Here is a 60,948-nt window from a genome sequence, read left to right on the forward strand (position 1 = left end):
ATGCCATTTTTGCATTTTTTTTTAATGCTATATGCCTTGTGTCATCAGCACGCTATTTTATGCTGTTTTAAAGTAATTTTTCAGCTGTTTTTGGGACATGACATGTCAAATTTTGACATTTTTGCCATACTATAGCCTTGCTTTTTTGGTCATTTTTTCGACATGCTATATTATGGTGTTTTTGGCCATTTTTGCACATTTTAATGCTATGGCGTGTATCAGCACGCTATTTTATGCTGTTTTGAAGTGTTTTAAGCTGTTTTTGGGACATGTCAATTTTGACATTTTTGCCATACTATAGCCTTGCTTTTTTGGTCATTTTTTGACATGCTATATTATGGTGTTTTTGGCCATTTTTTGCACGTTTTAATGCTATGGCGTGTATCAGCACGCTATTTTTTATGCTGTTAGGTGTTTTAAGCTTTTTTTGGGACATGTCAAATTTTTTGACATTTTTGCCATACTATAGCCTTGCTTTTTTGGTCATTTTTTGACATGCTATATTATGGTGTTTTTTTGGCCATTTTTTGCACATTTTAATGCTATGGCGTGTATCAGCACGCTATTTTATGCTGTTTTAAAGTGTTTTAAGCTGTTTTTTGGGACATCAATTTTGACATTTTTGCCATACTATAGCCTTGCTTTTTTGGTCATTTTTTTGACATGCTATATTTTGGTTTTTTTTTGGCCATTTTTGCACGTTTTAATGCTATGGCGTGTATCAGCACGCTATTTTATGCTGTTTTAAGTGTTTTCAGCTGTTTTTTGGGACATGTCAAATTTTGACATTTTTGCCATACTATAGCCTTGCTTTTTTGGTCATTTTTTGACATGCTATATTATGGTGTTTTTTGGCATTTTTTTTTGCACGTTTTAATGCTATGGCGTGTATCAGCACGCTATTTTATGCTGTTTTTTAAAAAGTGTTTTAAGCTGTTTTTGGGACATGTCAATTTTGACATTTTTGCCATACTATAGCCTTGCTTTTTTGGTCATTTTTTGACATGCTATATTTTTGGTGTGTTTTTGGCCATTTTTGCACGTTTTAATGCTATGGCGTGTTTCAGCACGCTATTTTATGCTGTTTTGAAGTGTTTTAAGCTGTTTTTTTGGGACATGTCAATTTTGACATTTTTGCCATACTATAGCCTTGCTTTTTGGTCATTTTTTGACATGCTATATTTTGGTGTTTTTTGGCCATTTTTGCACGTTTTAATGCTATGGCGTGTATCAGCACGCTATTTTTATGCTGTTTTGAGGTGTTTTAAGCTGTTTTTGGGACATGTCAATTTTGACATTTTTGCCATACTATAGCCTTGCTTTTTTTGGTCATTTTTTGACATGCTATATTTATGGTGTTTTTTGGCCATTTTTGCACGTTTTTAATGCTATGGCGTGTCTCAGCACGCTATTTTATGCTGTTTTGAGTGTTTTTAAGCTGTTTTTGGGACATGTCAAATTTTGACATTTTTGCCATACTATAGCCTTGCTTTTTTGGTCATTTTTTCGACATGCTATTTATGGTGTTTTTTGGCCATTTTTGCACGTTTTAATGCTATGGCGTGTCTCAGCACGCTATTTTTTATGCTGTTTTAAAGTGTTTTTAAGCTGTTTTTGGGACATGTCAAATTTTGACATTTTTGCCATACTATAGCCTTGCTTTTTGGTCATTTTTTGACATGCTATATTATGGTGTTTTTGGCCATTTTTTGCACATTTTAATGCTATGGCGTGTCTCAGCACGCTATTTTATGCTGTTTTTGAGGTGTTTTTAAGCTGTTTTTGGGACATGTCAAATTTTTGACATTTTTGCCATACTATAGCCTTGCTTTTTTGGTCATTTTTTGACATGCTATATTTTATGTGTTTTTGGCCATTTTTTTTTTGCACGTTTTATGCTATGGCGTGTATCAGCACGCTATTTTATGCTGTTTTGAAGTGTTTTAAGCTTTTTTTGGGACATGTCATTTTTTGACATTTTTGCCATACTATAGCCTTGCTTTTTTGGTCATTTTTTGACATGCTATATATTATGGTGTTTTTTGGCCATTTTGCACGTTTTAATGCTATGGCGTGTCTCAGCACACGCTATTTTATGCTGTTTTGAGGTGTTTTTTAGCTGTTTTTTTTGGGACATGTCAATTTTGACATTTTTGCCATACTATAGCCTTGCTTTTTTGGTCATTTTTTTCGACATGCTATATTATGGTGTTTTTTGGCCATTTTTGCACGTTTTAATGCTATGGCGTGTATCAGCACGCTATTTTATGCTGTTTTAAAGTGTTTTAAGCTGTTTTTTGGGACATGTCAAATTTTGACATTTTTGCCATACTATAGCCTTGCTTTTTTTGGTCATTTTTTCGACATGCTATATTATGTGTTTTTTGGCCATTTTGCACATTTTTAATGCTATGGTGTGTATCAGCACGCTATTTTATGCTGTTTTGAGGTGTTTTTAAGCTTTTTTGGGACATGTCAAATTTTGACATTTTTGCCATACTATAGCCTTGCTTTTTTGGTCATTTTTTGACATGCTATATTATGGTGTTTTTGGCCATTTTTGCACATTTTAATGCTATGGCGTGTATCAGCACGCTATTTTATGCTGTTTTAAAGTGTTTTTAAGCTTTTTGGGACATGTCAAATTTTGACATTTTTGCCATACTATAGCCTTGCTTTTTTGGTCATTTTTTGACATGCTATATTATGGTGTTTTTTGGCCATTTTTGCACATTTTAATGCTATGGCGTGTATCAGCACGCTATTTATTTTATGCTGTTTTTAAAGTGTTTTTTAAGCTGTTTTTGGGACATGTGTCATTTTTTGACATTTTTGCCATACTATAGCCTTGCTTTTTTTGGTCATTTTTTTTGACATGCTATATTTTGGTGTTTTTTGGCCATTTTTGCACGTTTTAATAATGCTATGGCGTGTATCAGCACGCTATTTTATGCTGTTTTGAGTGTTTAAGCTGTTTTTGGGACATGTCAATTTTGACATTTTTGCCATACTATAGCCTTGCTTTTTTGGTCATTTTTTGACATGCTATATATTATGGTGTTTTTTGGCCATTTTTTTGCACGTTTTAATGCTATGGCGTGTATCAGCACGCTATTTTATGCTGTTTTAAAGTGTTTTAAGCTGTTTTTGGGACATGTCAAATTTTGACATTTTTTGCCATACTATAGCCTTGCTTTTTTGGTCATTTTTTTTGACATGCTATATTTTGGTGTTTTTGGCCATTTTTGCACATTTTAATGCTATGGCGTGTCTCAGCACGCTATTTTATGCTGTTTTTAAAGTGTTTTAAGCTGTTTTTGGGACATGTCATTTTTGACATTTTTTGCCATACTATAGCCTTGCTTTTTTGGTCATTTTTTTCGACATGCTATATTTATGTGTGTTTTTGGCCATTTTTGCACGTTTTAATGCTATGGCGTGTATCAGCACGCTATTTTATGCTGTTTTGAAGTGTTTTTAAGCTGTTTTTGGGACATGTCAATTTTGACATTTTTGCCATACTATAGCCTTGCTTTTTTGGTCATTTTTTTGACATGCTATTTTTATGTGTTTTTGGCCATTTTTTGCACATTTTAATGCTATGGCGTGTATCAGCACGCTATTTTATGCTGTTTTGAAGTGTTTTTTAGCTGTTTTTTGGGACATGTCAAATTTTGACATTTTTGCCATACTATAGCCTTGCTTTTTTGGTCATTTTTTGACATGCTATATTATGGTGTTTTTTGGCCATTTTTGCACGTTTTAATGCTATGGCGTGTATCAGCACGCTATTTTTTATGCTGTTTTGAGTGTTTTAAGCTGTTTTTGGGACATGTCAAATTTTGACATTTTTGCCATTTTTGCCATACTATAGCCTTGCTTTTTGGTCATTTTTTGACATGCTATATTATGGTGTTTTTGGCCATTTTTGCACGTTTTAATGCTATGGCGTGTATCAGCACGCTTTTTTATGCTGTTTAAAGGTGTTTTTTAAGCTGTTTTTGGGACATGTCAAATTTTGACATTTTTGCCATACTATATAGCCTTGCTTTTTTGGTCATTTTTTCGACATGCTATATTATGGTGTTTTTGGCCATTTTTGCACGTTTTAATGCTATGGCGTGTATCAGCACGCTATTTTATGCTGTTTTGAGGTGTTTCAGCTTTTTTTTGGGACATGTCAATTTTGACATTTTTGCCATACTATAGCCTTGCTTTTTGGTCATTTTTTCGACATGCTATATTTTGGTGTTTTTGGCCATTTTTGCACGTTTTAATGCTATGGCGTGTATCAGCACGCTATTTTATGCTGTTTTGAGGTGTTTTAAGCTGTTTTTGGGACATGTCAATTTTGACATTTTTTGCCATACTATAGCCTTGCTTTTTTTGGTCATTTTTTCGACATGCTATATTATGGTGTTTTTTGGCCATTTTTGCACGTTTTAATGCTATGGCGTGTATCAGCACGCTATTTTATGCTGTTTTAAAGTGTTTTCAGCTGTTTTTGGGACATGTCAAATTTTGACATTTTTGCCATACTATAGCCTTGCTTTTTTGGTCATTTTTTTGACATGCTATATTTTTGGTGTTTTTGGCCATTTTTTTTGCACGTTTTAATGCTATGGCGTGTATCAGCACACTATTTTTATGCTGTTTTGAAGTGTTTTAAGCTGTTTTTGGGACATGTCAATTTTGACATTTTTGCCATACTATAGCCTTGCTTTTTTGGTCATTTTTTCGACATGCTATATTTATGGTGTTTTTGGCCATTTTGCACGTTTTTATGCTATGGCGTGTATCAGCACGCTATTTTATGCTGTTTTAAAGTGTTTTCAGCTGTTTTTTGGGACATGTCAATTTTTTGACATTTTTGCCATACTATAGCCTTGCTTTTTTGGTCATTTTTTGACATGCTATATTATGGTGTTTTTTGGCCATTTTTGCACGTTTTAATGCTATGGCGTGTATCAGCACGCTATTTTATGCTGTTTTGAAAGTGTTTTAAGCTGTTTTTTTTTGGGACATGTCACATTTTGACATTTTTGCCATACTATAGCCTTGCTTTTTTGGTCATTTTTTGACATGCTATATTATGGTGTTTTTTGGCCATTTTTGCACGTTTTTAATGCTATGGCGTGTCTCAGCACGCTATTTTATGCTGTTTTGAGTGTTTTAAGCTGTTTTTGGGACATGTCAATTTTGACATTTTTGCCATACTATAGCCTTGCTTTTTTTGGTCATTTTTTGACATGCTATATTATGGTGTTTTTTGGCCATTTTTGCACGTTTTAATGCTATGGCGTGTATCAGCACGCTATTTTATGCTGTTTTGAAGTGTTTTAAGCTGTTTTTGGGACATGTCAATTTTGACATTTTTTGCCATACTATAGCCTTGCTTTTTTGGTCATTTTTTCGACATGCTATATTTTGGTGTTTTTTGGCCATTTTTTGCACGTTTTAATGCTATGGCGTGTATCAGCACGCTATTTTATGCTGTTTTAAAGTGTTTTAAGCTGTTTTTTGGGACATGTCAAATTTTGACATTTTTGCCATACTATAGCCTTGCTTTTTTGGTCATTTTTTGACATGCTATATTATGGTGTTTTTTGGCCATTTTTGCACGTTTTTAATGCTATGGCGTGTATCAGCACGCTATTTTATGCTGTTTTGAGGTTTTTTAGCTGTTTTTGGGACATGTCAAATTTTGATTTTTTGCCATACTATAGCCTTGCTTTTTTGGTCATTTTTTCGACATGCTATATATTTTGGTGTTTTTGGCCATTTTTGCACGTTTTAATGCTATGGCGTGTCTCAGCACGCTATTTTATGCTGTTTTGAGGTGTTTTAAGCTGTTTTTGGGACATGTCAAATTTTGACATTTTTTGCCATACTATAGCCTTGCTTTTTTGGTCATTTTTTGACATGCTATATTATGGTGTTTTTTGGCCATTTTTTGCACGTTTTTAATGCTATGGCGTGTATCAGCACGCTATTTTTTATGCTGTTTTGAGGTGTTTTTAAGCTGTTTTTTGGGACATGTCAATTTTGACATTTTTGCCATACTATAGCCTTGCTTTTTTGGTCATTTTTTGACATGCTATATTATGTGTTTTTTGGCCATTTTTGCACATTTTAATGCTATGGCGTGTATCAGCACGCTATTTTATGCTGTTTTGAAAGTGTTTTTTAAGCTGTTTTTGGGACATGTCAAATTTTGACATTTTTTGCCATACTATAGCCTTGCTTTTTTGGTCATTTTTTCGACATGCTATATTTTGGTGTTTTTTGGCCATTTTTGCACGTTTTAATGCTATGGCGTGTATCAGCACGCTATTTTATGCTGTTTTGAAGTGTTTTTTAAGCTGTTTTTGGGACATGTCAAATTTTGACATTTTTTGCCATACTATAGCCTTGCTTTTTTGGTCATTTTTTGACATGCTATATTATGGGTTTTTTGGCCATTTTTGCACGTTTTAATGCTATGGCGTGTATCAGCACGCTATTTTTATGCTGTTTTGAAGTGTTTTTTAAGCTGTTTTTTTGGGACATGTCAAATTTTGACATTTTTTGCCATACTATAGCCTTGCTTTTTTTTTGGTCATTTTTTCGACATGCTATATTTTGGTGTTTTGGCCATTTTTGCACGTTTTAATGCTATGGCGTGTATCAGCACGCTATTTTTATGCTGTTTTGAGTGTGTTTTTCAGCTGTTTTTGGGACATGTCAAATTTTGACATTTTTGCCATACTATAGCCTTGCTTTTTGGTCATTTTTTCGACATGCTATATTATGGTGTTTTTGGCCATTTTTGCACGTTTTTAATGCTATGGCGTGTATCAGCACGCTATTTTATGCTGTTTTGAAGTGTTTTTAAGCTGTTTTTTTGGGACATGTCAATTTTGACATTTTTGCCATACTATAGCCTTGCTTTTTTTGGTCATTTTTTCGACATGCTATATTATGGTGTTTTTTGGCCATTTTTGCACATTTTAATGCTATGGCGTGTATCAGCACGCTATTTTATGCTGTTTTGAGGTGTTTTTAAGCTGTTTTTTGGGACATGTCAATTTTGACATTTTTGCCATACTATAGCCTTGCTTTTTTTGGTCATTTTTTCGACATGCTATATTTATGGTGTTTTTGGCCATTTTTGCACACGTTTTAATGCTATGGCGTGTATCAGCACGCTACGCTTTTTATGCTGTTTTTGAGTGTTTTAAGCTGTGTTTTTTGGGACATGTCAAATTTTGACATTTTTGCCATACTATAGCCTTGCTTTTTTTGGTCATTTTTTTCGACATGCTATATTTTGGTGTTTTTTGGCCATTTTTGCACATTTTAATGCTATGGCGTGTATCAGCACGCACGCTTTTTTATGCATGCTGTTTTGAGGTGTTTTTAAGCTGTTTTTTTGGGACATGTCAATTTTGACATTTTTGCCATACTATAGCCTTGCTTTTTTGGTCATTTTTTCGACATGCTATATTATGGTGTTTTTGGCCATTTTTTGCACGTTTTAATGCTATGGCGTGTATCAGCACGTGCACTTTTTTATGCTGTTTTGAGTGTTTTTCAGCTGTTTTTTGGGACATGTCAAATTTTGACATTTTTGCCATACTATAGCCTTGCTTTTTTGGTCATTTTTTTCGACATGCTATATTATGGTGTTTTTGGCCATTTTTTTGCACATTTTAATGCTATGGCGTGTATCAGCACGCTTTTTATGCTGTTTTGAAGTGTTTTCAGCTGTTTTTGGGACATGTCAAATTTTGACATTTTTGCCATACTATAGCCTTGCTTTTTTGGTCATTTTTTCGACATGCTATATTATGGTGTTTTTTGGCCATTTTTGCATGTTTTAATGCTATGGCGTGTATGTTGTTTTGTGTTTTAGCATGCTATTTTTTATGCTGTTTTGAAGTTTTTTTAGCTGTTTTTTGGGACATGTCAATTTGGTGTTTTTTGATTTTTTTTTTGCCATACTATAGCCTTGCTTTTTTTTGGTCTTTTTTTTTTCGACATTTTTGACATGCTATATTTTGGTGTTTTTTGGCCATTTTTGCACGTTTTAATGCTATGGCGTGTATCAGCACGCTATTTTTATGCTGTTTTTGAGTGTTTTAAGCTGTTTTTGGGACATGTCAAATTTTGACATTTTTGCCATACTACTATAGCCTTGCTTTTTTGGTCATTTTTTCGACATGCTATATTTTTGTTTTTTTGGCCATTTTGCACATTTTAATGCTATGGCGTGTATCAGCACGCTATTTTTATGCTGTTTTAAAGTGTGTTTTAAGCTGTTTTTGGGACATGTCAAATTTTGACATTTTTGCCATACTATAGCCTTGCTTTTTTTTTGGTCATTTTTTCAACATGCTATATTTATGTGTGTTTTTTGGCCATTTTTGCACATTTTAATGCTATGGCGTGTGTCATCAGCACGCTATTTTATGCTGTTTTGAGGTTTTTCAGCTGTTTTTTGGGACATGTCATTTTGACATTTTTGCCATACTATAGCCTTGCTTTTTTGGTCATTTTTTCGACATGCTATATTTATGGTGTTTTTTGGCCATTTTTGCACGTTTTAATGCTATGGGCGTGTATCAGCACGCTATTTTTTTATGCTGTTTTGAGTGTTTTAAGCTGTTTTTGGGACATGTCAATTTTGACATTTTTTTTGCCATACTATAGCCTTGCTTTTTTTGGTCATTTTTTTTCGACATGCTATATTTTCATGGTGTTTTTGGCCATTTTTGCAGGTTTTTTTAATGCTATGGCGTGTATCAGCACGCTATTTTATGCTGTTTGAGAGTGTTTTAAGCTTTTTTTGGGACATGTCAAATTTTGACATTTTTGCCATACTATAGCCTTGCTTTTTTGGTCATTTTTTCGACATGCATATTTTTTTGGTGTTTTTGGCCATTTTTGCACACGTTTTAATGCTATGGCGTGTATCAGCACGCTATTTTATGCTGTTTTTTGAGGTGTTTTTTAAGCTGTTTTTTTGGGACATGTCAAATTTTGACATTTTTGCCATACTATAGCCTTGCTTTTTTGGTCATTTTTTCGACATGCTATATTTTTTGTGTTTTTGGCCATTTTTGCACGTTTTAATGCTATGGCGTGTATCAGCACGCTTTTTTATGCTGTTTTGAGGTGTTTTTTAGCTGTTTTTGGGACATGTCAAATTTTGACATTTTTGCCATACTATAGCCTTGCTTTTTTGGTCATTTTTTCGACATGCTATATTATGGTGTTTTTGGCCATTTTTTGCACATTTTAATGCTATGGCGTGTGTCATCAGCACGCTATTTTATGCTGTTTTAAAGTGTTTTTTAGCTGTTTTTGGGACATGTCAAATTTTGACATTTTTGCCATACTATAGCCTTGCTTTTTTGGTCATTTTTTCGACATGCTATATTATGGTGTTTTTTTTTTTTTTGCACATTTTAATGCTATGGCGTGTATCAGCACGCTTTTATGCTGTTTTGAAATGTTTTTTCAGCTGTTTTTGGGACATGTCAAATTTTTGACATTTTTGCCATACTATAGCCTTGCTTTTTTGGTCATTTTTTCGACATGCTATATTATGGTGTTTTTGGCCATTTTTGCACATTTTAATGCTATGGCGTGTATCAGCACGTTATTTTATGCTGTTTTGAGTGTTTTTAGCTGTTTTTTGGGACATGTCAATTTTGACATTTTTGCCATACTATAGCCTTGCTTTTTTGGTCATTTTTTCGACATGCTATATTATGGTGTTTTTTTGGCCATTTTTGCACATTTTAATGCTATGGCGTGTATCAGCACGCGCTATTTTATGCTGTTTTGAAGTGTTTTTTAGCTGTTTTTTGGGGACATGTCAAATTTTGACATTTTTGCCATACTATAGCCTTGCTTTTTTGGTCATTTTTTCGACATGCTATATTATGGTGTTTTTGGCCATTTTTGCACATTTTAATGCTATGGCGTGTATCAGCACGCTATTTTATGCTGTTTTGAGGTGTTTTTCAGCTGTTTTTGGGACATGTCAAATTTTGACATTTTTGCCATACTATAGCCTTGCTTTTTGGTCATTTTTTCGACATGCTATATTATGGTGTTTTTTGGCCATTTTTGCACATTTTAATGCTATGGCGTGTATCAGCACGCTATTTTTATGCTGTTTTGAGTGTTTTTAAGCTGTTTTTGGGACATGTCAAATTTTGACATTTTTGCCATACTATAGCCTTGCTTTTTTTGGTCATTTTTTTCGACATGCTATTTTTTGGTGTTTTTTTGGCCATTTTGCAAGTTTTAATGCTATGGCGTGTATCAGCACGCTTTTTTTATGCTGTTTTGAGTGTTTTTAGCTGTTTTTGGGACATGTCAAATTTTGACATTTTTGCCATACTATAGCCTTGCTTTTTTGGTCATTTTTTCGACATGCTATATTATGGTGTTTTTTGGCCATTTTTGCACATTTTTAATGCTATGGCGTGTATCAGCACGCTATTTTATGCTGTTTTGAGGTGTTTTTTAGCTGTTTTTTGGGACATGTCAAATTTTGACATTTTTGCCATACTATAGCCTTGCTTTTTTGGTCATTTTTTCGACATGCTATATTTATGGTGTTTTTGGCCATTTTTGCACATTTTAATGCTATGGCGTGTATCAGCACGCTTTTTTATGCTGTTTTTTGAGTGTTTTAAGCTTTTTTTGGGACATGTCAAATTTTGACATTTTTGCCATACTATAGCCTTGCTTTTTTGGTCATTTTTTTTCGACATGCTATATTATGGTGTTTTTGGCCATTTTTGCACATTTTAATGCTATGGCGTGTATCAGCACGTTATTTTATGCTGTTTTGAGGTGTTTTTAGCTGTTTTTGGGACATGTCAAATTTTGACATTTTTTGCCATACTATAGCCTTGCTTTTTTGGTCATTTTTTCGACATGCTATATTATGGTGTTTTTGGCCATTTTTGCACATTTTAATGCTATGGCGTGTATCAGCACGCTTTTTATGCTGTTTTGAGTGTTTTTAGCTGTTTTTTGGGACATGTCAAATTTTGACATTTTTGCCATACTATAGCCTTGCTTTTTTGGTCATTTTTTCGACATGCTATATTATGGTGTTTTTGGCCATTTTTGCACATTTTAATGCTATGGCGTGTATCAGCACGCTATTTTATGCTGTTTTGAGGTGTTTTCAGCTGTTTTTGGGACATGTCAAATTTTGACATTTTTGCCATACTATAGCCTTGCTTTTTTGGTCATTTTTTTCGACATGCTATATCATGGTGTTTTTGGCCATTTTTGCACATTTTAATGCTATGGCGTGTATCAGCACGCTTTTTTATGCTGTTTTGAGAGTGTTTTTAGCTGTTTTTGGGACATGTCAATTTTTGACATTTTTGCCATACTATAGCCTTGCTTTTTTGGTCATTTTTTCGACATGCTATATTATGGTGTTTTTGGCCATTTTTGCACATTTTAATGCTATGGCGTGTATCAGCACGTTATTTTATGCTGTTTTGAGGTGTTTTCAGCTGTTTTTGGGACATGTCAAATTTTGACATTTTTGCCATACTATAGCCTTGCTTTTTTGGTCATTTTTTCGACATGCTATATTATGGTGTTTTTGGCCATTTTTTTGCACATTTTGATGCTATGGCGTGTATAAGTACACGCTTTTTTATGCTGTTTTGAGGTGTTTTTAGCTGTTTTTTTTTGGGACATGTCAAATTTTGACATTTTTGCCATACTATAGCCTTGCTTTTTTGGTCATTTTTTCGACATGCTATATCATGGTGTTTTTGGCCATTTTTGCACATTTTAATGCTATGGCGTGTATCAGCACGCTTTTTTATGCTGTTTGAGAGATGTTTTAAGCTGTTTTTGGGACATGTCATTTTTGACATTTTTGCCATACTATAGCCTTGCTTTTTTGGTCATTTTTTCGACATGCCATATTGTGGTGTTTTTGGCCATTTTGCATGTTTTGATTGCTATGGCGTGTATAAGTACTGCTTTTTTATGCTGTTTTGAGGTGTTTTCAGCTGTTTTTGGGACATGTCAAATTTTGACATTTTTGCCATACTATAGCCTTGCTTTTTTGGTCATTTTTTTCGACATGCTATATTCATGGGTGTTTTTGGCCATTTTTTTGCACATTTTAATGCTATGGCGTGTATAAGCACGCTCTTTTTTATGCTGTTTTGAGGTGTTTTCAGCTTTTTTGGGACATGTCAAATTTTGACATTTTTGCCATACTATAGCCTTGCTTTTTTGGTCATTTTTTCGACATGCTATATTATGGTGTTTTTGGCCATGTTTTTGCATGTTTTGATGCTATGGCGTGTATCAGCACGCTATTTTTATGCTGTTTTGAGGTGTTTTTAGCTGTTTTTTGGGACATGTCAAATTTTTGACATTTTTGCCATACTATAGCCTTGCTTTTTGGTCATTTTTTCAACATGCTATATTATGGTGTGTTTTTGGCCATTTTTGCACAATTTAATGCAATGGCGTGTATCAGCACGCTATTTTTATGCTGTTTTGAGTGTTTTTTAGCTGTTTTTGGACATGTCAAATTTTGACATTTTTGCCATACTATAGCCTTGCTTTTTTGGTCATTTTTTCGACATGCTATATTTTTGTTTTTTGGCCATATTTTGCATGTTTTGATGCTATGGCGTGTATCAGCATGCTATTTTTATGCTGTTTTGAGGTTTTTTCAGCTGTTTTTGGGACATGTCAAATTTTGACATTTTTGCCATACTATAGCCTTGCTTTTTTGGTCATTTTTTCAACATGCTATATCATGGTGTTTTTGGCCATTTTTGCACATTTTAATGCAATGGCGTGTATCAGCATGTTATTTTTATGCTGTTTTGAGGTGTTTTTAGCTGTTTTTGAGACATGTCAAATTTTGACATTTTTGTCATACTATAGCCTTGCTTTTTTGGTCTTTTTTTCGACATGCTATTTTTTGTTTTTTTTGGCCATTTTTTCATGTTTTGATCTATGGTGTGTATCAGTACCCTTTTTTATGCTGTTTTGAGGTGTTTTTAGCTGTTTTTTGGGACATGTCAAATTTTGACATTTTTGCCATACTATAGCCTTGCTTTTTTGGTCATTTTTTCGACATGCTATATTGTGGTGTTTTTGGCCATGTTTTCATGTTTTGATTCTATGGCGTGTATAAGTACTCTTTTTTATGCTGTTTTGAGGTGTTTTCAGCTGTCTTTGGGACATGTCAAATTTTGACATTTTTGCCATACTATAGCCTTGCTTTTTTGGTCATTTTTTCGACATGCTATATCATGGTGTTTTTGGCCATTTTTGCACATTTTAATGCCATGGCGTGTATCAGCACGCTTTTTATGCTGTTTTGAGATGTTTTTAGCTGTTTTTTGGGACATGTCAAATTTTGACATTTTTGCCATACTATAGCCCTTGCTTTTTTGGTCATTTTTTCGACATGCTATTTTTTGGGGTTTTTTGGCCATATTTTCATGTTTTGATGCTATGGCGTGTATCAGCACTCTATTTTACGCTGTTTTGAGGTGTTTTCAGCTGTTTTTGGGACATGTCAAATTTTAACATTTTTGCCATACTATAGCCTTGCTTTTTTGGTCATTTTTTCGACATGCTATTTTTTTGTTTTTTTGGCCATGTTTTCAAGTTTTGAATCTATGGCGTGTATCAGCATGCTTTTTTATGCTGTTTTGAGGTGTTTTTAGCAGTTTTTGGGACATGTCAAATTTTGACATTTTTGCCATACTATAGCCTTGCTTTGTTGGTCATTTTTTCGACATGCTATTTTTTGGGGGTTTTTTTGGGCCATATTTTCATGTTTTAATGCTATGGCGTGTATCAGCACGCTATTTTACGCTGTTTTGAGGTGTTTTTAGCTGTTTTTGGGACATGTCAAATTTTAACATTTTTGCCATACTATAGCCTTGCTTTTTTGGTCAGTTTTTGGACATGCTATATTATGATGTTTTTCGCCATTTTTGCACATTTTAATGCTATGGTATGTATCAGCACGCTATTTTACGCTGTTTTGAGGTGTTTTTAGCTGTTTTTGGGACATGTCAAATATTGAAATTTTTACCCATACTATAGCCTTGATTCTTTGGTCATTTTTTCGATAAGCTTTTTTTTGGTTTTTTGGCCATGTTTTCATGTTTTGATTCTATGGCATGTATCAGCACGCTTTTTCATGCTGTTTTGAGGTGTTTTTAGTTGTTTTGGGACATGTCAAATTTTGATATTTTTGCCATACTATAGCCTTGCTTTTTTGGTCATGTTTTCGACATGCCATATTATGGTGTTTTTGGCCGTTTTTCCACGTTTTAATACTATGGCGTGTCTCAGCACACAATTTCATGCTGTTTTGAGGTGTTTTCAGCTGGTTTTGGGACATGTCAAATTTTGACATTTTTGCCATACAAAAAGCTTCCGGTACAGATGTACGCAACAGCAGATTGCAGATGAAGGCAAGGCTAAGATATGGCGAAAATGTCAAAATTTGACATGTCCAAAAAACAGCTGAAAACCACTTGGTATAGCACGGAGAGGCTTGTTATAGCATACAGTGTTGAAAAAACATTCAAAAACGGGCCAAAAACCCATAAAATAGCATGTTTAAAAAATGACCAAAAAAGCAAGGCTATAGTATGGCGAAGATATCAAAATTTGACATGTCCAAAAAACAGCTGAAAACCACTTAGTATAGCATGTAGAGGTTTGTTATAACATACAGTGTTGAAAAAAAAATATCCCCAAAGGCTGAAAAAACGAAGAAAAAAAAAAAAAAACTATGACGTGCTTCAACATGCTATACTGAGTGGTTTTCAGCTGTTGTTTGTACCCATCAAATTGTGTAGCATGTAGTCCAAAACAGAACAAAAAAAGTCATGTTATAGCATGTCGTAGAAATTAGCACGAATAATTCATGTCATCCAAAACAACACATAAAAGTCATACCATAGCATGTTGTTCAAAACAACATAAAAAGGTCGAAAAAGTAATACCATATGAAATCTTCGTTATCACTCTAAACTGCACCTGATGACAGGGCACCAAATCCTTCTGTTTTACACTGCGGATTTGTGTTTGTTTTTTTATTGACGCAAATATGAGCAGATGTTAACTTGTGTATATTTACTCACAGATCTATTATTTATTTAGGAATCCAGAGATTTTTTTTTCTTTTTTCATTTTCTTCATTTATTTACCAATATTACATGACTGCCTGCTGTGAACATTTGTCATAAAAGTGAAAATAATTTTCATTAAGTAATTTAACAAAAAACCCACTCTATAAAAACAAAATTTCAAGAGTGCAGAAAGGATCTTTTATATCTGGTTTATGCAGAAAAACAATGAGGATATTTCCTTTTTTAGTCTGCTGACAGCTGGCCGGTCTGCCTAGGTACTTTGACATCTGTATAAAAATACTCATTCGTCTTTAACTCCCGCTGAACTTGACTCAGGATAGCATGCTGAAAAATGCTGCAGAGTTTTACAGGAACATCAACGTTGATCAGACCCAGTAACAACCACTGTAAAAAGGAGAAAAATATTATCTCAGCATGATTTGCTGCTGTTTAATGTGAGGCTTTGTGTCAAATATAAAACAAAGAGGTATCACTCACAGTTTGGTTGCTTTGTGTACAAATGGTGCTAGTACTGGGAGAGAGGATCCGTCCTGAGGAGAGGAAGAAAGGGGATTACATCACAGATCTACTCACGTGAAGTGCAACTGAAGTTAATACTGCATGCAAACTCATCCTAAAGCATTTCTTCCATGGCAGCATAAAAATATCATGCTACAGGAAATGATCCAAAATTTCATAAAAATGTAATAACAAAGCATATTAGAAAAATGTTATACTACAGCATGTCGTCCAAAATAGCACAAAATAAGTCATACTTAAGCATGTCGTCATTCATAGCATAAAAATATACTAAAGCATGTTGCCCAAAGTAGCCTAAAAAAGTTATACTAGAGCATGTCTTCCAACATAGCATGAAAAAGTCATACCATAGCATGTCTTAAAAAATTGCATACACAAGTCAATAAAAACAGCATGTATTCCAAACTGCCATAAAAACGTCATTCTATAGCATGTTATCCAAAATAGAAAAAAAAAAATCATACTATAGTACATTGTCCAAGATAACATAAAAAAGTCATATTATATCATGTGTCGTCCAAAAAAGCAAAAAAAGTCAGACAATAGCATGTTCTTCTAACCAGCGTAAAAATGTCATACTACAGCATGTCATCCAATATAGCATGAAAAAGTTATTCTATAGCATGTCATCCAAAATATCATAAAAACATCATACTGTGGCACGTCGTCGTCCAAAATAGCATGAAAAAGTCATAAAATAGCATAGTCTGCAAATTAGCATAAAAAGTAATGTTATGGCATGTCGTCAAAGATAGCATAAAAACATTATACTACAGCATGCCATCGAAAATAGCATAATAAAATGACAATTTATAGCATGTCGTCCGAAAAGGCACAAAAAGGTCATACTATAGCATGTCATCCAAAATGCCACTAAAAAAAAATCATACTATAGCATGTTGTCCAAAAAAGCAAAAAAAGTCAGACAATAGCATGTCATCCAAAATAGCATACACATTTTATACTATAGCAGGTTGTCAAAAATAGCAAAAAAAAAAAAAAAAATACTATATCATGTCTTCCATAATGGAATAAAAAAGTCATATTATAGCATGTCGTCCTAATTGGTATAAAAATAGCAAAATATCATCCAATATAGCAAACAAAGTCATGGTATAGTATGTAATCCAAAATGGCATAAAAGTCATAGTACAGTTTGTCGTCCAAGATAACAATGTCACAGTATAGTATGCTTTCCACAATAAAAAAAAAAAAGTCATGGTATAGTAGTCATCCTTAATAGTGTGACTACTATTGTATAAAATTGTATAAAATTAGTATAAAATAGCAACAACAATAGTCATAGCATCCTATAGTCTTCTGTGTATTATCACCCTTTCACTCTTTCTCTCTCACAGAGCCCTGTTTGAGACTCTCTCTGGGTGAGACAAAGTTCATTTTATATCGTATATAGTATTTATATAGTGTATAGTAGTCCTAGTATAGCCAGTCAAAAAAAAAATATTCTAAAAAATGTGATAGTATAGTATGTCAAAAAATGTCATGGATTAGTATATCAAAATATGTCGTAAAAACACGCTATGGTATGGTATGTTATGTTGTAAAAAATAATATATATATATATATATATATATATATATAATATATATATATATATATATATATATATATATATATATATATATATATATATATATATATATTATATACAAAATATGTCGTAAAAACACGCTATGGTATGGTATGTTATGTTGTAAAAAATATATAAATATATAATATATATATATATATATAAAAAATGAAGGGAGGAAGGAGAAGGAAGGAACAGTTGATAAGAGACGTGGGACTTACAGCTGACACTGTGATGAGTAGCGTTTAAGAGGCACTGGACTGCCTACGAGAAGAAAATACACAGAAGGTTAAATCAGTGCAACAACGTTTAAGACACATCATGAAGGATCACCACATGTGACAGAAACTTATTGTAGGTGCTGATCACCACCAAATCAGAGGAGAGAACATGGAAAATAAGGCAACCGATCAGATAAACAGCCTTTGACTAAATTTACAATTGAGTAAAAAGGAAAATAGAAAATCTAGTGTGAGCTTTTTCTAGCACAAATAGTTGTGGTGCTTTTGTTATGAATTAAATGACTCACTGGTCACAGGTCTCTGTTGAAGGAGACAGAGCACATGGTACCATGATGCGACGTAAGAGTGGCAATTTATCCCCATCTGACAGAGACAGATAAATAAAGACATGCTTTTTTTGTGGCTGTGTTGGTGGACCTCAGAGCAGTTTGATTTCTGTGCATAAGCATCGTTTCATCTTCATTCACAGATACAGCGAAGTTTTTGACTCCTAGCAGCACTGTGGGGAAGCATGTATTCATATGCTTTATCCGCACGTGCACGAGGACGCACATGGACAGCACGAGCACAGGCGCTATGTGAAATAAATCTCTTTTGACTGCAGAGGGCTGCAGGTTAGTAACAGCAATGGTGGATGAGGAGATGATGACTGGGACGATCATAATTTCAAGCTTTCTCATAAATGCAGGTTTTAAACCAAATAAAAGGCTGTGTGAATAACGTCTGTACGAAATGTATTCAGTGAGCTGGAAGCTGATGCGAGTGCGATGCGCAACAGTTAAGCTTGTGATTAGACTATCTTGGATACACTTGAGCTGAAACAATTCGTCAGTGGATGATGGACAGAAAAGTAACATATCAACTATTTCGATAATTGATTAACCACTGAAGTAATTTATTAATTTAAAAAAATCGTAAAAGTTTACTGCCTAAAACTTCTGTTCTGGATCCAAATGTGAATATTTATAAAAACTGTGCTGGATTGTTGGTTAATGTTTGTAAACACTCACCGGCAAAAGTGAAGGTTAAAACCAACCCCAGATTCACTCTCATTTGGCATTTCACCTGATCATATTTGTGGGTTTTTTGGCACTGTCCTTGGATGCCTGCTGCTTACAGTCTGGCACCTGGTCGCTCCTGTTTGTAAAGCCCCAACCTGCCCTGTTTGCCATGGGGCTACACGCCCAGAAATGTCCCAGTCACAGAAAATAAGACATAAACAACAAAATACAGGCAGAGGGCCGAGTCTGCAGAAAAATACAGCGCCACACACTTTTAGCAGGTCTTAGGTGATGATTGAGAGGAATGACTTCTTTATGAGTCTATTCATTGTGTTGTTTTGGTTTTTTTTAATCCTGCATGGTACATCTTCGAGGTCTTCTATAATTATCTTCCAGTAGTTATCTTTATGTTTTAGACCTTTGATCAAATCAAACCTTTAGACAGGTGGAAACTGTTCCGGCCTTATCTGGGTGTGTTTGATTTACTATCCCTTTTTTTTACCAACTCTTGTAGCAAAGAGGGTGAGTTAATTGCATACGAGGTGATTTTTACTATAGCAGCGGCACGACTGAATGCATGTAGGGCAAACACTGGAGGCCCTCATCGGGCAGTGATGCTCGGCTGTGCCACAGACCTTTGGGGCTGCAAGTCGATGAAGTTCGTACATCTCACCACTAGATGTCACCAACATGTGTGGTTAACTTGTTAACATTAATCCAAAGCACTTTTGCATGAGACAAATATTTAATCCGAGTACTGCCCTGCTGATAAATTCTATCTGTTTTTGATTATTTAACCCCCACATAAGGATGTTGAGGATTTAGTGCATTGATTCATCAACAAGAGGAAGATGCCCACACACCTGTTGTGTTTTCAGTCTCCTGGTAGATCTCCTGCGAGAAGGATGTGAGGCGTTCTGGGTTGAAGGACAAATAGGACCACAGCCACATGAGAGCCCATGTGTTCTCCTGAGAGACAGAAATATGACTGGATCAAAACCTTCAGATCCTTATTTCAGATTCATGGTGTTAAAGAGCGACAGATGGAAACAGTGTGAGTCAGTAAACTGTTCAGGTCTTAGGACTAAAGAGCTTGTCAAAACCACACCCCCCTTCATCTCAGAGTGTAACTTTGTATGTGGTCATCTTCACAGCTGAATGAAACCCCCTTCATCAGGATGTAGTGCATACATACAGCAGCAAGCTTTGGGTGAAACTTCCCTCTCTGCGGCAGAAAAAGGAACTGTTGCAATATTTCTAAACCATGCACAAAAATAAAACTTACTACCATTTTATGTTCTTTATATGTCTGTTTGCTTTGTGCTGCCAGAATCTTGCAGCCTATATTATCCTTTTGACATTAAAATAAATACACCAATAATGCATAAATACATACATAAAACAAACATAAATACACATAAATGGAAATGAAACCCAGTCCTGAGCTTCACTGGTGACATGTATTTTCTTTAACTTCTTCTTGTTTTTCACTGTAATGTTTATGACAGTTTCTGAAACACTTGTCAGTTAAATAAACATGAAAATTGTTTACTAGAGGTTAGAGGAGTGTATTTGATCCTAATAGGGCTGAAAGACGGAGGTTCTAATAACAGTCAGAGACTCCTTAGTTGACTGAGATTACCTCAAATCAAGCAGTTTATTGTTTATTTGCTAGTCAGCGTGCTGTGCTTTGCACCTCTGTGGATGTTTTAGTCCCCATATTTTGGAGCACAGTGAACACGCTTGACTTTCATGTTACTCTTTGGTACAGGCTGCTGCGCAGATACAGGCAGCAACACAGAGGAACAACGTTGTCTTCTCTCCTGCACTGACAAGTGGTGAATTTACAGCTTACATCAAGTTAATACGCTGCACTCTCTGGGTTTTGTTTGGTATCTAATGTCTGCAAAAAACACACACACACACACAGCCGATCTGCCGTTAGCTTGTTTACTACATAAACATGCATGACGCTGCTACTCTGAACGTCTCAATGAGACTTTAAAACTTTATATGAAGAGAAAAAAAAGTTGAATATTTATACTAAACAGCCAAATCTGATTCGACTGACATCGTAAAAGGTCCTAAGTGTCTACAGACAGGATGAGAGATTACCTTAAAGGTACTGAGCACTGGGAGAACTGGACACAGAGGACCGTGAAGGATTCTCAAACCTAAAGCCCCCGTTACCAACAGCAACAAGGCCTGATCTGGGTACACCTGTGAACACAAACACTCGTATATTCAGGTAAACAATAAAAGAGTACTTACTAAAGAACTAATGAGGAACGAATGAGGAACTAAGTATTAGTCATTATCACGGACCATTAACAAATAGTTAGTTCCTCATTAGTTCCTTAGTAACTACTTGTTTTTTGTGTACCTTATTGTGAAGTGTTATCAGTTTGTTACTTCACTTAAACGTAATATCTATGAGTTTGAATGAATACGTACCTCCTGAAAGAATCGTGGGATCAGTAGGTTTGACCCATGCTGGTCGAGCAGTATCGAATTCACCACATCCTTCACGTCCTGAAGTCCAGACAGGAAAGGCAGAAATTACGAAATGAAAATAGTACTAAAAAACAAAAAGAGCAATTATATTTTTGAAACTAGATATACCGCCACTCGGTTGTATCTTCTGTTTGTGACATTCGGACAGACAGACAGGAGTACGGATAAACGTACAACCCAAAAACATAATGTCTTAGGCCTAAGCTATCGCTGGTCAAGTCAGTTTTATTTATAAAGCCCATTATCACAAAGGCCTGAGAGGGCTTCACAGCAGACGACATCCCTCTGTCCTTAGACCCTCACATTGTCTAAGGAAAAACTCCCAAAACAACCCTTTAACGGGAGGAGGGGGGGTGGTGGAAACCTCAGGAAGAGCTACTCAGGAGGGATCCCTCTTCTCGGAGAGACAGACATGCAATAGATGTCGTAAAAAACAATAAAATTACAGTAGCTGGTGCGGATACATACAAATAAACAGAAGAGTTGTTCATAGACAAGAAATACGTACGTGTAGATACTGATGGCTCGGCTCCGGGAGAGCTGTGCGTGTGTTGACAAGCCTGAGTAAACTGGTCCAACACTGAGACTGGATCAGAGAGGTACAATCACATTACTGCAATCTGTTTTCAAGGCTACAAAAGCCTGCACAAGTCTGACTTTGAAAAGCCTCTGATTTTGTAATATTTCAAATCGCTAAAAAGCTTTGTTGTGAAACTGAAGTGATAAGCGTTGCAAACTTACATCAGAGAGGACGACAGGGCAGCATCTATGAACCCTGAGAGCAAACCTCACCAGCACAACAGGCGGCAGTGGCACAGTACCTGCAGAGGAGGCAGGATACTTCTTATGAGAAAAAAAAATTAAGATGAAAAGGAGGCATAAGTGAAAACCTATAACCGATCCACAATCTGACCTTTAACTGGCTCCCACGCTGCATCGGAACAGCACAGCTGTGCCGGCTTACTGACCACCAGCTTCGGTGCTGCTGCTGTGTTAAAGACGCGGAGATAAACGCGGTAGAGCTGAGGAGTAAAGCGGGAGGCAGGGGCGTTCCCTAATGACAACAAACTGACCGTGGCCGACATAAGGTCCCCCTCCATGCACATGAAGAATGGGATGAGGTCTTGTAACTGCTGGAAGCTACCAGAAAAACAAAACAACTTGTTATAACCAGTCACGTTTTAACAATATGTGAATCTACGCATTGAGTTTTATTTTGAAAGGTTATAGCCTCAATAATTAGAAAAACTAAAACAAACAGGGGGCCAAGCCTTCATGTGCTTTGCTTTTGTATCTAAATATTGATGTAGTTTTAAAAACAGGATTTAGCAGCAAGTATTCAAATTTTCACTGACACCAAAAAAACTCAATACCAAAAATGTTTTTATAAAAGAACTCCCCTCTACAACAAAATGTCCCAGAAAGAACAAACTTTCCTCTTTGTCTGCATGTTTTCCATTTTCAGGGAAGTATAAGAAACAATACAATAACTGCCCAATGAACATATGGGTTTAGAGCTAATAGTCTCCAAACCTTCAAGCGCAATCTCAGTCCTTTTTCTTCAATCAAAACCTGAGAATAAATTGAGATGGGAAGCCTGATGACGTTTGGCATTTGGAAACTCAAGTTGCATTTGTTTATAGTTTCACACAATAAGCCAGAAGCTTTAAAGTTTGACTCATCTGAAAGAAAATGAGTAATTGTTTCATATTGCTGGTAAGCAGTTTTGCTTATAAATGTTAAGTCTGACATATTTTGACATGTTTAATTGTAAACTGTAAATGTAAATGAAAGTTATTTGGGGAAGTGGTCATACTGCTTTACTTTAAAACCAGACAGTAGATAGTTAAGAATACTTGAAGCAGAAGTTTCATACTGGAAGCACCTTCACTAAAAAGACAATACAGTAATAATAATAATACAGTCTATAGCAAACATTCTGGCTTTAATGGTGATGAATAATCACAAATCATTTTAAAATCTCACTTTTCATACTCAGTGTTGGAAGATTTTCTTTAAAAACAGCAGCCCTCTTAAATACGGGCTGAAATTGAACAGAAACGCACTCATCTTGAGTTCAGCATGTTAAATATTTGTGGTTATTTGAAGACTCACAGTTTTAAATCATCAGTCTGGACGACTCGTAGGTAGCGACACAGCTCTCTGTACCTGCAGACAGTGAAAACACAACCAGGTTTGGTTTTATTAGCAGTTTTAAAGGGAAAGTGTGTGTCTTTTTAAGTGTTAATTCTAAATCAATAATTGATTGATTGTTCTTGTCAAACTTCATCACATGAAAACTATTAATGATTCTTTTTGCAACCTGTGCTCTTTAAAAGCTCGGGGCACGTTTATTCACATGTTTTGGGAATGCACTCCTGTTGGACAACTGTGGAGAAATGTTGCACCTGTTACCTGTTAATATGTGTGTTGGTTTTAAATGACCTGTCAACTCTTAATATTTCCAAGCTCAAAAAGCATGTCATTTTTGCCGGACTGACAGCAGCCACGTTCCTTCGTCTTGGGCCCACTGTATGCCTACTGTGAAAATTGAGACGGTGTGCTGTAATGTTTAATCCCTAAAAGTCTAGGCATGCTTCTTTCTGATTCTTGTTTTGTCAAACTTTAATAAAAAAATTGATCGCAAAAAAAAATTGATTGACTGTTTTGAAATTCCCTTGTTTACAAAGTGAGTGAGCAGCAGACAAACCAAATGATGCTACTGAAACTGGACCCTTGTCCTCATCTACAGTGACAAAGACAATCTGCCAAGCATTTAAAAGACAGGCCGTCTTTAATGGTAATGCAAAGTTGATATGGTTTTCATGTGTTAACATTAGGTATTGGATAGCCATGTTATGCATTTAAAGTTTATGTAATAAAAAAGTGCTGCTAATCTTATTTGTGCCTTTGAATATAAACCTTTGAGAAATTATTTCAGTGTATAAATCAGTACTATTTTAACACATTTCAACAATATTGTGATAATTTTATGTCACACTCAATAACGTCTAGGCTATCTTTAAAAGGAAGAATTTGAAAACTGTTGTTACAGTTGTCAGGGCATAAAGCCAATGATCTGTTGATCTTGATAAATGAAGACTTGACGGTCTAGCAATGCCTAGAGCTAGAAAAAAATGTTTATATCAGAGTCAAATCAATTGTGCATTTGGAGAATTATGACACCCCTGGTCTACATGTTACACAAATGTGAAAAAGGTATGTGTGTTTGTCTGTTTTGTACCTGTGCTGTTGCTGTAGTAGTTCTGTTCTCAATAAGACCACAGAAATCTGTTCAATCAGGACGTCCTTCTTGCCCTTGTCTTTGCGGACGCCCGATACGTTCTGCCCCTTCAGCACAGACACCAGCAGGACATCATCCCAAGGACGAATACACAGGCTGAAACACACGCAAGCACGCCTAGTTTAATACACAGTAAAGCTTTAATGTGTAACTTTGGGGATAATCAAGAAAAACGCAAACAAGCTCTTATGAGCTGCTGCCTCAGAGACACGTTTAAACACACACACCTGTTCCTAAAGCTTTTAAGTTCAGCGGAAAAATACAGCCTTTTGTAGAAATCCTGCAGTTTGTAAATGAACTCTGAGGTAAAATCATCCATCACCATCTGTCTCTGCACAGATGCAACGACCCTGGAAAAACACAAACACTTGAGTAAATATCCAGATGAATGAGTTACCGACAGAGGAACACAACATGGGTTGTGTGTGTGTGTGTGTGTGTGTGTGAGAGAGAGTACCTCTGCAGTAACACTAGTTTGGCTTCAGCATAATTAGCCATGGGAGACTGTAAGCTGATGGTCCTTCAGAGAATCATATCAAACAAAGAAAATTAATACATAGAAAACATGATAGCTGATTACCATAAATTTAAAAAAAGTAAATGCTACTGTGTGTGTGTGTGTGTGTGTGTTCATACCCTGATGATTGATAATGGTGAATAAAGCACTGAGCGGCTCCCAGTCTCATGATGGCAGCAGCTCTGGCGTCCTCTTTATCTGCTTTGTTCAGAAACGATGACACAAACTCGTACACAGGAGTGTAGCTAAGAAAAAAGAAAAATAAATAATTACACTGCATGCACTACATTACAAGTGCTGCGATCTGGACTGTTTTTTGATTCTTGTGGCCCAGGTCCCTTCACTATGAAGGGAGATCTTGGGGCTGCCATTGGTCAATGTTTTTCAGCCAATTCAGCATGAAACAACGCTGGACCCCGCAGAACCCAGCGGTGATCAAAAATCACTTTAATTGGCAGGTGAGCTCAGAGCACGAGAGGAGAAACCAAAGTGAGGAAAGTAAACAAACAGCTTAAGTCCAGAGGGAGTGAGATAGAGCAAACTATCTATCAGCCTTTGAGCTCCTTAACAGAAACTTTCACCACAGTTTGTGCTATTGTTGGCCAGTAGTAGAGATCCTTTATTCTTTCACCATCACGTTGTGTTGTTAATGTGCTAACTGGCTAATTAGTGTGTCAAATCCACTCTGGTGGTCTTTCGATGGGCAACAACAAAAAACCTTCAACAGGCTAAAGCTCCACGTGTTTCCACTCTGCAACTCTGTTGTGCAAAAAACATGGCATTTAAAATAAAATGTAATGTATTTACACCGTTTCATCCAAGGCATGTCCAAAGCTCAATTTTGATTGATTATGCAACATTTTGTTATAATTGTATGATTCCATGTTTCACGCTTAATATTGACTTCAGTCTGAAGAAGCCATTTTTTTGTGACTTTTTGTGGTGTTTTCATACAGTGTTCATGTTTTCCGTATTTACTGTATCTTAAAAAAGAGACAAAGAAACTGAAGTAATATCCTCAGTACATCTTTGATAAAAAACAAAACAAATCAAATCTATGGTGGCCTAAGACTTTTGCGCAGTATTGTATATATATTTCTTCTTACTCGCAGATGATTTCTTGGTTCGGTAGATTCACACCAGGTATCTGTGCCGTCTGTCTCTTCAAGAAGGAAGAGAAATGTGCAGAGATTTCTTGTCTGTAGTTCTGCAGCATCGTCTCTGGACAAAGATGAAAACAAACCCAGTGTCATATAACGAGTGGTTCAGCCTGAGGCTTTCCAAATGACACTCTGATGTCTACGTCCAAGTATTCGTGAGAGAAATAGAACCTGCACGTCGGAGGTGAGAGTCTATTTCAGACAGAGTGAGGTTGAAAAACTTCAGTCCTCCCAGCAGCGAGCTGTTTCTGAACTGGTTCCAGAAGTCGCTCCTCTTGTGGCTGTTGCAGTGACACGAGCCGCTGTGACACCACAATGTACACTGAAAACACACATCAAAAATATTAATTAATGATTAAATTGACAATAATTAAAAACATTAATCAGCTGTGAATATTTTATTTCTTTAGCAAAGAAAATTCAAAAGCAAAAATGATGATAACCTGCAAAAAAACATGTTCATTTTGTTACTCATATGCATATTTTTCTTCTTAAATTTTTGGTTACTTTCAAAATCTAATGTATTGATCTATCTATTAAATCAGATAGTTATATCTAAAATTGGCAGTTTCACGCTGAAAACAGAATTAAATAGAAACAGAAGTGAATGGAGCAAAAGGTTTTTATGTTCTGAAATACAACAAACCTACGATAAAATAGAAACTATCACCTTTGTGCAGCTTACAGCGTTCCGATTTTGGTTAAAAACAAATCAGATATGGCTGTAAATGGAACATTTCATTTCATTTTCTTTTAATATTAAGACAATGCACCACTTAACATCCCCGTAAATGTGTTAGTCAGCTCAGTTAGTGGCTGTTCTAATATCAATCAATGTTGCCATAAAGAGGAGAAATACCTGCCTCAGTATTAGAGAACAACAAAGTGTGTCGCCATTTCATTAAATATCACAAGACAGAAAGGTGCGTAAAGTGCAGGTGGAACTTTTTTTCCTCAGCAGCAGTTTGTTGAGTTTGAGTCATGGGGTGGAGAATCTATCGGTCGATCAGTTAGTGGATGGATCCGCAGCTGATCAGATTGGTGAACGATAGCAACTTTTCTGTTGCTGCAGTTTAACAGGTAATACTCAGTGCTGGACCCCCAAGTGTGCAACACTAAATTGAAAGCGCTGCTGTTCTAAGAAAGGAGCTGTGTTGCTCCATCTGTGCCCAAAGTATGCTCTGCGTTCAGAGAGTGTCGTGCAATAAATACGGTATGATATACATATTCCAACAGTGCTATGGTCCAGCTCTGAAGTGAATACTAATATTGTGGCGGGCTGCCACAATTAAATGAATGTATGGGAAACCCTGACCTCTACAAAGGGTGGCATCCACTCCAGAGTGCTTGAATTGGGCTGCACTGTATTTTAAAGACGGTACTGTTATTACATTTCTCCTCTTACCTTTTTGTCTAAACGGTGTCTTGTGGTGACAATGCACTGTTACATTTGACAAAGAGTATGTTTTGATGTCAGTGTTTGCACTGTCCATCATTCCTGACAGTAAGTAAATCAGATTGTGCATTCACTTTTAGTGTGTTTATCAACACATACCGATGAGGCCAATTTGTCGCAGATGTAGCAGAAGCACTGATCGCACATGAGCTGGTTAGTGGCCACAGGAGCGCCAACCTCACAATCTGTAGCCCTGAGCAGGACAGAGGAAAAGTTACTATCTCTGATGGAAGCACATGTCATTATTTCACACAGCGGGAGTGACAATTTACTCACTTGAAAGGATGTATGGGACAATCATAGCGTGCGTGAGGCAGCACCTCAGCACGGCGGGAGAAGGTGACAACCAGGTCTTCATCCAGATTAGTGGGAGGTAAAATACAATCTGAAATAGAGAAGAAAAGCTGCTGGTGACTATTTATAACACAAACAACCCACAGATAAAAGCTGCTGATAATGTGAAGCTGCTACCGCTCTTCTTAACGTCCTCCACCTCCTCCACGAGAAGAACAGAGGGCTCACTGCATGACACATCGTCTTCATCATCACTGAGGATGATGATCTCTCCAGTGTCCACAGTTGTACACATCACAAATGTCTAGCACAAGAAAGGGAATGAAAAGTACTCAGGATATTTAGTTAAGTTTAAGTAGCAATACCACAGTATCAAAGTGTTATAAGCTTTCAAAATCTTGATAAAATAAAAAAAAACATTGTATAAGCATAGAATACACCTTAAGTACTAACAGTAAAAGTACTGATTATGCAGAATGGTCCATTACATATTGTGTACACATATCACTGGGTAAGAGGGGAAAGTGGAACTATAATATCAACTTCCTAATAAGTTGTCAGTAGGTAAATACACTGGTTCCCAGCTTGGGGGTTGGGAGCCTCACTAGGTGTTGCAAAGCTTCACGGGGAAGTCACAAGGTCTTCTTGATTTTAAGGGGCGTAACACTTTTTTTCTTTTCTTTTTTTTTTTTTTTAAAGGTATAGACCATGACACTGATCTTACGAAGCCTCTCAAAGTTTATTATTCAACATATAAACTTTTTTTCTTTTCCCTGACCCACTGTGAGGGTGCAAAGACAGAGAGATGTTGTCACTGAAACCTTGGCTTATTGCACCTACACGTTTTACTAGTATGGGGTCGACCGATATTGGTTTTTCAGGGCTGACACTGATACCGATTATTAGTAGTTAATGAGACCAATAACCGATATTTGGAACGGGTATGCTTTTTTTTTTTTTTTATTAAATGAAAATCTCTATCAATATCTAAAATTTGGAATATAACAAACTCCAACACAAAAAGTTGGTAAAATACTTCTGAATGCAATGAATGTGCAAATGTTTAATCAAAACTAAAATGATGTTTGTTGTTTTGTTTTTTCTAATTAAGTCAAGCGAAAATTTAAATAAAAAATAATAAACAAAAACAGCTTCCTGGGGTTTTACAAAGTAAAAGTTCCTCCCATGCTCACACTTTGTTTGCACTTTTTAATTAATTCATATCATATAAAACGCTGATACAGATAATCGGTATAACGCCAAATATTGGCCCCAATAATCGGCCTGATAATCTCTCGACCACTAATTAATAGTTTTGTACTGTTCTCCTTAGATTTAAACTGTGAAAATGAAAGAAATAAGAAAACTGAAATATAAGTATTTTCTATGTACCCCATATCCTAAACCAAGAGTGTGCGAGTGTACACAAAGAAGCGTTCATAACTCAGTTTTAAGTTTGTTAATCACCCTATTTTTGTTTTTATCTAGTAAGCGAAATATACTTTTTCAGTTCTTTTTCAGAACTGATCCACAAATTAACTCATTTGAAAGTAACACATCTCTGTTTTGCATTTGTTCTTATCTTTGTTTTGTGAATAAACAAGTTTGATTAATGCTGACTCTATCTAGTCTACAGTCTGCGAGGATCGTTTCTTTCACTTTACAAATTTATTTTGCAGTCTTTCGAGTCCACCAAATCACTTCAGTACAGCATATTCTCCACCGCCGAAAAAAAAGACACTCGTAAGCAAACAGGTGTTACAAGATTTTTCTCTGATTTCTGTGTTTTTTTTCCTCACTGAAATGTGGTTTGTTCGGATTTGGGGAAGACACACCTCATGCCAATAAAATGTACAAGACTAATCATCTTAATGAGATTTACCGTGTCTTTGTCACATTAAAGACTCTCTTTATTTTGCAACAAACCAAGACAGACCAAACCACATTTGTGTTTTTCGTACTTTTAAGAAGCTAAAGTCAGCTAGCTTTCCTCAAAGCAGAAAACTGAACTCCCTACGTGTTAAAAACAGCCGCGGGTTGTGTCAGCGTCAGACTGTGCTTCTTTACCACAAGACGAAGATTGTAAATCTCTGTTTTAGTTTCATGAGCGACACTTATCTTACCTTTTCTGTCCGTTTAAATCAAAAGTTTGAAGCTGTTTTTTTGGCGCCGCGTTCTCAAATCTCGCTGATACCGGAAGTGACGTTTCTTCTTCTTCTTTGTCGGCTATATTGGCGGGTGGCAAACCAGCTTATAGAAATGTGACCGCCACCTGTCGGACAGCAGTGTGGTGCAGGCAGAAATTGATATTGATAAACACTGAAATTAATATTAATCATATAATATTTGATTAACGCCTTAGTGGTCAATCCATTGGTTATTTTATCGGTTTATTTAATTGTCTACGTCATAATGTCTTCCTTTAATATGAGGTATTTTTCTTTTCTATTTTTAGGAAATATAATGTTTTGGTCAGCCAATTTTCTCTCAAGTATCTGCATGGACATACTGAAGGAGTTTTTCTCTTGGTTGCTGCAAGTAGAAAAAACTCTCACCCTCTCAGGGTGAGCGCTATGTTCAGATTTCTTAAAAGCAACTCAATAAACAGTAAATACCTGAATGTCCACACAGAATTTAAAATTTTAAGTTCAAACCTTTTAGTGAATCTTTTCAAGCAAGCAATGAGCAGTTACAGAGCTCTGGATCAGAAATGCCTCTTCCTAGCCGATAACATCAGCGAGTCAGCCTGCATTCTGACAACCTGTCTTTCCCTGATCCAGTATTTTATACTATTTACAATGAGGAAATGTGAATGAAGGTAGAGTCATCTTCTGGTTGGTTCCCCTCATTATCTGGCTCCCTTGTCAGCATGGCATCGTCTTAGGATTGGTCAACTTCGAGGACAGTCCCTTATTAGGAGTTGTTTTTTTCTTCTAGGTGTCCTGTTGAACAAAATTATAGACACCACACATCCATCCATGCACATCTCCTCCTCTTATCTCCACATACCAAGTTCTCTTCACGTCATGCTCCCACTCTCACAGCTGACCCTCAAGGTTATATTATCATTCCCTTTCTCAGTCAACATATTCAAAGACACTGATTGCACAGAAGTTTGTCTTCTATCTCACCCTATTTGAACATTATGTTTCATCTTTCTTATAAGGAGTGAACATGAACACTGAATCATATACTTACATACTCCAACAATGCTAAACCCAGTTTAGACGATTATAACAAAGAGTTAAAACTCTAGTAAATCACAGATACTTGTTGAGACAAGAAAGCACTTTAAAAGCTGTTTTCATCATTAGATATATATCCCTGATTTTGTTTTTTAAGTGACTTATGCATTTTGTTTTTACTCTATTTCTATCATTTTCTCTCTGGTTTTTATATTTGTTTGTTCAACCTGTTGCAGAAGCTATTTGATAAACAGGCTTTGAAAATGTGCCTTGTTGGTTTGTACTTATAAAGTTTAATAAAGAGTTTTTTTTTTAACTGCATTAGAACTTCGTGTCCCAATATTTAATACTTTTGTTGGACTTTTTTTCCAATCAATAATTTTGTAATACTTTTGCCCTGATATAAAACATATTCCACTGAGTCCTCTACTTCACAATGATCAAATGACCCAGATGGATGCTTGACTATTTACATGCAAAGGTTTACATTTGCCCAACGATAGAGTCAACTACTACAGTTTAACTACAATTTTTAGACTACCAAACAACTAATTTCTTGGGTTCTGCTGAGGCATAAGATTGGGGTTGACTATGCCTTTTAAGATGTTACACCAGTAATACACTCCTGACACATTATTACAGTTTTGTCCCGTTATATTTCAATCTATCAGACTGCAAGGATGAAAATGTCATTATCTACCATCATCAGATAATAGTTGGCTCTGTAAAATGCTCTCTTTAAATCCTCCAAATGCAGCAAAGATGGTTAAGGAATGAATAGTCATCCATGAAATTATTTCTTGTTAAAATAAAGTCAGAGCTGAGAAAAAAATAAATTACTTTTTAAAAAACTGATCTGATGGACCTAACCTCCTAGTAAAGTAGCAATTCAAAAGTCTAAATAAAAAATAAGACCCCTAAGAAATGTGCCTCTTGCAAGGTGAGTGTGCTTACTGCACTCATCACAAACAGTCAGTGAAGGTCATCGTTCACTCAGAAAATGACCCTAAAACTGTGGTTTCAAAATAAAACACGATGTAAGAAGAAAGCCTTTAATTGCAACAGAAATCACAATAACATCAATCTTTGGAGAAGAATGCATCTGCAATACGCGGACCGACAGAAAATGGAGCTGCTGTGGTGCCTGGTGGTTCAGTTGGTAGGGCAGGTGCCCCATGTGCAGAGCCTATGTCCTCACTGCAGCAGCCGTGGGTTTGATTCCCGCCTCAGCCCTTTACTGCATGTCATCCCCTCTCTCTCTCTCTCTCTCTCTCTCTTTCTCTTTACTTTCACATTTAAGCTGTCCTGTCTGAATAAAGGCAACAAAGCCAAAAACAAAATCATTAAAAGAAAAAGAGGATGGAGCTGGTGCTTTAACTTAGGATCCATCAATGTTGTACAGCTGAATGCAAACAGAGGACAGAGGAGAAATAAGAGGTATGTTCAGGAGTGCCGTCACAGAGCAGCACTGCTCATCTTGTCCTTTTTTCGAGAGTTATATCTCCTCGCAGCTGCTCTCTGGTTCCTTTGGGCCTCCGTCAGTCCATCTGAAGCGTCTGTTTTCAGCACCGCAGCGTCCGCTTCAGACTGCAGCGCTGCCTGAACGTCTTCAGCGCTCTGAGCGGGCATGTTTCTCAGCCACTGCTGGTAGAAACCACGGAAACCATTGATTTGGACCAGGTAGTTGTTCCTGGATTTGTACTGGGATCAATGAAAGGGAGGAAATATAAGGGGGGAAATAAAGAGGTGAGCAGGAGAAGAGGGGCAACATAAAAAACATGAATCCAACAAGAACACATTGAATCTGAAATATAATTTTAATTATAGTGTCTGTGTCTTCAAAGTCGTTTTTGGCCACTTGGAGGCAAAGAAATTAGCTCAAAACACAACACTGACAGATAATCACTTCATAAACTTATTATGTGTAACATGTATCTATTTCTAACATGGAGCACTCATTTAGTATAGCTGTGTGCACATCTTATAAGAATTCTCCTTTTAGCTCTTTTGTGGTGTCTTTTAACCTCTGGCTCTTTATTTGCTTAACTCTCCATTATATCCACCAGTTAGTCGCAAACTGTGTCTCTGTGAGGTTTGGTGCTGAGTAGGTGACACGCAGGGCTTTATCTAACGTGATCTCAGTCTTGATCATCATATTTTGCTGCTTGTGCAGAATCCCTGGCACCCCTGGAGCGATAGATATATCATGTAGTCCTTGGTCATTGCATGTAAGAGCTGTGTTTTGTCAACACTCGACTTACAGAAAATAAATATGCTGTTACGTTACATTGTGTGGAAGATTATCCACAGAAGGCTACTGTAAAAAATGATTTCATTACACACAACAAAATTCCATGACTTTTCCAAAACTTTCAATTATTTTTTTTTAATTTCATGACTTTTTCAGACCTTCAAAACAAGATTGTGAAATTCCATGACTTTTCAAGGTTCTTCATGACCGTGGGGACCCTGAAGTTCACTTCCACTAATTGTACTGTGCCATAAAGATCACAGGTTCTTTGGTTTTGGTCAAAATCTGCACTTACCCGTCCACACAGATATGTTTTTTTAATGCTCAGAGATGTTTGAACTAGTTGGTGAAACTCCCTGATGAACTCGGCTTACCTGGTTAAAGTTGGGAGGATACTGTGAGGCAAACTCCAGCTGTCGGATGATGACCTCACTAGGCCACACCTCCATGCTGCTCATGCTTTTGAGCAATGTTTTAAGGTAAATGTAATCCAGTCTTCGAGATGCTCTGCCAATCAGAACAGAGAACACCAGGACATTAGGCTTAAATCCCGCCTCCTGCAAAAAAATAAAGATGAAAGAAAGAATTAAAAACTCATAATATCAGTCATCTACGAGTAATACTACTTCTCCTTAAACAATAACTGCTGATATTAAGGTTGTATTTTCTTTAACACTGTCACAGTTCATCTTGTAGTGCAGCTGGAAAAAAAAGCAGCAGTGACAGAATATAGGAGGATATTCTGTCAACAATTACACAGTTATGACATGAAATTCACATTCTGACTTTTAGGACGTGTGTCTCATCACCTCCATGTCTTTCAGCAGCTGCAGCCCGTCCTGCTGTCGCTCACAGCCAAAAGCAAGGCTCCCAAATGTCTGGGCATCCACACTTACGTTGCGCTGTCGCATTACAGTCAACACAGACTGGAAAGAGAAAGAAGTGCATCAGAAATGTGTGTACACAGAGGTCCCATCACCAAAGATACCAAAACAAGTCTGTTTACTATAGTGACCAAATCTCTCTCAAGAAGAAGTCTTGTTCTGAAATCTCCTGAGAGGGGACTTGTTGCATGAAAAATGCGTTGTGTTGGAGTACAGAGAGCACAGCTTCGTGTTATCTAAAATATTTTCGATGTCATGGATAGTATTTAGCTGATATAGACAATGTGAAAAAGCACAATGTGCAAGAATTCAGAATGAGAATTGTCCTTGAGCGAGACACACACACCAACAAATAGACCGGAACAAGCAAAAGATAAGGAAAAAATGTTTCCCTGTAGGGTCCTTTCTGTGATGTTGTCAGACACGTAAAATAACAATCTGAGCCTGTCAGTTGAAAAAAAACAACAGGATATAGTACTCCCTGCCAAGGCACTGCGAAAATATGGAAATGAGGGGAACCATTAAAAAGCCTTGATTGAAGTGGAAAATCACTAAAAAAAAAACAACATTTTTCAACCATTGCAGGTCTTTGTCAGGGCTTTAAAAAAAAAGAAAGGCTCTTTTCCAGAGTGCCTGGATTTCCTTTCTGTGTATAAAGTTTAATCTCTACCCATAATGATAAACCATTTTTATTTGTTTGTTATATTTTGTATATTTAAACTGATCTGGCAAAGGTATTGTGAAAAATACAATATTAGCCACCAAGTATAAAGTAGCATAAAGCCGAAATACTCAAGTAATGTACAAGTACCTCAAAATTGTACTTAAGTACAGTAGTTGAGTAAATGTACTCAGTTACTTTCCACCAAAGATTCATCCGTCTGCATGGCTAGATAGTACAAAATGTAAGTAAGAAAACATTTTTTCCTTATTTGGGTGACGTGAACGTAACTGTGGTTTGGTAGTATTTGTGTGTGCATGTGTGTGTGCGTGCGTGTGTGTATGTGTGTGTGCGCGTACCTTTGCCCCCTCCAGATCACCAGCTTTGGCTGCTCTGCGAATCGCAGAGTTGAAGAACGCGACATCGAGCTTCACTTTGTGTTGCTTGGCGACCTTCAGCAGCACCTGCAGAGACTGGTAGCCCGGCTCCATCGTGTCGGCCAGCAGAGTCAGAGTCTTGAGGTCTGGACTGAGGCTGCTAGCCGCCATCTTCTCCAGGAAACCTTTAGCTCCTCCGATGAGGGCGAGCCTATCTGCAGGTGCATTCACGCTGCCGAGGGACACCACACCACCCCTTTTACCCTCAAAAAGATCCAGTAGGTTTGGGGCTGCGGAATCAGCTGTTAAGTCAACAGGAAGCGGGGCGGTTTCTCTTTGTGTGACTGGTATTAAAGCGGTTGCATCTTGTCTGCCGTCGGACTCGTGCTCACTGTCTCTGCCGTCCCGCTGACTCTCACTGCGTGCATCAGGTTGGATAAACAATTGCCTCTCCAGGAGGTCAATGTCTATTGGATCTTTGTGTCCAGACTCTGACTTTACATGTGACACATGTTCCCCCTCGTACTTCTGGTCAGGCCGCAGCAGCACGCCAGTGGCCAAGGCGGCATTACCAATCCCACAATCCCTGGCCGTACGCAGGAGCAGGTTATAGTTCTGTGAGTCTGGAAGAATCCCCGATCGGAGCATCTGGCGCCAAATCTGAAACAAAAACAAAGCTGCTAATTTCACTTGTTTGTTATAAATTGGCTGTTTAAGTCTGTTTTTTGTTTTGTTTGTTTTTAAATTTTATGCTGTTTGTTTTAAACTTTTCAATGTAGTGTTTTTAGTCTGTCTGCCTGCGTTGGCCAGAACTCCCTTTGAAGAGATTTTAAATATCAATGGGACTATATAGAATAGAATAGAAATACATAGAAGAACAATTTTCCCCAAAAGTCTGTTGTAACATAAAACATTACATTTTAGGTCCAGCGAAAAAGTTAAATCTGGTTAGAATTGGGAAGCATTAGCATTTATTGGTGATTTTTATTATTGATTTTGTGTCTCACTTTGTATGTGGGGTTATTCCACTGCTTTAATATCCACAATGAAGAGTTTAAGAAGAGGGATTCAGTTTTTTTCAATAGATATTACCAATTATTTTGAGATTTTACAATGCGACGTCAGAAAAAATCAATTTATAAAATCTTCCTCCTCATGAGGAGCCTGTTGACCTTGTAGAAACAACAATATTACAACTTCATCATATGTTTCACTGTTAGTTCGGTCTACAAGTGTATCAATATCAATTTTGATATCACTTTTAGAGTGGTTTCAATACCTGAAATGCCTCCAACACTACCTAAAGTGCTAGAGCTGGCCTTTGCGAGTATAGAAGTCTGTGCAACAGTTTGATTTTAGTGATAAACTTTACAGTGGCTTCACACCCAGATATAATAGTAGTTTATCCAGATTTTTTTCTTCTTCTTTGCTGCTCTAAAACAGTAGCCTACACAGCAAGTTGTGCTGTGCAGCCACTGACAACTACTGCTTCAGAGCTTTTTGCCTTCTTTTTTTGTCTGTTTTTTTAATACTACTGGATTATATGTTGTTAACAGATTTGTCAGATAAATCAGGCTATATTAATGACAAAAGATTTTTACATGTTTCTCATCTTTCATCTGGGACAACCTAAAATGTCAGTGTAGAGCGGACTTTACTCTCCAACATTTTACAAACCAGTGTGGTTAGATGTCTCTAAATCATGTATCTACCTGTAGAGCCAGTCTGAATCCAGATCCTGTGTCCTTCAAACAGCCCATCAGCACATAGTGAAATGTCTCCTGAGTTACAGCGTGGCCGTTCTGCACCATCTCCTACACACAAACAAAAACTTGTGTAAAAACATACATTTAAAAGTAGACATCTTTCACACACACACACACACACACACACACACACACACACACACACACACACACACACACACACAGAGTGATGTCAAACTGTGTCGTACCCTGAGTGTGTGAATACAGGCTTGAAGATGGTTGGTGATGGCATGTGTCTTAAGAAGGGCGTGGTACGTGATGGTGCTGAGAGGATAGTTTTTACGCCGAAGTTCTTGCTCCAACTTCAACGCTTGCTGTAGACCAGCTTGTTTTGATGGTGACTCAGCGCAGGCATTAAACAACGCAGTGTAGGTGGCATCTGTAGGATCTAGACCACGTTTCTTCATCTGGAAAACACACACACACACACACACACACACATACACACATACACACATACACATTATCATTTAACTTGAGAAGTCTGTTTGTGTCAAGACGCTGACATCTGAAAAGTGCGGCACACTTCCTTGTGGCCTGATGTAGACATATACGGCTCATTCTAAGGTAACAAAAACACAACAATTCTTAGTTTCAAGTGATTATAGGTTAATGAAGACATAGTTATGAATATTATATTCCATTACTGCCAATATATCCCCCTAAATCCTACACACTAGACCTTTGAGCAAGTTGAATATGTTTTTAAAATTTCAGCATTTCTTTGCTGGGAAAAGGGTCATAATAAATTTGAAGTTGATGTGTTTCACTATTTATAGGGGAAATATACAGTACGTTTAAAAAAAAATCCAATTCTAAGGGTGTTGATCTAACTTTATGATAATTTTAGAGGCTGCAGTTTGTAATACTGAGGTGTTTCTAATGTTTAGTCTATTCTCATTGATAATCATAAAGTTGAACCAACACCCCTCTAGTTTCAACTAAAACTGAACATTATGGCCGTCATGAAGGTAGAACTTATTGCAGCGCTATTGTATTAGATTTTGAATTAATAGTAAAAATAACAGTAACATGTATTTGCTGGTTATAGCTTAAACAACTCTATAAAACAGACAGATTGGACATTTTTACACCACATACAGATGCAGAATATCCTTTAACATGTTAATGAACATGCCAAGGGAACATATTAACATGATAAAAGTGTGTCAATAATATATCCTTACATCATTATAGAGTTTGAAAGCCTTCTTCAGTTGTCCAGCTCGTCCACAGCCTCCTATCAGCATAGTGTAGTTGAACTCCTCCGGCTGCAGCCTCTCTCCCTGCAGCATGTCTCTACTGAACATATCCAAAGCCTCCTGCAGCTGTGAAAGGACAAACAAGGGCACATTTCTTCTCAATAACATACACAAGGTTTATACACAGCAGCAAGCAAGCAAGCAAAACTTTTTTATAGCACAAGTCATTCCCGGTGGGAGCAGAATGTGCTGCACGAAGTGTGAGGTAGAGGTTGCAGCCACACAGCAACCAAGTGTAAAAGTCGATCATATAACACCTTGATCTACATCAAGGTTCCTGAGCTGCATTCAGACTCTTTTCATGAACGTCTGAAACCAAAAAAAAAAAATGGGTTGTTTTCTTTTAGAAACACAGAATAAAACACAATGAGCAATTTGGCAAAAAAATGTCCTTAAACTGAAAAAAAAGAGGAAGCGGTTACGAGGGAATGATCTGAAATTTAGCTGGATGGGGTTAGTAGATATGATCAAAAACACAAGGGAAAATGTCACGAAAACTCTATTTTATAATCCTTGCAATTATATATTCCAAATTATGCTACAGAAAAAAATATTTATATACTGTATATATTAGCCCTTTCTTGAGGTCATTTTATTGTTTTGTTTTGTTTACTTTTTTGCGATTATTTTCTCTTAACTAGGGAATTCTTGTTAAGTTGCTGATCACCCTCTTTCCGTGTTTTTGAAAGAAATCAAGCCAATTTTCTCAGTTTTCAAAGGGTTAAAACTAAGAGTAAAACCTCATATAATTAAGAAAACAATAAAAGATGCAAAGATGTGAAGCAGAACTGAAAAAAATGTTGGAATTAAATAAACTAATAATATTAAAAATAGGATAATAAATAGGAATTAAAACCAACATATGAATTAAAAACAGAATAAATACATAGATAAATAATAATAATAAATAAAACCAATACACCAAATAAAGATGATAAAAACATGAGTAAAACCAACAAAATAAGATAAAACCTACAAGAGTAAAAGCACAACTGAGTTAAAACCAATAAAACATAAAATAACGTGAAGCTAAACTAAACTAAAATAAATAAAACAAAATTAAAAAATAATAATAATAATAATTAAAAATATATATATTTTTTAAATAACTAAATAAAATTAAATTAAATAATAAATAAAAGTAAAAGTAAAATACTGGAGAGGGACATAAGAAGACAGGCAGACCAGCTCCAGAGGACTCACCCTGTTCTCTTTGATCAGCCTCTTGCACTGTAAAAAGTACCAGTACGGTGTGTTTCTCCTCCCGGGCCTCCTGCGAGCTTTCTCCGGGTCTTCATCCCCGTCATCGTCCTCCTCTTGGTGCCGCAGATTCTGGATGTACGGGCTCGTTTTCCTGAACGACCTCCTGGAGGACATGTCGGTGGAGGGAGCCGAAGTCCTCCCGGTCTGGTGGGTCTCCCTCGGCTCGTGTTGAGGGGGATTCCAGCGGGTCTGTACCCCGCTGGGAAGCGGCTGAAAGGGACACGCATCTGGCGAACGGCGACTGCCAGGGAGCCGGTGTGAGGAGTCCGGATGACCGGTGTCGTGACAAATGTTGTACCCCGGTTACATTCAGGGTCGTGGTCGAGTTTTTAACCGCTGAAAAGAGGGACAGCTTAGCTACAGGGACCGAGACTTTCCTCCCGTGTCGCACGCACGAACAGGCGACGGACCTGAACATATTTAGAGATGTTATCTATCTAACTACCAGCTAATTAACAAAACTTAAGAAATAAACACGTTAGGCTTCATGGAGAGTAGTGCCTGTTAGCTCCTGTCATGTTGTCGCACCACGATGTTTCAATGACAGAACTAAACCAGACCTGCATAATAGATTTTGATCAATAATTATATAGCACCCCGTCTGACGCAATAGTCGCTGAAAGTAATCAACAAAGACATTAATTGAGTTTAGAGATATCACTGTTTATTTCTGGGTTGCGTAAATTCTTGAAAAAGCTACATCTACTGTGGATAGGATGTCCCATTCCGATCGACTACATCGGTTATAGGTTAGTATGCCTGTTCCTTATACTTCACATCTCTGGGTGTAAATCTGCGCCACTCTGCACAGCTGGTCATAACAGTGACTTTGCGTCACTTTCTGAGTTGAAGTGAGGTGAAAACAGCGAGCCAGGACACACACGAGTATTTAAAGAGTGGATTGACAACTTTAGACACTTTATAGAGACAAGGTTGTCAGAGCTGACCCAAATTTTAACCATTGCCAAAGGTAGAGAGAGACGAATCTACATCCTCAGCGTCAATGGTGCGTAAGTGCGTGTGTCATTCTGTTAACATCCACTTTAATCCTTTCAAAAACAAAAAAAGACTTATTGCCTAAAAATTAGAAAAAACGTCATAAGAAAATTATCTTAAAATATGTGGGGAAACCCCCCACAAGCAAACAAGAAAATTACCTTAAAAAGTGCAGAAATAAAAAAAACATGCAGAAAATATATATATATATATATTTATTATCTTTTATTTTATTTTATTTTTATTTTTTTGTAATGTGGTTTTGAATATGAAAATATAATTATGAATCCAATTTTCTGGACATTTCCCTAGTGTTTGGATTATTTTTCTTATAATCTCCTCAATTTTCATTTTTTTTTAATTTCATTTTTTCACCTTTCTTTCACCTTTTACTAATTTCCTGCAATTTGCGGGACTTCCCTTGTCAAGTTGGTCATTGCTTTTTGAAAGAAAGCCAATTTACTCATGTGTCCCTGATCTGAATGAAACTGATGTCGATGCAGTCTGCTTACACACACTTTTAGATTTCCATGTTTTCAGACTGCAACCACAACTTAAAACTAAAATCTGTTAAATCTCCCTATATCAAAGGTACGTTTACAGAATTTCAAGTATAAAAATTCACACACAAGGTCAAATTGACACAGACAAGAAGTATTTAGAGTGATAAAGTAGGCTATAACTACTGACAACATCATCACCATGTAAGGAAAGCTTAATAACAGTGTGTTGACTTGTCTCAGCAGGAGGCTCCAAAGTTCATTTCAAAAATTAGACCTTTAATATTCTGGCATTATTAAAGTTATTTATTGCAGTAATTAAAATGTCCATTACTAAATAAGAGCATCCCATGAAAAATGTATTTGCATGATGATCTATAAACATTTTTATATATGTATCAAAACCTTGAGCATGTATAAAAAACACTGGTTTTACTTGGATTACAGAAAGGAGAAAGGTTCAGTCCTCATATTTTCATAGCAGGTTTAATCACACATTTTCAATAAAATGTATTTTAGTGCCATAGGTTTTGACAATTTGATTTTGACGATCTGTGTCCCGGTCAAGTCGTAGAGGGAAACACGATAACACTAACCTGATTTCTACAGGAACAAGACCAGCAAGCTCCACCCTCCAGTCCTGAGTCTGACACCACACCTGCTCCTGGTACACAGCGCACACAACACACCCACACAACAAATGCACCAGCAGCACACATGACTGGACTTTGTTCTATAAAAATATATTTGTGTTACCATTCCATACAGTGTTACCATTTATCAAATTTCATTCAAATCATATCAAGATTATGGTCTTTTGTCCCTGCAAATGGTTTTGGGTGAGCTAAAATTAAAAATGAAAAATAAGTTATTACACTTTTTGCTTAAATTCATCTGCTGTTCATTTTTTAACAATTATTTTACGAGTGATTTTGTGAATATTTGTCATGTTATGAAAATATCCTTGTTATTTAGATGCTACTTTTTTCAGCTTTTCTGTTTCTCTGTGTTTCCTCACAGAGGTACCATAAAGCACTTTTTAAAATATGAGAAAATATAATAAGATTTTTTTGTGTGTGCGTGTGTGTGTGTGTGTGTGTGTGTGTGTGTGTGTATGTGTGTGTGTGTGTCTCTCATGAAGCATATGATTCATTGTCAGATGAGCCTCAGACCAGAGCAGACTTCTTAAGATGTAAGTTTTTTTTTTAATGAATAATTGATTAAAATATGAGTCATCAGCGTTGAACTGTCCTTTTCATCCTTTTCCTCCACAGATTACTGTCACCTCAGCCTGGACCCAAACACAGCGTACAGAGAGCTGGTTCTGTCTGAGGGCAACAGAAAAGCAGAGCTCACATCTATAGTCCAGGATTACCCTGAACACCCAGACAGGTTCTCTCACCTCTACCAGGTGCTTTGCAAAGAGGGTCTGACTGGACGCTGTTACTGGGAGGTGGAGTTTGATAGGTCTGTTGAAGTAGCCGTGGCGTACAAAGATCTAGGCAGATCTGACTATTATTCTGAGTGTGCGTTTGGCTGCAACGACAAATCCTGGAGTTTAGACATAAACAGAAACAGCAAATGTTTCAGATACAATGACGAGGAGACTGAGGTGCCGGAGCCTCTGTCCTCCAGAGTCGGCGTTTACCTCGATCATAAGGCGGGTAGTCTGACCTTCTACTGTGTCTGTGACACGACTATGCAGCTCATGCACAGAGAAAAACCATGTTCACAAAGCCGCTCTACCCCGGGCTGTGGGTCCCGTTCACCGCCCAGCTGTGTGACCTGTAGAGGTCCAGCAAAAAGTGTTCACTCTGTCTCAAGTTTTTTGGTGGACTCGGGAGGACTAGGACCATGCTGTAAAAGTGCTTGGAAGTCCCAAGGTATTTAAAACAAGACAAAGTGCTTTATTTACACAGAGATGGAGTGCGCTGGCTTTTGATTTCTTTTAGAAGCATAGAGGGGAGGCAGCAAGCTATGTAACAAGACATGGCCCAAAAATCAGCAATAAAAAAAAGTTGAAAAAAAATTACCTGAAAATTAGCTCGCAAAAAGCCAAAAACAAACAGGAAAATGGCCCAGAAAAAGTGCTGAAAAAAAAACACTATGTATTTTTCTCACATATTGAATTACATTATTTTCTGTAAAATAATTTTAAATATGAAATTATTATAATTATATATAGTTTCTTGGACATTTTCCCTATTTTAAAAAATTATATATTTTCTAATACCCCCCCTCTTTAACAAAAAAGGTAAAATTTCTTGCAATCTGTGGTGCTCTTCTTCCTAAGTTGGTCATTTGCTGTTTCCAAAAGAAATCAAACCAATTTGCTCAGTTGCTCAGGTGCCTGAAATCAGATCAAGAAAACTGTTATCAATCCAGGTTTTAAAGAGTTAAAAATGATGGTCTGACCTATCTGTCATGGTTTTTTTTATGTTCTTCTTTGTTGCTTTACTAACATTTTTGATTAACCAAATATTCTGTCATGTAAACTAAGCAATGTCCGCTACAGCAAAACATATTTTATACACCTAAAAAATTAAAATCAGTTTAAGTGAATGCTATATTTGAACATTTGCTCTGCTTTACCTACACACTAACCAACTTATTCTTTACCTACACACTAACCAACTTATTCTTTACCTACACACTAACCAATCGACATGGCGGCAAACCAGAAACTTTGTGTTCAGCTAATTTAAATTATCTATTTGAAAAATAAAGGCCCTCTAGGTCAGTGGTACCCAACTGTCCAGTCCAGTCACAGGGTCCAGATTTCTCCTTAGGCATTAGTTCAAGGTCCACACATTAGATACATTACCACATATTCAATTTTATTTCGCAAAGTGTAAACAACACCTTGGCTTACAGCACAAAGAAATAAATAAAGCTCTGTGGCGTAAAATCACTATACTTAAAAATAAAGTGTTTATTTTCACATGTTTACGAGTAACTTGTGACACATATAGAATGGACCTGCAACCCACTTTTGGTCCATGACCTACCAGTTGGGAACCACGGCTCCACCTTGCCCTTCCAGCTGATTAAATACACGCTGCTCTAAATGCTGGGAAACTTTCTGCGCATTGGTGCCTTTTTAATGTCCCTGCCCTCTGACTGCCTGAGTCCACTACTGCATGTGCACTAATGCAGATCCACCAGTGATCATTTACGACAGCGGAGATGAGCATTCTCGTTTTCAGCAGGAGGGTGAATGATAAAAAATGTTTACATAATAAGCTGCAAAGAATACAACTTTTGTTTATTTTTTTTTTAGATCAGAAAGACTAATTGTCAGTGCTGAGCTTAATTAAACAAATCACAATAATATTGTATCTTAAAATAGTAATTACATGTGTAGTCATGCTTGCAGCGTCAGAATTTAGCTTTAAGCGTTGCTGTGCCTTATTACAACTTCATAGAGCAGCTAGCACGCCTGCAGACTCATAGTCTTGTTTGGAGTATATTCTGCTTGAGAGTAATCAGTAATGGTGAAAACACGTTTATATATAACTCTAGAATCAACACTGATTTAAAATTTTTGATTAAGATACTAACAAATACAAATGTCATTGAGTTGGTATCATTGTCATCTTTGTTTAGGACATTTTCATATCTAATGTATATTTCAATGTATATTTTTGTGCACAAAAAGTCATGTCACTTAGTCAAAAACAAGTTATATATGAGGGTTTTGATGCTGGACTGTTTCTTGGCCAAGCCATTGCTAAGATAAGCTAATTCACTGCTGCTGTAGCCTTACAACTAACAAATGTGAGAGTGATATCAATCTTGTCTTGGCAAAAAAGCAAATAAGTATAGTTCCTAAAACCACACAGCTGTGAGGTTTGTGTAACAACACCCACAGTAGATTACGGGTGTGTACCCGTTACATCCATAATTTAAAACAATGACCAGAACAGACAAATAGTACCCAGACAAGAATTAAAAATAATTTATATGGAGTTTATTAAACATCATTTGATTCAGATCCTCAGTACAAAGTATCTGAACAAATACATTAATTTATATTTTGGCACTTATTTTTTTAAATAGCAAAGTGGTAACAGACAGTATTTTTGACTGAGAAGCCACAATTTAGGGCCAAACGTCGCCTCGTGTGAAATGTCCTGCAATATTGAACTAAAAACCTCCAGCTGATAACCCTCTGAGGACCACCATTATTCAGTCATAAAAATGTAAACAATCATGGTTGATGTGTTGTTGTAGCGTAGCCTGACACAGTTGTTGATGTAACAAATCACACATTCGGAAATCACTTTGCAGATACAGTCAGTCTGTTATTTTGTGGTATTTATTCCCTGCAGAATAAAAGCGGTCTGCGCACCTTGAGCTGCTGATGTCACATCGGTGATAAATGTGGTGGCTGGGCCACGTGGCTCTGGAACAGAGTGATCCTATCCAGCAGTGTTAGCGGGATGTCTCGGATGACTGTGGGCAGGTCTTCGTGTTGTAATGGATAGATGACCACGCTCAGGGCCGGACGCTCCTCTAAAAATCTAACAGAGAAAAAAATACAAGAACAAATTCTGATTTTTTTTTGCCATTTAATGTACAGTTCATTCTCACACACACGAGCACCGACCTGTCCAGCAGAGTTTTCTGCAGTGTGCGACAAGCCACCAAGGTGCCGCCCATAAACATGTGGCACATGATGACTTGGCAGCATCGCTCCATGAAGGTTTCTGAGGCCACTGGGTCTAAGGTGCCGTTGCGGGAGATAAGGCAGAGACGTTGCAGACGAGAGCAGCAGGATAGAGCCTCAAAGAAGGACACGTTGGCATTCAGGTAGGGCTGCTCTAACCTAAAACACACACACACATACTAAATTCAATAAATAAAAACAACAAGCTCAGCAAACATGAACTCAGCTCTCGACTCACTGGTATACTGACATATTTTGTAGTGAATATAAAGACAAAAAACTACACAACAAGGTTAAACTGAATAAACAGTTTGCCTGTTTAGGGGCTTGTTATTATGAAAAACTGAATGTGCTGATTCAAAATGTTCATAACACATTCATTTATATCTTTTTTTGTAAAACAAGCAAACAAAACAACAAAAAAAACGTTACATGCGTTATATCAAAGAGATTTATAACAAAAAACTGCCGAGTGACAACAGTTGGATTATTTATAACTAAGTTAGTCAAGCATTTAACTCTTTGAAACCTGGATAGACATCACTTTTTTGTACTGCATTCAGACCCCTTTTGAAAACATGGGGAATAGGAAATGAGCTATTTAGCAAGAAATGTTCCACGAATTGCAAGAAATAAGTAGTTAAGAAAAATATTTTTGAAAAGAAAGTCAGGGAAACAACATGTCCAGAAAATTGTACTGATAATACCATAAATAAAATTTAAAATTATGTTGTAGAATTTATAATTAATTTAAGCACTTTTTAAGGCAATACTCCTTAGTTTTTTGTTTGTTTTTAACTTTTTTTAATTGCCTTTCCATAATTTTGAAAGGGATAATGACCTTGAATCTACTTTGCACCCTGCTCTACAGTCTGATTAAATTTCCAAATTAGGGCTGGGCAGTATATTGATATTATATCAATACCATGATATCAGATTACAAATCATCTCAGCTTCTGGATATTGTAAAGATGTGATGTCTTCATCTGGTTTTAAAGACTGCATTACAGTGAAGTGATGCAATTATCTGAAACTCAACTTAACTTTTGATTATTTATCAAAAATCTCGTGTAAAAATTTTGTGAAAGCATCAATAGTCAATGCTACAGTATCATCGTAACATCAATGTCGAGGAATTAGGACAAAAATATCTTGATATTTGATTTTTAACCATATCGCCCAGCCCTGGCTCAAATAATACATTAATGGTTTGAATTAATCAATAATACATGCTTTTATAGAGTGCCCCAGTAATGAGTCCTAAAACCATGAAATCAGTCAGCATTTCAGCACTCCTGGTTCCCTAATGTCGAAGTCAATAGTTTTTTTTATGTGTTTTTGGTAGGAAGCCTGAAAAAAGTTCTGTGGTTAACACAAGCTGAAGAGACTTTCAGACTTTGTTCTACAACATACAATTAAATCATGTGACCGTGGTGGTGTCGTTTGTTCAAAGCCTAACATTAGCTTTTTACTTCTGGCGATTACATTCAGGCAGCAAAAATCATAAAAAATGGTGTTCATTTGTGAAGATTATCTTGCTGAGCAAAACTTTTTGTTCTCCACTGAGTTTTTTCTGCCATAATCCAAAATCCAATGGAGAAATCCCATAGGCTTTTTTGACAAGGGCACCAAGGCAATGCTAACTTCTGCACTGGCCTACAGAAAATTGTCATCCCTGGGGCACTGTATTTGACTGAAGGAAAATCTGTCCAATAAAGTAACATGCAATAATAATTAATAATAATAATTATGACTGTTGTTAGTATTTAGCATTACAGTAAATGACGGGGACACAAAGACATCTTCTAACCTGAGTTCCTGTAGCTGTTTGCACTGTTTAAGTGTGTCCAGCAAAGCCGGGGCGTAGTTCATGGTTTTTAGTGATCCCATGTTGGCGAGGGATAACACCCGTAGGTCACTGCAGTGCCTGGTCAGCTGGACCAGCCCTGTCCCCCTAAGGACCCCAGGAAGCCCAGCCAGAGTCAGACGATGTAATCGAGGCAAAGCCTCAAGTGCCGCTAAGTGTGCATCGCCAACTCCGCGTGCCCACGCACACATCCCACGAGGCTCCACACTGGCGCGAGGGCAGGGCTCGAGTCGAGGCAGTGCCGACACAAAACCTGGACCAATGATCTCCAAGGTCTCTAAAAAAGGGCAGCCAGCTAAGAGCAGAGCGAACCCTGAGGTGCTGTCGCCTGACACATTAGAATTTGAATCAGGCTTGTAATTCTGGTGTCCGACCCGTGGAGCCTTCTTTAACCCCAGGAACAACGCAGAGGGAGACGTGTTGTTTTGTGGAGACTTCATGTCTGCTCAAGCCGTCTGACAAGGAGCAGGCAGGCAGAGTGAGAGAGCGAATGTGTGCAAATTTGGCCAAGCTGGCACACAGGTGGGTTTCTCCACCTAGCCCAGGTGAGTTTTCATGGTGATAGTGTCTGTGCATCAGGTTCAGGTGTTTAATTTTGGGGCAGCAGACAGCCAGCTGGCTCATGATCACCGGATCCAGCTGATCTTCAACACTCCGACACTCTGAGTAAAGGACCTTGTTGATCCCGCTGAGGTTCAGACTGGTCAGTTGTGTGTTGTCTCCGACTCCTCCCTCCAGCAACGACTGGAACACCTGCGGCCACAACGCCGGGCACCGGCTAAAGCTCAGGTGCTGCGGACTGTTTCCCTGAAGGGCTCGCTTTAGGGACAAGGAATCAAGCCAGGACCGAGGGAGCTGCAGGGCCTCCAGGTCGCCTCGTTGACCCAAGCTTTGGGCCAGTGAGGGAGCAGCAGGCCAGTAAGCAGGGGTTTGACCAGGAATCGACACGAGAAAAACTCTGAGATGTTTTGGAATATGAATGCTGAATACTGCCAGATAGAGCAGGAGCGAGGTCTGGTTCACCTGTAGACATCAACACAGATACACTAATGATAGTATGTAATATGTTCCCATCTGAATTATACACTGTAGTACTGTGCAGCTTATCACTATCAATAAACTCACCTCTCCTGGAGCCAGCCTGGCAGTGAACTCCTCCAGCTGTTGGTAATGCGGCATACTGCTCTGACCCATCATTAACTGACAGCAGACACCTCTGCCCTCTCTGGTCACATCAGAGATATCAAACTGCAGCATCAGCCTGCAGTGCACAAACACAAACACATACATTCAACACTGTAGCAGTAAAACAGCAACATTAAGTCCTCAGACAGCAATAATGTGCTTTAAAGTGACATGCAAATGCAGACTGACACGTCTGAATTAGTATTTAAGGCCGTGTATTATAACTAACTGAGAGGATAGTGATTTGACTGTGACATAATGTATGAGCAGGTGCACTTTTGTGTTTTACTGAGGATATGCTTGTGACTCAGGGATGTCAGACAGTTCACCACTTTGGTCCAGACTACTGGGTGAATTTCAGTTGCATTTTGCATAGACCATGACGCGGAGAACAGCTCTTCTACTTCAAGCATCCTCATAGGGAAAAAATAAATAAAGACACCAGTGCTGAGAAAAGCATGTTATGTGGTTCCTTTTGAACCACCAGCAGGTTCAAACTTTTCATTTATCCTCTGAAACATTTCGACATCTACAAGATGAATTGGCACAAAGTTTTGTAGACATTCGTGATCCCCAGAGGATACATCCTGCTGACTTGATCAATCCCTGACTTTCCCTTGAGCACCACCTTTTGCTGATATCCAGTTAGTCAAAGAAACATGGATAAAACTTCATATGTAGTACAATGTGTGCCAAACGGGGAGTAATTCTGGACCCGGGCCTCATGTGAAACCTTGGTAACCCGTCAGATTCTTACTTGCGGAGTTGAGCACAGCATGGCACCACACCATAACTCGGTGTCAGCAGCGTCTGTCTGAGCTCTGACAGGCGGCTCAGCGTGTCCACCGCATTTGAACTGAGATGAGCTGAGTCGAAGCCTGGCGTCACATCAAAAGCAAATGAACTGAGCAGAGACAGGGAGGAGAGGATGCGGGACAGACGCACAGAGGTGATGCGACAGCCGGTGATATCGAGGTGCATCACTCCTTTACAGCGAGCAAGAAGCTCCATCGTAGCTCCAGACAGCCAGTAGCAACCGTTCAGGCTGAGAGACTGCACGTGAACAGCTAGCTGCCTCAATATGTGCCGAACATATAGATCGTCAGCCTGGAGGAAACACAAATATTGAATATTACCATATGTTAAAACGCAACAAGTATTCCACTGTGTTGTGAAAGAAATGATTTTAATATATGCAAAGTTCCACCTGCACACATAAGAATCTTAAGAGAAACTGGGATAAAGATCTTCATTAAAACAATCTGGAAGCATGCAGGTCAAATAATGACAAAAACAGTTTTTTTTTCCTCCAACAGCTTTACCAGATACTCCTCAGACAGGCTGACATTGGTGAGCAGGGTCTTATCGTGGCACAGTCTGTGCAACTTGTGGCAGACGTTTGCCACATTCAGCAACCGGTCACACACCGGAACATGGCGGAGGACGCACAGCAGGACCTCATCGGACAAATCTGATATTCCCACCGAGGTAGAGGACATCGTGTCCTCGTCAAATACAGCCTGAGACAGACAGCAAACAGTGTCACAGTTAAGTGCCTTCAGATCCCTCCGTGCATTCAGTCACCATTTGGAAAAAAAAATACCAAGAGGCAACAAATGTTTTCTTGGTATTTTGTCTTGATAAACTATATTATGGCTGGGTGATATGACAGTTTATCATTCATACTATGGTAGTTTTACTTTTAATGTCTGGTTGTATTAACACACACAATAAAAAGGAAAATATATATACATGTATATTTGATTTTTTTTCTGCAATATAATTTTAAGTACATAATTATAAAATGTATAAATATTGACATTTTCCCTCTATTTAATAATATCTAATAATCCCCACTATCTATTTTCAAGTAATTTTTTCACCTTTTACAATTTTTTTGCAATTTGCACAACAGCTCTTGCCAAGTTGCTCATCACATTTTGTCCCAATGATTTCAAAAGAAACCAATTTGTCAGGTTCAAGAGGTTTAAAGGCTTGTAAAAAAAAAAACATTTAAATGCAGCTCAAGAAAAGTGATGTTGATCTAGTGTGAAAGGGTTAAGCCATTAAGTACTGGATTTTTTAGATGAACTTAAATCAATATCAGGTGCTTCTAGAGAAATTAATTTGATAGACACCCATTTCTGGTTATTCCACTGTTACATTTTTAACAAATGTTTTTTTGGAAGACATTAAAACATAAAACTAAATTTATCCATATCAGTCAGTCTTATAATGTTTGTCAAATAACATTATATTTACAGCATCAATAAAAATAAAAATTATAATAGATATTTAAGTCATAGTAGCTGTAATGCTAAACCACTATGAGTGCTGTCTTTATACTGTATATACTGTTTTTTAAAATGGTGTTTGTGTTTCTCCTGCATTGTTTATATGGTCTGTGTTTCCCTGTGTTATGTTATTGTTATAATACTATTTACAAAAATGTATACACATATTAATATGAGTATTACCAGCCAAAGTGTCTGTCTGTCCACTCACATAATTTAGTTAATAAAAAGAAGACACCTTACCACAAGTCTTTCTACCGCACTGTCTGTGCGTTTTAACTAAACTCGATTGTAAAAAAAAAAAATAAAAAATGCTTAAATCTGGATGAAGCTTGTTTTAACCCAACTTAGCTTCAACATTAGCTAACGTTACCTCAGCTGCTCTGCTCAGAGTTACCGCTGTCAGCTGTAACCGTGCTGTCGAGGCTTCACGGTGAACCCACCTGTATAATTTGTCGGTCCATGTCCTCTAAATCCCTCTCACGGTCCCACTGATGGTCACCGGGATGTTAAACCGTATTTTAAATGTTTATCGAGCCGGCCAGCGCTTCATGTTCCGCTCAAACCGCTTTACAATGAACCACAAGCGGTGTAAGATCCACCCGCTGACAGGACGGAATATGTTTGCTGCTGCACAATGACGGAACTCTGTCAGTGACGGACACACTTCCTGTCGTTCTAATTTTTGAAAAGTATTTATGTATTTATTTATTTATTGTTGATGCTTTTAAATTAAATTTCAGCTCCAGTTTCTCACAGCATTAATCAAAAAGAAGCAGAACACCAAAGACTGCCAGTCAAGAAGTAAAGACAGAGGTAAATTGTTAGTCAGACATTTATTTTATTTTATTTTATTTTATTTTATTTTATTTTATTTTTTTTTATTTTATTTTATTTATTTATTTTTTTGTCGCAGGATGTAGTGGTGGATAAAGTACATAACAGCCAAACTTGAGTAAAAGTCGCTGCAGATATCTTACAGTCTAAAAGCATCTATTTACTGTATTTACATATCAAAAGTAATTTCGTCATAAAAATGATCACCTGAGCAAAGCGTCGTCAGATGATGTTAACAAAATAAGCGATACAGAATCATATGAAACGACAATAAATTTCAAGTTTTAATGAAATTACTGAGTTACTGTCTGTTACCTACTGTTTTTTTAATTTTACAACCATATATGACTTCTTAGTTGTCTAGTCTACGGTGTTATTGATACAAATGATTATATCTGATATGTGATTTAGTTGTCCACATGATGGGCACCAGAACAAAGAGTTTCACAGTGAAGTCATACTCCACCCAAACTTTATCTTTAGAGTACAACATTCAGCCCTGGCTGAAGGCCTCAGGTTAAAGTTTGCAGATTCACGCTTTTAAGAACAATCAGGTTGAATTATGTCACTTAATGCTTTATGCTAGTGTTTCTCAACCAGGGGTCTGAGAACCCCCAAGGGTCCTTGAAATAGTTCTAGGGGTCCCACAGTAGAAGAGAGTGTTGCAGAGATGACGTTTTTCTGCAGGCCAACACGAGATTCAGCATAACCCTGGTTCCCTCGTCAAAAAGCCTACGGGATTTTTCCAGTGTGTTTTGGATAATGGCAGAAAATAAACTCTATGGAAAACAAACGTTTATGATTGTTATATGTTAATCTTCACAAATTAACACCACTTTTCAGATTTTTGAAGCCTAAATGCAATCGCCACAAATAAAAAGGTAATGTTCGGCTATAAACCAACTACATCATGGTTGCATGATTTTTTATCACCACCATATCGTTCTGTAGGCTAATTTTGCCACTTGTTAGTAACCATCTTTATAAGACACATAAAAGCTTCCGAGTTCACATGTGGAATATTTTTATTCATTTTATGTTGTAGAGCAAAACATTAAAGTCTCTTCAGCTTGTGTTAACCACAGACCTTATTTTAGACTTCAAACTGAAAACCCATTCAAAGAACCCACTGACTTCAAGTCGGGGGAAACTGAGCAAAGTCTAATCAAATGGAGGTCTGTGACATAAATAATGTGTCAATTTAAGGTCTTGATAAAAAAGGTTGAGATCTATTGGTTTACATTGTTGACAAGTTTTCAGGATGAACCAAAGGTTTTCAGATATCCTTAGAAACCTCCCCTGCACAAAAACCTTGCATTTTTAAAATGTATTTATCTAACTGTTCACAACTATTAACTGAAGAGATTATTAGGCTACTCACTGGTTTTAACAGACAATATCTTATCATCCCAATCCTGGCTTCTCTCCACTGGCTACCTGGATATTTAAGTGTTGATTTTTAAGTTTTTACTGATCACATCATCATTTGGGTGTGGCCCCAAGCTACATAACAGTAACGTTGATCCTACATGAGCCAGTTTGTAGCCTTAGATCCTCAGATGGGGCCCCTCTGGTCGTTCCAAAGCTGAGGCGTGGGTGCCTTAGCCACCGGGGCCCCTCGGCTCTGGAACAACCTGCCTGAGGAGATGAGGCTCAATAAATCAGTGACCTGTTTAAATCATTTCTTAAAATCCATCATTTCCATCTTAATTTTGTGGTTTTATTGCTTTTATCAACTCATTTGTATTATTTTATATTGACATTTTGCATCCTGCATCTTGTATTTTTATGTACTCTTTTTAAAATGTATCTTAACTCTACCTAGTTTGTCTCACTCATATTCAGTAGGACGGTTTGACTTTGGGTTTTTTTTTCTTTTGAGTATTGCGTTTCTGCACTTGCTTTGTTTGTCGAAGCATTTTGTAAATTCGGTTTTGAAAGGTGCTATATGAAGTTGTTAAAATTGGGGGAATTGTGTTTTGATGCTTGGTTGAGGGCAACTAAATTTTAATATTTAAAAAAGTTCCTTTCTAAGCAGCTTTAACTGCCATAGTATAAACATATAGGTGTTTTTAACACAAATGATGGCTCTGTTCTATTTCAGTGTCCTAATCAGCCATGACAGCGTAACAATACCAGGACCCTGAAACTGAAGCAGCTAAATTCAGCCACCAGTTTATTCACACCTGTGGTTTTCCTACTTTCACATGTCAAAAAGTCTTTTTCAGTGGCATTTAATCTTCATTGTGATGCTACATGTTTTTATTTTTTGTTAATGAAAGTTCAAACGCATGGTTGATCCAATATAAATCCTGGAATGATTAATATGCTTTTCCTATATATATATATATGAGCCAAGATGAATAAACACCAAATAGACCAGAATCTCAGACATGTGCGCTTTATTGGGTTGTTGTGTACACCGGAGGCTTGTAGCCCCATGCACAATCCTTCATATACCCCCATACAAGGTAGAAGCTTTGTCTTTTGCATAATGACAAAAACAAACTGGACCAAGTATCGTTTTAAGGCTGAAAGTACAAAAACAAAACAAGTTTCAGATTACATAATTTACATAAGCAATACTACAGGTCTGTTGGGCAGTGGGCCCACCAGAGAATAAACCTTCATAGAGGCAAATAAGGTGGTGAACAAACACATCTGGAATGACCTACACAAACACGACAATGGACATCATGTTCCTCACACATTCACACCGCCTGGGACGCTCTGTACTTCCTGCAGAGTTTCTCCCCATCAGGGGGCATGGTGCCATAGCCATAGTGATGAGGGAAAATGGGAAGAGGTGTTGTGGGCTCAGCATACACCAGTGTGTTGGTGTAGGCATGTATGCAGAGCCGGTCGTTTGGGTTTGTAGCAGTGTGTGTTTTGGGGGAGGGGACTGACAGTCTGTTTAGAAGCACTTCCTGTGGACAATGCTAGGGCCGGACTCATCGTACTCCTGCTTGCTGATCCACATCTGCTGGAAGGTGGACAGGGAAGCCAGGATGGAGCCTCCGATCCATACAGAGTACTTCCTCTCCGGGGGAGCAATGATCTGCAGGAGGCAAGATGAACAAGTGTTAAACTAAAGGCATCCACATCTGTTTGCAAATGCACTGACATCTTGCAAGTATTTTAAGTCTACAGCTAAAAGATGAGCATATCTAGATGACTTATACTGCTTAAACTGAAGGAACACTTTCCCTTTTTAAACTATGCATCACAGACTTTCAGCCTTCTGACTTTGGAGAAAAGAGAGGGTCTGCTCAAATGTTATGATGCACCGCAACCTTTTTTTTTTTTTTAAATCTTCATAGAAAAAAGGACAACACTGATACTGCAGTCTATACCACTGACCCCTTATTATACTTAGTTCACGTTTTTTTTTCGTAATTTTCTACTTTTTGAAATTATTTTTTATTTCTGTGTTTTGTCTGTTGAATTTTGAAAATCTCATTGTTTTATTTTTTGTCTCACCTACTATTATTGCCACATTGAATTTGTACTAGTAATTGTCTTTGCGACTGATGTTATTCTGTTTGCTGAACGGTACTGCAGGGTTGAGGCTCTGTTGGAGCAGAAACATTAGATGTGTGGGGCAGATATTGTATTTTTCCAATTAAGTCTGTGATAAACTGTATTTGTGTGACTTTAAAAAGCTAATAAGAATACTTTTGAGTAATAAATAAATAAGTACTGCAGTAACCATGTTTGTCCACTGAGTGGCAGTAGAGCTAAAGTGCTTTCTGGAACATTTTTTCCCCATCGCTGGCTAAGGGCAGATGCAAGGCAACAATGAGGCTGAGTTATACCTTGATCTTCATGGTGGTGGGTGCCAGGGCAGTGATTTCCTTCTGCATACGGTCAGCGATGCCAGGGTACATGGTGGTACCGCCAGACAGCACAGTGTTGGCATACAGGTCCTTACGGATGTCCACATCACACTTCATGATGCTGTTGAAAGTAGTTTCATGGATACCGCAAGACTCCATACCTGTGAGAATGTGATGTAAAATTTAGGTTTGCAGTCCACACACAAATTTAAAACTAAAATCTTATCCTAACTGCTGTGTCCCCACACTGAAACTCCCTCTATGTAAAAATCTGATTTAATCCGTTTAGTTTTCACGTACCAAGGAAAGAGGGCTGGAAGAGGGCCTCGGGGCAACGGAACCTCTCGTTTCCAATGGTGATGACCTGTCCGTCAGGCAGCTCGTAGCTCTTCTCCAGGGATGAAGAGGAGGCAGCGGTGCCCATTTCCTGCTCAAAGTCCAGTGCAACGTAACACAGCTTCTCCTTGATGTCACGCACAATCTCACGCTCAGCTGTAAGACAACACATTTTACAGTCAGTTTTGTTTTTTTCCCCCCTAGTTTCAAAATAGTAGCCTGTTTAAAGTCAGTATATGTGTGCTAACCTGTGGTGGTGAAGCTGTAACCCCTCTCAGTCAGGATCTTCATGAGGTAGTCTGTGAGGTCCCTGCCAGCCAGGTCCAACCTGAGGATGGCGTGGGGCAGGGCGTAGCCTTCATAGATGGGCACTGTGTGGGTCACACCATCACCAGAGTCCATGACAATACCAGTGGTACGACCAGAGGCGTACAGGGACAGCACAGCCTGGATGGCCACATACATGGCAGGGGTGTTGAAGGTCTCAAACATGATCTGGAGGAGAGAGGAGACGAGAGATGAGTCATTGAATTAGTGAGTCAAACCTGTAGCGAGCTAGTGCTGGTTAGTACAGTCAGATCGAGAAAAGCACAGCACACTGGCCTGTTTTGTTTTGAGTGTAAAATCCATACCAGAACCAGTCATTACGATAACCTGTACTTTAGTTGGGTCATGTTGACTGTACAGGATGAGTGCAGCAAACTGCTCCACCGTCATCTATTGCATCATGCAGACACCAGTGTCGTTAGACGCTTGTCATCTACTTTAGCAAGTCTAAAACAAGCCTAATTTAAATCAGCAGTGACCATGCTGCAACAAGTCATTCCTGATGCATCACAGTGCATAGATAGAAACCTGAAGCATCCGCAGAGATGAATAGATCAGCACAGGATAGAAGAAACCTGGATATTGAAGGAGCAGGAGGAAATGGACAGATTGAGCAGAGGAAGAAATGCCTGAGCAGCAACACTGTTTCCTGTCAAAGGGCCCCAAGAGGTGAAGTGTGTAGGTTTTCCTGATTTAGGGGGATTTGTCAATATGTCAGCCCTTGTTACCTGGGTCATCTTTTCCCTGTTGGCCTTGGGGTTCAGGGGAGCCTCTGTGAGCAGGACTGGGTGCTCCTCAGGGGCAACTCTCAGCTCATTGTAGAAGGTGTGATGCCAGATCTTCTCCATGTCGTCCCAGTTGGTGACGATACCGTGCTCAATGGGGTACTTCAAGGTCAGGATACCCCTTTTGCTCTGTGCCTCATCACCAACATAGCTGTCTTTCTGGCCCATACCAACCATCACACCCTGGGATAGAAAGCAGAAGTTAAAATCAAGACTAAATGAACAGAAATGTAGGAAAGTTTTGTTAAATCACAGTTTATGATTTACATGATATTATAATTTTGAGTTTTTGGGGTATTTATTTTTCACAGGGTGGCACTAATGCTTTTAGTTAAGTATACTAATTGAAAATTATTCCCCCACTGATTAGGCACAAACTGTACCTGATGTCTGGGACGTCCAACAATGGAGGGGAACACAGCACGTGGAGCATCATCTCCTGCAAAGCCAGCTTTGCACATACCGGATCCGTTGTCAACAACGAGGGCGGCGATTTCATCATCCATTTTCTGCACAGAGAGGGGATGAAAAGAGGAAGAATGGTTACCACTGATGCTCTGTGACAGCTGTGGGTTACATCTGGCAAACATCATCTCTGCTACAGCCTTGTCATTATGGAGTGTGGACGCTGGATGTCGCAGTGGCGCAGGTCCCAGCCCAAATCCAGAGTTGAGAAACAAAGGCAGTTTCTCCCTGGTCTGGCCATGGCCATATAAGGCAAAAGTGAGAGCAGCTTAGAGACGGCGGCAGCCCGGCCCGGGAAGCCGCCCCGTGTGTCGTTAAACCTCAAATGACACCGACAGGCGGCCACTCCCTTCATCACCATCACTGAAATAACCACTCATCTCTAACGCACTATTTCATTTTAACAGTGCATATGAATGAACTTCAGTCCACTGTCATTCCAATCACATATATAGTTTTGTCGTGACCACCTCACTTATACGGTTATGTGAAAAAAAAAACTTCTGACATATGATACATGCAACGTTGTTTGTTAAATAACGTCGCAGCTGTAATGTCACAGCATCCTTCTCTCATGTCTACACGCAATTTGAATCTTTTAAAGCCGAATCCGTCTAATCTGCCATCATCTGTCTGTGTGTGAAATCGGAGACAGCAGACTCGGGGACCGTGCCAAAGCAGATGCTTACATGTAAGCGAGAAGGTCAAGCTTTTTAACGCAGTCTGATTTGTTAGACTGATGGAAGTGGTGACAGCAAGCAGCAGCACGATTATTTCACACCATTTTTTTTCCAATATAAACGACAGCATGCCGGCAAATGTGTGCACTTAAAGGTTAATGTTACCCCCTTAATGTGTAACGGTGCCTTATCAGAAACACAATGAATGTCAGGTGAATTTAAATGATCCAACGCGAATAGTTATAACGGTTGCTTCACACAGAAAATCCCAAATCATAACTTCAGTAAATTCAGCTCGCTGGCTGCAATGTTACACCACATTTATGCAACAAAAAAAAAAAAAAAAACATTCAAAATGTGACAAAAAACTTTCATCTTCATGCCGCAGTTGTCTTACCTGTTAGAGGGAGGGTTTTCGGCTTAGGAAGGCTGTGGCTGAGCGCTACACTCCGGTAGGATTTGATGTCTGAACTTGACTGCAATGGAGGCCAATAAATTGCAGGGTTTTATCAGAGCTCGCGCTGCAGCCCCTCTCCATAAAAGGAGAACTTTCCGCACGGCGCGCTCTGATTGGTCCAGCCGCTTCTATTGGGTGTGGCGCATGCATAACGGTATACGCTCTGACAAGACGGGGGGGGCGAGGTGGGGGGACAAGCAACAGCGAAAACTAACCTATATACTATCAATACTACCAATCTGGGGTCGTTCAGTGTTCAATAAAACATATTTTTACGCCCCTCTTTATCAATGTTATTGGAGTAATACACACGTGGACAACAAATAACAGCTGCAAAACGCACAGCAGAGTCCTTATGTGTGAAACAAGTTGAAGTATGTGCTTTTATGCTGTTTTCAATTGAGTACCTAAATGAACACGATTTGATTAAATTCAGTTATAATATCTGAAATCATGCACATATCCTGTGGCCTGCATATCGTGGTTGCACAAACTCAACCACATTTGATTCATGCCATTGTCTTCTGTTCTATATTTGTGCAATGGTTGAAATTGCACTGACTGACATGCCATGTATTTATTCATTTGTCCATCTAGCTATTTAGTTATCTGCTCTTGTGTTTGCATTTGTTTGTACTGGGTTTTAATCTGTCACTTTTGTTTTAATGTAAGCCTAATAAAGTTGTCTATCTATCTATCTATCGATCTATCTATCTATCTATCTATCTATCTATCAATCAGTGCAGAAAAAAAGATCCGTTATTCATCTGATTAAAAGTAAAGGACACAAGGCAATGCAAAGGATTGCATTGAAGACTGTGCTAATGCATTTGCAAATTCATGGCAGACTCTCTTGGTCAGTAGTGCCAGGACATGGGGTGGTTACAATCTCAGGGTCACTGACAGCACTGTTAACACCCTGATTAACAAGTCTGCCTGGCATGCCATCGTCTCACTCTCTCTCTCTTTTTACACACACACACACATGCACAGCAGAGTGACAGTGATACATGTGCTCAAGCTGAGGTATGTTTACAGCAAACACTAAGAGGGCTGTAAATCTCTTATCTCTCATCACTTGTAATGTTTAAGAGAGCGGCCTCCTTGCGTGTTCAATGTGATGTCATAGACAGGTGTGTACTTTCCGGAGCATATTTGGTGGTCATGTTAATCTGCTATTATGAAATTAAAATTCAGGTATGTGACTCACTTTGATATGCATATATACACCTGCTACACCTGCTCATGCACACACCCAAAAATGACATACCAGGCTTGTGCAACTTACTGTGCAACTTACTGTGTAAAAGTGTATATATATATATGTATATAAACAAAGAAAGAAGTCAAGTCAAGTCAATTTTATTTTATTTATAGAGCCATTATCACAAAACATGGTTTGCCTCAGAGGGCTTTACTGTGTACGACATCCCTCTGCCCTTAGACCTCCCGAAAAAGAACCCCTGAACAAAGAACATGTATGATACATTAAAACACCAAAAAAAAGTCTGACCAAATGGGTTTTTCAGACTGAAGTCAATATTTAGAGTAAAACATGGAATCATACAACCATAACAAAAGGGAGCACAAACAATCAATATTGAGCTTTGGACACATCTTGATTGCAACCTGGTGTAAATACACCAGGGGATTAGTGTTTTAGTGTTTCAAATCTTATATTGTCTGAGCTCGAGACATAAGTGGAAAGGGAGGTCACAGTAAATACATGCAGCTTTAGTCTGTTGAAGCTGTTTTATTCTGAAATATTTGCACATTTAATACTGAATACATATTTCCTGTATATTCTGATTGTATGTCAGTAGAGGTATCACTGATAAATAAATATACATAATCATTCTAACCTTGCTAAAATAACAAAGTGTAAGGAGGCCTAAGACTTGTGCACAGTACTGTAGTTGTGTATATATTTTAAATGATTACACACTTGGACGTCCTCATGCAAAGCTCATCTTATTGACCAGAGACTTAAGTGGGTGGGTCAGAATGCTGTTTTAACTCAATAAGGGCACCGGACAAAGACTCATAAACTTACAGTAGGAATTCTCACTGGCTCTATGTGTTCCTAATAAGGATATATGGGAGCCGACTCACCAAAGGGGACAGGAAATAGGTTTCACAGCGCTTCACTTCTGCAGATGCACACAGGAAGTGACCACACAGACGTACAACAAACACACACACAGGTCATCAGGTATGGGGCAGCTAAGGATAACATGGAGGGGGTTGAATGAGCTGATCAGGGAACTGGATTCTCAGAGTGGCATTATCCTGCAGAC

The 60,948-nt window shown here is 37.7% G+C and overlaps 5 protein-coding genes across 6 annotated transcripts; 1 reads left to right on the top strand and 4 right to left on the bottom strand.

The window, feature by feature from the left end:
- Positions 1–15,373: 15,373 nt before the first annotated feature.
- Positions 15,374–29,997, bottom strand: zgc:112980 (uncharacterized protein LOC503706 homolog). 2 transcript variants are annotated; one of them, XR_006105775.1, is made up of 21 exons: positions 29,892–29,997; positions 27,946–28,072; positions 27,751–27,859; positions 27,574–27,667; positions 26,190–26,340; positions 25,965–26,079; positions 24,978–25,103; positions 24,799–24,861; positions 24,569–24,691; positions 24,282–24,437; positions 23,153–23,206; positions 21,951–22,177; positions 21,779–21,858; positions 21,546–21,623; positions 20,978–21,055; positions 20,639–20,743; positions 19,387–19,492; positions 17,810–17,885; positions 17,502–17,544; positions 15,648–15,700; positions 15,374–15,554 (listed from the first exon to the last, which is right to left on the bottom strand). XR_006105775.1 is itself a non-coding variant. In XM_042484594.1 (20 exons), exons 2-19 carry the CDS (start codon positions 28,061–28,063, stop codon positions 15,676–15,678), a joined length of 1,851 nt encoding a protein of 616 aa, XP_042340528.1. In that variant the 5' UTR covers positions 28,064–28,072; positions 29,892–29,997; the 3' UTR covers positions 15,374–15,554; positions 15,648–15,675. The 2 variants fall into 2 exon arrangements, 1 of the variants encoding a protein (XP_042340528.1); XM_042484594.1 differs by lacking the exon at positions 17,810–17,885.
- A 1,994-nt stretch (positions 29,998–31,991) lies between these two features.
- ptcd1 (pentatricopeptide repeat domain 1) lies at positions 31,992–39,940 on the bottom strand. Its single transcript, XM_042484591.1, is given in 9 exon segments — positions 31,992–32,654; positions 33,579–33,761; positions 34,014–34,130; positions 35,109–35,786; positions 36,839–36,940; positions 37,081–37,299; positions 38,080–38,220; positions 39,358–39,541; positions 39,543–39,940. Coding segments are annotated over 9 exon segments (2,163 nt in total). The 5' UTR covers positions 39,836–39,940; the 3' UTR covers positions 31,992–32,408.
- A 316-nt stretch (positions 39,941–40,256) lies between these two features.
- On the top strand, positions 40,257–42,804 carry LOC121941637 (stonustoxin subunit beta-like). Its single transcript, XM_042484463.1, has 4 exons — positions 40,257–40,423; positions 41,523–41,580; positions 42,055–42,105; positions 42,188–42,804. Exons 1-4 carry the CDS (start codon positions 40,421–40,423, stop codon positions 42,802–42,804), a joined length of 729 nt encoding a protein of 242 aa, XP_042340397.1. The 5' UTR covers positions 40,257–40,420.
- Positions 42,805–44,973: 2,169 nt separating this feature from the next.
- fbxl18 (F-box and leucine-rich repeat protein 18) lies at positions 44,974–51,541 on the bottom strand. Its single transcript, XM_042484592.1, is given in 8 exon segments — positions 44,974–45,436; positions 45,523–45,741; positions 47,393–47,874; positions 47,876–48,472; positions 48,575–48,710; positions 49,392–49,741; positions 49,957–50,154; positions 51,372–51,541. Coding segments are annotated over 8 exon segments (2,160 nt in total). The 5' UTR covers positions 51,393–51,541; the 3' UTR covers positions 44,974–45,279.
- A 2,609-nt stretch (positions 51,542–54,150) lies between these two features.
- Positions 54,151–58,685, bottom strand: actb1 (actin, beta 1). The gene is made up of 7 exons (XM_042484599.1): positions 58,592–58,685; positions 57,433–57,558; positions 56,993–57,232; positions 56,186–56,432; positions 55,902–56,093; positions 55,581–55,762; positions 54,151–54,823 (listed from the first exon to the last, which is right to left on the bottom strand). The coding sequence occupies exons 2-7, from the start codon at positions 57,553–57,555 to the stop codon at positions 54,680–54,682; spliced, it is 1,128 nt and encodes a 375-aa protein (XP_042340533.1). The 5' UTR covers positions 57,556–57,558; positions 58,592–58,685; the 3' UTR covers positions 54,151–54,679.
- Between the last annotated feature and the right edge of the window lie 2,263 nt (positions 58,686–60,948).

Source organism: Plectropomus leopardus, chromosome 4, assembly GCF_008729295.1.
Source record: "Plectropomus leopardus isolate mb chromosome 4, YSFRI_Pleo_2.0, whole genome shotgun sequence".
NCBI lineage: Eukaryota > Metazoa > Chordata > Actinopteri > Perciformes > Serranidae > Plectropomus > Plectropomus leopardus.

Excerpts from the sequence above, each read along its gene's own strand:
- zgc:112980 (XM_042484594.1), bottom strand. The coding sequence starts at position 28,063 with ATGTGTACAACTGTGGACACTGGAGAGATCATCATCCTCAGTGATGAT. Across the intron at positions 26,080-26,189 it reads CTCTCACCTCCGACGTGCAG|AGACGATGCTGCAGAACTAC; the intron begins GTTCTATTTCTC and ends ATCTTTGTCCAG. Across the intron at positions 21,624-21,778 it reads GCCCTGTCGTCCTCTCTGAT|TCTCAGTGTTGGACCAGTTT; the intron begins GTAAGTTTGCAA and ends TCTCTGATCCAG.
- LOC121941637 (XM_042484463.1), top strand. Across the intron at positions 41,581-42,054 it reads TGACACCACACCTGCTCCTG|CATATGATTCATTGTCAGAT; the intron begins GTACACAGCGCA and ends TCTCTCATGAAG. Across the intron at positions 42,106-42,187 it reads CAGAGCAGACTTCTTAAGAT|ATTACTGTCACCTCAGCCTG; the intron begins GTAAGTTTTTTT and ends TTTCCTCCACAG.
- actb1 (XM_042484599.1), bottom strand. The coding sequence starts at position 57,555 with ATGGATGATGAAATCGCCGCCCTCGTTGTTGACAACGGATCCGGTATG. Across the intron at positions 56,433-56,992 it reads ACAGGGAAAAGATGACCCAG|ATCATGTTTGAGACCTTCAA; the intron begins GTAACAAGGGCT and ends TCTCTCCTCCAG. Across the intron at positions 55,763-55,901 it reads CTTCCAGCCCTCTTTCCTTG|GTATGGAGTCTTGCGGTATC; the intron begins GTACGTGAAAAC and ends ACATTCTCACAG.